General features: G+C 36.2%; 1 protein-coding gene and 1 pseudogene across 4 annotated transcripts; both read right to left on the bottom strand.

The window, feature by feature from the left end:
- Positions 1-33,723: 33,723 nt before the first annotated feature.
- Positions 33,724-48,582, bottom strand: LOC145788609 (F-box/LRR-repeat protein At4g14103-like). 4 transcript variants are annotated; one of them, XM_082910490.1, is made up of 7 exons: positions 48,337-48,582; positions 42,523-42,669; positions 38,697-38,730; positions 38,547-38,599; positions 35,529-36,512; positions 34,870-35,016; positions 33,724-34,187 (listed from the first exon to the last, which is right to left on the bottom strand). In XM_082910490.1, exons 1-7 carry the CDS (start codon positions 48,565-48,567, stop codon positions 33,873-33,875), a joined length of 1,911 nt encoding a protein of 636 aa, XP_082766616.1. In that variant the 5' UTR covers positions 48,568-48,582; the 3' UTR covers positions 33,724-33,872. The 4 variants fall into 4 exon arrangements, with proteins under 4 accessions (XP_082766616.1, XP_082766617.1, XP_082766618.1 ...); XM_082910491.1 differs by lacking the exon at positions 38,697-38,730 and having other exon boundaries at positions 35,529-36,516; XM_082910492.1 differs by lacking the exon at positions 42,523-42,669.
- Positions 48,583-63,302: 14,720 nt separating this feature from the next.
- LOC145814192 (lysophospholipid acyltransferase LPEAT2 pseudogene) lies at positions 63,303-64,493 on the bottom strand (annotated as a pseudogene).
- Positions 64,494-72,089: the final 7,596 nt, after the last annotated feature.

Here is a 72,089-nt window from a genome sequence, read left to right as displayed (position 1 = left end):
ATCTTTGAGATCATATGTATAATATTTTAATTCTTGTGTGGTATGGGTTGTTGGAGCATTTCTGTGTTCTGAGTTTGAATATTTAAACATGGCTTGTTTTCTCTTGAGATCATCTATGCTATCAATAAATTCAAGAATCATTTTTTCTTGTGTCATGAGTGCACGAATTTCATTTTTTCTAAAATGGCTTTATAATAATCTGTTGTTGACTACCATTGGCAATCATTAGAGGATTCTGGATGATCTTCGAGTTCTTCATCAGAAGAGGTAATAATATCATTATTAATTTCATTTAATTGGAAATCATTATTAGATGGATTATCAGAAGAGTATTTTGATTCAGATTGAGGTTCTTTGTCAAGAACAAAGATGGATTCTAATTGACTTTTGAATTCATCAAAGGCGTTGAGTTCATGAATTTTCTTTTTAGTGAGACATTTGTTTGCATAGTGATCTGGGTTGCCACATTTCCAACAGGTGGCAGATTTCTTAGAGGAACTGGGTTTGGATTTGGATGTAGATGTATTTTTATTGTCGGAAAATTTTATCTTTTTGTAATAAGATTTCTTTTTATAATTGGAAAATTTGTGATAATATTTTTTGGATGCGGATTTTCAGGATTTGCAACTAGGACTTCGTCGAGAGGAAGAGCCAGTTACTGAAGGAAGAATAGAGTTGTAACCAAATTGGTAACAAAATTGGCCAAGTTCTGTACGTCCAGTAGTTCTTTTTTTTCAATTGATTTTTGAGTTTAATATCATTACATAGGGAGAGACCTTCTGCACAGATTTCAGAGATGAGTTCACCAAAGGTGTATTGGTGTTGTCCAAATTGTGAAATTAAATACATAGATTCACAAATAAATCAAAATTATATACCAAGAACACATGCTGAGAGTTACAACTAAATTACAACAGAAATATACAATATAATAAAATGATAAAGAAAGCAAACCCAAGCCTGTACAGTAGCAGTTTCCTTAAAACAGATTTTTGCCGCCTCACGGGTCGAGTGCTTAAGGAATTCCGACATTTGTCTCTTAGGATACGACGGTCAAAAACCAGTAGCAGCGGAAGCATTCTCTGTCTAGCTTAGCAAACAAAAACCGTGGCAACACTCTCTCACTGTAGGAACTTTCTGGCAAACTGACTTATAAAATGGAAGCAAAAATTTCGGTGTTGAGACTAGATAGGAGGGTCTCAATTTATACATATATAGGGGAGAGAGGAGGAGCCTCCAGCTTTACGGTTGATCACTAACGCACCATTAACCTCTGCAATATTGTAGGAGTTACAAACATATTATACACATTAATCCCACTAGCTCTTTCATGAAGCTAACTTCATGAGGCAATTTCTCATTTTATTCTCAATGATTTTTGGCCATTCTTTTTGTGGTGTAAAGATCTCATTGTAAAGTATCTAGACCCACTTGGACCCAACACAACAGATGGTTAAGATCCACTTTAATATTTAATTAAAGTCACCAAAAATCCATTTTTCCAACAATTACCCACATGAATAAAAATTGATTGAATGACTCAACAAACGGACATCGTTCAACAATAATGACTCGGAGAGAGAGTACAACGGACTAACCCCAACATTAGAGAAGGTAGCTTTTGACTTTGAACCTCTCCCAGTGAAAACCTATCGAGTTTGCTAGCTGATAAGTGGATATGACATCTTGAATTGCTCTGCCATTTATGTAAACTGAGACAATAGATCTCACATAGGAATTACTTCTACCACCATTTTGTTCTTACTAGTGTGCCTTGTATGGCCCTGAGCACTAGCCTGGTTCAGTGAGTGTTTTTAAAGAATTCAGCCTTGCCAATTCTTAAAGAAGCGGCCCCACTTCACACTCACATAGGTGACCTACATAAGGTATTTCTCTATACAACAGTTGCCTATTCACAACACTTAGGTCATTAAAAGCATCAGCTTAACCTCCCACCCAACAAGGTATCACTGTATAAAGGAATGGGCAGGAGGATTTGCCTCCACAGTGACTCCTCCGTTACACGCAATTAGGTTATCCCTTTGAACCTAGATCTTGGGATCTCTAGTCAATTAGGTTGGGTTTTCTATTCTGGTAACATTACTAAAGGCCTTAACCCCATTTTCTCTTGACGACGTTTCTACTAACTCTGAAGTTAACCCTTTGGTTAGCGGATCTGCAATGTTGTTCTTAGACTTTACATAGTCTAGAGAGACAACTCCATCAGAGAGTAGTTGTTGTATGGAATTAAGTCTACGACGGATATGTCTAGACTTTCCATTATACATATGACTCTATGCCCGTCTAATTGCCGATTGGCTATCACAATGAATACAGATAGCAGGCACAAGCCTCGGCCAATGTGGAATATCCTTAACGAACTGGCGAAGCCATTCAGCTTCTTCAGTTGCTTTATCAAAAGCAATAAACTCAAATTCCATCGTTGATCTCAATATACACGTTTGCTTGGAAGATTTCCAAGACACGGCTTCCCCTCCAAGGGTAAACACATAACCACTAGTGGATTTGGAGTCATTTATATTAGATATTAAATTAGCGTCACTATACCCTTCTAGTAACGCTAGTATCTGCTATAATGTAGCCCATAATCCCGAGTGTACGGTAGATAACCTAACACCCGCGTAATGCCTCTTAATATGGGTGACATTCAGATTACTCGTGTACCTACTAAGCATGCTAATAGAGTAGGCTATATCTGGCCTTGTACAACTCATCAGATATATTGAACTTCTAATAACCTGAGAATATTCTAGCTGAGAGACACTCTCACTATTATTCTTGGTCAAATGTAAACTCATATCTACTGGTGTCCTAGACACACTTGTATCTGATTTACCAAATTTCTCAAGTATTTTCTCAACATAATGAGACTTAGAAAGTACAATACCACTAGATGTTCTGGTATCTTAATAACCAAAATGACATCTGCAAGGCCTATACCTTTCATGTCAAACTTGGAGTTTAACAATCTCTTGGGAGTTCTAATCATTTCATCATTACCACCAACAATGAGTATGTTATCAACATATAGACACAAAATGACATAACCTCTGTCAGTGTCTTTAACATATACGCACTTATCACACTCATTGATTTTAAATCCATTTGACAACATAACGTTGTCAAACTTCTCATGCTATTGCTTAAGAGCTTGTTTCAAACCATACAATGATTTGATAAGCTTACAAACTTTCTTATTTTGTCCTGGAGCTGAAAACCCCTCGGGTTGCTCTATGTAGATTTCTTCATTCAAATCTCCATTTAAGAAAGTTGTCTTTACATCCATCTGATGTATCTCCAGACCACGTAAAGTTGCTACCGCAATCACTATGTGAATGAATGTAATCCTTGTCACAGGTGAATACATATCAAAGTAATCTAGGCCTTCTTGTTGCTTATATCCTTTGATAACTAGCCTAGCTTTATGCTTACCAATTGATTCATTTATTTTCATCTTTCTTCTAAAGATCCACTTGCTCCCCAAGGCCTTACTACCTGGGGGTAGATCAACCAACTCCCAAGTATGATTTTGTAAGATGGAGTTAATCTCACTCTTAATTGTTTCTTTCCATAAAGGACTTTCAGATGAAATCACAGCTTCATGGAAAGTTCGAGGTTCTCCCTCTAACATATAAGTCAAGAAGTCTGGACCAAAGGACTTTGCGGTCTTAGCCTTTTTACTCCTTGGCTCATCTACTTCCTCAACTTGATCATCTATGTAATCATTTGTTTGATCAGCTATGTGATCATTGTCACCTTCAACCTCTTTCATGGAACTCTGAATCCCTTTTTGGAGACGACAAGGAAATACATTTTCAAATGAAGATGCATTTCCTGATTCCATGACAGTATTCTTATGTATATCTGGAATAACAAACTTATACACAAGAAATCGATATGCACTGCTATTATGTGCATACAAAGTCAACGGAGGCTTATCCTAACCCTCTTGGGTTTAGCTATTATCACTTTTTGCATGACACTCCCATATTTGTAGAATTTATATAAAGGCTTTTGGCCTTTTCCAGAAATTCATACTGGGTCTTTAAACAATTCCTTATGTCACAATGATTATGAAATTCTCAAAATCATATCACAGTTAAATACATTCCCAGAATGTCATCAACTAATTTACTCTGAAGCCAATAGTCTTACTATTAGGAAACACAAATCCAATGTTCAATAGTCTACTATTCGAAGCTTCATAACACAGCCAGTAGTCTTATCACTAAGAATCACTAATTTCTCAGCATGTGGTCAGTAGACTTTCTACTACTAGGAATCACAATGTCTTAACCTGTGATCAGTAGTCACTTTACTACTAGGAATCACAACGTCTTGACATAGGATCAATACTCTTTCATTACTCGGAATCATCATGTCTTGACATATGATTAGTAGCCTCTCCACTACTGGGAACCATCAAGACATATGATCAGTAATCTGTTCACTACTAGGAACCACAATCACATAACTATGTAGCCAGTGGTCTTACACCTCCTAGGAACCACCAGTTCTATCTCCGTGATCAGTGATCTTGTACTCACTAGGAGCCACTAATTTAAGAATATATTTGGAATTTAAAAATTCAAAAATATATTCACACACCCTAACGGGTTGTCTCATCTTTACTTTCAAGCAAAGTCATATAGCAATCATTTATGCTATAATTGACACAAGGATAAAATACTAATTGCCTCTGGTTAATTCAGAGATATTATCATGCAATCTTTATGATTTCTTTCAATCACACTTGATCTCTCTAGATCTTCCATTAAGAATCTCACAAGGCTTAAGGTTGTCAGGTGGAACAATTTTTCTACTGTCACCTCTTGAAGCCATTTCTGAAAAATCACAATAGAATTTCACTATTTTGTTTTTCAAGAAACTGAACTTAACACTAGAAAATCTCATAGTTGAAAATTTAATTCAAAACTTGTCTCACCAATTAACCTAGAATCGAACATGGTCAAGAATGTTCCCAGGAAGTCTGGAGGGGTCACATCGGTCCCATTTAAAACCTAGTTAACCTTTTGACAAAACTTTTAAGAGCATGTTGACTCCTAGTTCGTGAGAAATAATTTTTTAGAATTCAGTTTTCCAAGGGATGAACTAGGTTAAAACAAACCAATTCCCAAGCAAATAAAATTTGCTACCTAAATTACATACTCATAAAAGTTAACCGGTATTCCCGTAATTGAGCCCATTATTTTTGAATAAAAATCAGAAATATTTTAACTAATGCTAAAATTGGTTTCTTTTCTCAAAACCAAAACACTTTGAAAATAATCAGATTATAACCAAAGACTTTTTCCACATTTGGTTTTCCAACACTTTGGGAATAAAATGATTAAACCCAAAGACTTCCACAAACCCCAAAGGTTTGAAACCAAATCCGTCTTAGTTGTCATTTCTGAACAAATAAGAACTACTATTTAGCTAAGGCTAAACCCTTTGGTTTCTATTATAGAAAACCAAACCAAGTTCCAAACTTTACAAGCAATTTAAAAATCGCTAATAAAAATTGCAAACAATGTAAAAAATTGCTATAACAACACAAGAAAATAAAATTCTTTTACACAATTGGTAAAAACCAACTAAACCCAAGCAAAAAAAAAAAAAAAAAAAAAAAAAAAAAAAAAAAAAATTGCTTTACAAACAAATGTAAACCAATCCAAATAGGATTATTTTTTTCCTCTAAACTTCTTTCCTCGCTTAGTTATTCTTGTTCATCATAAAGGTTAGTCGTCCATAATTTTGTTTGTACCTCCCAAAGACTATTCATTTGGTTTTGTATTTGTTTTTCCAATCCCTTTCACATATGCATTCTTGTAAAGAAAGTTAGCAGAAAAAGACAAGAAAATACAAACCAAACAATCTAAAGAAACTTAAAACCATCTAGCAAACTATTTAATAATAAAAATTAACTAATTAAAATGCTAGGTGAGTTACAACAATAGACCTTAAGAGTTACAAAAAAAAAAAAAAAAACCCATAACTCTAAGAATTAAATTAAAAATTTAATAGTCATGAGTTATGAATGAAATTAACAATAAACATTTAAACTTATAACTCCAAATAAATAAATTACATTAATAGGCAAGTGTTACCTGAAATATAATTTACAATAAACATGCTAATAACTCTAGCAATTATCATGTAAATAAATATAAACAAGTTACAAAAAAATTTATAACTCTAAAATCAAATTCAAAGTAAATGCTACGTGTTATAAATGAATTTAATTCACAATGAACATGTAAATAATTCTTGCAATTAAACATGTAACCTACACCAAAAACTAGAACATAAAGAACATGCACATTATCTTAAAATTCTAGAAAATAATAAACATGAATTAAACTAGTATGTAAAAAATTATTGAACATGTTAATTATACTAGAATTGTAGAAACTAATTAGCATGTCGATGGTAACTAAAATAAATTTATACTCTTATATACATGCAAATTATATTATAAAATAGAAAATAAAGAAGCACGTAAATCATGGTAGGAAATTTGAAAATCATCCTCATAAAATAAAATTCTACTAGAATAATCAAAATACAACCTTTAATAAAGATATGGAAAGAAACGTATTCAAATTAAATTGGAATAAAAATATTAAAAAAAAAAAAACCCAAAACCAAGCCCTTAATTAGCAAGCATGCAACAGTGGCCCTATTATGCTCCAAAATTCCTAATCACGCACTAATATACAAGAAATAGTATGGGTTTGGAAAATAAATGAATAGGCTAATCATGGATGCCTAGCATCCATGATTAGCTTTATATGTAAAGTCAATGGATGCCTAGCTGTATATGTAAAGTCAATGGATTTTCTCGGTAAGACTAGCATGTACATCAAATAAACAACTAAGCAACAATTATTTATTTATTTGAATAAATCTAACACAACAAAGTTTCCAGGGAACAAAACAATAGCAGCCGTATATATATATATAAATACATATATCTAAGTTACTAGATGAATCTATTTGTTTAATTTCATGGGAAACACATATAATCTATTTTAAGATTGTTGTTCAAATTGTGAAATTAAATACATAAATTCACGAATAAATCAAAATTATATACCAAGAACACATGCTGAGAATTAAAACTAAATTACAACAGAAATACACAATACAATAAAATGGTAAAGAAAGCAAACCGAAGCCTGCATGGTAGCAGTTTCCTTAAAATAGATTTTTGCTGCCTCACGAGTCGAGTGCTTGAGGAATTCCGGCGTCTATCTCCCAAGATACGATGGTCAAAAACTAATTACGGCAGAAGCACTCTCTGTCTAGCTTAGCGAACAAAAATCGTGACAACACTCTCTCACTATAAGAACTTTCTGGCAAACTGACTTGTAACATGGAAACAAAAAATTTTGTGTTGAGACTAAACAAGAGGGTCTCAATTTATACATGTATAAGGGAGAGAGGAGGAGCCTCCAACCTTTATGGCTGGTCACTAATGCACCATTAACCTACCTTTATGGGTGGTCACTAATGCACTATCAACCTATGCAATATTGTAGGAGTTACAAACATATTATACACACTAATCCCACTACCTCTTTCATGAAGCTAACTTCATGAGGTAATTTCTCATTCAATTCTCAAAAACCATTCTTTTTGTGGTGCAAAGATCTCATTGCAAAGTATTTAGACCCACTTGGACCCAACATAATAGATGGTTGGGACCCACTTTAATATTTAATTAAAGTCACCAAAAACCCATTTTTTCCAACAATTGGTTATATGGAATTTGACCATTGTGTTTGCCATGAATACGGGTTTTAACCTTTTTAGCAAATAATGTTGGAAGACCAACCATGAATCATTCTTTCCAAAAATCTTGGTTTGTATCATGTCGTTGATAAAGTTTGGACAGGAAAATATCCTTATACCAACAGAAATGGGTAAGGGTTGGACAACGTAAATTGATGAGGAGTTCTTTGGATCGTTCAAGAACAATTTGGGTATTTCCAATAAAATGTTAAGTGATTGTGGTAACTAAAGTGGTAACTACATCACTAGTAGGTTGGCGTGTCGTAGGATCTAAAATGGGGATATCGTTGTGGTCTCTTTTAACAACGATTAATATTGCTTGACGTTGGTCATGGGTAAGGTAATTGTCCCACCAACCTTTGAGTTGGCCAAAAAATCCTAAAATAAGCATACGGGCAACAGTACTATTATTATTATTGGAAGGGTGTTTGGCGAGGGTTGCATTAGCAGCCATAACCATGTGTGGGCCGAGGTTAAGAATTTGGTAATTTGATTTGCCATCAAGATTCCATTCTCGTAGGTCACTTCCAAAATAGGAGAAAGGAGTCTCATAATGGTGTTCTTCTAATTGTAGAACTATTGGAGTTGGACGAGGGTAATAATTACGAACTGGTGGTTGAGCAGCAACAATTGAAGTTTCTTGGATTTGACTAGGAGTATTTGTTGTGAATTGTTCATATAAATTGTGTAGTATATCATCATCTTGAAGGACATTTATGGTACCACTGTGAGGGGCATGGTCTTTGCCTTCTCTTTTTGGAGTGGATAGATTAGGAGGAGTGGATATATCAACAATGGGATAATGGATAGGTTCATATCATTAAGGACTTTGGTAAGGGTCTCTTTTCTTTTATTAAGTTCAGCTAAGAATTCATTGGAGGGATAGGTAAAAGAGTAAGTAGGATACGGTAAATTTTTTGTAGAGGAGGTTGGCGAGTTTGATCCGGAGGGACGGAAAGATAGAGTCTGTCAACTCGTTCTTCTATTTGGGTTGTTTGTTCACCAATTGTTTGAAGGTGTATATTTGTATAGTTTAATTGTTCATAGACTTGCCCTATGTCAAAGCTCGTAGATGGAGTTGTTTTTGAGGATTAGGTTCCTTCCATAGGTGGTCTATTGTATGGTTTAGCATAAAAAGAGAATTCAGCACCACGAAGAGTGTAGGTTTTACTTGAAGGATGTATAGATTGAACAGGTTCACCACTAAGAACAAGTCAATTTTTTTGTATAACATTAAAATGTGCGGAGAGGAGATGTTGAGGTACTATTATTTGATGTTGTGGACAATATTGATTAAAATACCAATGGAAAAAAGGTATATATTGTTGTAATTGTTATAAAGTAAGAAAATATTCAAATCTAATAAGTTGTTGTTGTTTTATAGAATGGATTTGTTCAAAATAAATTTTGTTTGAAGAATTATAAGGAGCATTATATTCTTGGGAAAGTAAATCATGATTAATTGCAAAATTGTTTTGGATAACATTAATTGAGAGAGAATTGATGTCGAAGTCAATATCTTGAAAACGCCTAAAATCAGCATAATGTATGTGTGGGATTTGATTTGGTTGTCTTCTTGTTGACTGTAATGGTAAATTTATTGAATGTTGAGTAGGATATTGAGGAGTTTGAGTCAAGGTATGATATTGTGTAGATAGTGGTTGAGAAGATGTTTAAGATTGAGTTTGGACAGATCTGGAACATTGGAAATGGAGAACAACTGATCCATCTGGGTTTTGAAGAATAGAATTTGGATTTGTTTGGGATTGTGTGGTAAGAGCAAGTACTACATTAGGAATGATCCATTTATCTTCATCATCTTCTGCGTCAGCCTGGAGGACTTCTTCCCAAGTTATGACTTCAAGGGCTATAACCTTATAATTTTCTTGATGAGCATGAAATAGAATAGTAGATTGTTTGGGGTTTAGAGCTATATATTTAAATCCAGGGCATGAAGTGGTCATAGCTTTAAGATAAATGCGATAGCAGACCATAATATTAAAAGATTGAGAGTCCATTTTATATCTTTTTGTTTGAATATTAAGAGTAAGAGTTTTTAGGATGGTTGGATCGATTAAAGAAACTTCAAAATTTGGAAAACATTCAAAGTAAATTGGACCATGAGCAAGACTAGATTTAATGACATCTAACAGGGAATCATCATAGTTATGGGGATGTATATCACTAAGGGTGCACAAAATAGATTTGTTTAAATGGAGACGGGTCATAAGTTTGACACCAACTTGAACAAGGCCTAAATGAAGGAAATTGAATTTCTTTTGAAATTTAAGAATAGTATCTCGATCAAGTAATTGGAAGTTTTGATAATCTTGAGTAACAGGTAATATTTGTTCAATAGTTTTGATTTTATAAGTTTGTTTGAGTTCAAACTTTTTATCATATTATAGACTCGACTTTCTTCGCGCCACCCTTTCGGAGAGGCTTGAGTTGGTCCTACAGTTCGGACTCCTGTAACAGTTCTGAATCTAGTCTCACAAAGTGCCATGTGAGACTGATAAACACCAAAGAGTCCAAATCTGACAAATCGTTTTGGAAAATTGATTTTGAATCAAGAAGCGCCAAAAATGGACTACTTTGCCAGATTACAAGGTCGCCACCTAAATATTTTATTTTTGGGAAATTTAAGAAACCCTGACTCGTGCCAAAGGCCACATGTCCGTCATCACCAAAGTTGCATCGACTCGGGAACTTGGGTACGAGAGGAGAAGATCCTAAAATGAGCACCCCCGCTCGCCCGATCAAAGATTGGCCTCTACTATCATGATATGTTGTTTTATAAACCTCATGTGTTCTTATCCGGTTATTTAGCTAACTTTACTACGTAACACACACATACAAGTATAGGCTAAATCGCGAGAATTGGAACAAAGCAACTCATGTTTGCTTTCGAAAATGGTTTGAAAGTGCCACTCTCAAATGGGCTAAAACGTGAATTTGCCACCCTTAGGTGGGTTTAAAACATGATTTTTGCCACTTCGCAAAGTGGGCTTAAAACTCACATACGTTGAATTGTCTCAATTCAGGCAACCAAGCCTTCACCCACAGGTATTGAAGTAGTTAATCACTTAAGCAAATAGCCTCATGGCAAGCATGCTATCATGGAAACACTCACACTTATGCAAGTATGCTAAAGCATAACACTTACAGTGTACTCCGAGCCAAAACAAAAACTAGTTAAAAACAATGCATGATCCTAACTATGTTAAGATGCCTATGCAACACATGTAATATGCAATTAATAGGCTCGGCTATCTAAGATGACATATGAATGCAACAATTTGATAACATGCTTTGAAACACATATTCAAATAAGTATTGAAATACGATGCAGTTTAAATGATGCGCCAAGCCTCGGCGCATGAAAGACAAATGAATGATGCAACATGCAAGCATATTGTATGCTAATCGAAACATGATCCCTAAACTAACCATCAAAAGCGAATAAATAAAAGAGAGAAAGACGTGGGGTTGGAAGACATGCACAGACACGCGCACGCTTATTACAACATTGTGCCCTCGCAAAAGAGGGTCCGAATAAGCTAAGCTACACTAAGCTAAGCTAATCAAACTAATCTAATTAAACTAATAAGACTAATTATTACAAACCAGTTGAATAAAGAAATAGCTAAGCTAAGCTACTTAATTATTACAACACTCAACTAATTAGCAAACTAATTAATTAAATTACAAAACAAATGCTAACTAACAAGTAAAGCATCAAACTATGCTGCCTCAGCAAGTTGAATATGCATGCACTCGGTTTTTCGCCACGAAAAACCCACTGGTTTGCTCTTGAGAGGCTCTGTTTGTAGGGTTACTCCAAGAACTTTCTGCTCTGCCTTACCAATTCCATGCTGAGGAATGCACCAGTGGCCTGCTGGCCACCTGCCGGCCAAGATTGGGCTCTGCCGGCCAACAATGAAGCATTACCGGCCAATGATGAAGTATTGCCAGCCACTGGTGTGCTGATTCACCAAACTGCAACAGTGCACACACAGAGGAATATGGAGGATTTTTCTAGGACATGTTTGTACTGCACCCTCTCCTTATCATCTCAAAACATCAAAGGACGGGAGCTATTGGGTCTAAAACCACCAATCAAACATTTTCAATGCATAATGGCCAATGATCTAACTTGGACACATTCAATAAATGTACAAAACAAAGACTCAAGTTCACTACCTCATCATGGATGATCAAAAGCAATGGAGACAAAGGAGATTGGCCCATTTCATCACTTTGAGTATGAAATGGACCAATCTTCCTTGTGTTCAATATAATGTCCGATTGAACACAATGCAATGCACACATAACATGCTCATCTTGGTAATGTTTTACGTGGTTCATTTTATTTACTCATTTTAGCATTACCATGCCATTCTTTAGCCGGTTAAGTCCAAGTGATTGTCCTCTAATGAGAGAGAGGATTAACCAAAGGATGGTTTAATTGTCCTCTAATGAGAGAGAGGATTAACCAAAGGATGGTTTAAGACATGAGAGAGAGATCATGCTTTTGACTAGTAGAAACCCTCAAAAGAGAGTTAAATCCATTGAGCACAAGCTCTATCTCATGCTTAAAACAAATAGAAAAATGAAGAAATGAGGTAGGTTATAGAATTTTCAGTGCTGAAATGGCATGAAAAATAATGTTAAAACATACAAGCAACACATGCACAATATGTTCCAAAGCTAAAAGCATAAAACTAGTGAAGAGCATTGCACTAGAGGCATGCAATATCAAACTCAAATGATTAAACCAACTCAAAACATAGCTTAAACATGCCAAAACATTGGCCAAAATATGCTGAGATGGTAATGCAAAAGGCAAGAAAAACATGCTCACATGTTAGGCTACAAACAAGGCTCAAAGCACAATTCTCAAAAGCAATGAAAGAGTGAGATATGTGAGAGTGTGACAGAGATATATGCACTGAAATCACATGTTAAATGATACTACAACATGCAAACAATACATGCAAAACATGTTAGAGGCCTTGAAACACAAAGCTAGTGGAGCCATTTACACTACAACCATGCATAACAACACTTATATGACCAAGAAGGCTCAAAACAAAGCTAAAGCATGCTAAATCAATAGCAAAAACATGCTGAGATCAAGTCTCAAATAGGTAGAAAAACATGCTCACATGCTAGGCCATCAACACATGCAAACAAGACACAAGGAGGGGAGGCCACCCCCTCCTATTTTGGACCTCAAAACCAACTTTTTACCACTAAAATTTCCCCGAGTTTCAGTGGTTAAAAGGCCAAAAGAGGTTGTTTCAAAAGCTTTGAAAGATGGCTCAAAAGATTTTACAAGCCAAAGAGCAAAGGGAGGAAACCACCTCGTAACTAAACAAGGCTCAAACCATGATTTTAAAACCTTAAAAACAAATTTTTTTAAAAGTTAAAACTAGCCTCAAAGTATTGTAAAAAGATGGCCAAACACTTAACCAAAATAAAGTTTAAAAGGGACAAGCTTATACCTTTGAAGCACAACAACAAAACAGCTGAAATTCTGAGCCAAAACCAAGCTTAAGACCTCAAACCAAGCCTCAAAGAACCTTAGCTCCAAGGTGAAGGTGTTTGGTCAAGGTTCTTAGAACAAATGTGTAGAGAATTCCCACTTTCAAGCACAAAATCAAGAGAGAGAGGATTCTAGAGAGAGAGGGAGAGAAATTTTTCTCACAAAATTTTGTAACCCCCAACATGCAAGAGGATGGCTTCTATATATAGAAGATACAAGAAGCCTTCAAAGAAATCTAGCCATCTACGTGCAAGCAGATGGGTCAATCTGTGCAAACAACTGTCAAAAATATCACAAAATATCTACTGATACACTGGTGACCGGCCAACCATTAGTGATGGTCGACAGTGGCTCATTGATGGCCGGCAGGCCAAGATGCATGGCCGGCAGTACCCAATCATGGCCGGCAGTGCACCACAAACAACAAGCTGTAAGGACCAAAACATGGTCCAAAAATGAGAAAGAATGGATGCAGGGTTTGGAAAGCTCAAACCTGTGGCGTTCCGCCGCGGATTTCAAGTGCTCATCGAGCAATCACACTTGTCACTAGATGTACCTGCAAGGACATCCAAGTCTTGAGGACGGTCAAAAATGGGGTGTATACACATATAAACAATCAATATCTTTAGCAGCCAATTTCCAATTTTTAAGACGCTCTTCAATATTTTCTATTTCTAAATCACTTTGATTAATAATAACTAGTTTCGTTGAGGAACCTTCACCAGAGATTAGATTAGAGAATGATTTGAATATTCATGCCATTATAACTGTAGTTGTCAACAGGTGGTTCTGCCTGAGCTCAAGCGATCAATGAAGGCCTCCTGCCTTATGTAACATGGGTACCACCGGTTATAAGGACCGAAATAAAATCAACTCCAAGTGATGGCTCTGATGCCAAAAGGAAACCTAGGTATTATAGATATTATAATCTAAGTGATACAAACTAGATACAGATTAAAGATTGTAATTGTAATTGTAATTATAATCTTTTTAAAAAAACTTGTTCATCTTTAATTTTTCTTTTGATTGTATCAATTCTTTGACAATAATTAATAATTGATTGACCAGATGCAAGAGATAATAATAATCTTAAATTGGATAATTAAACCCTAAATGATAAATAGTGTGGAGTATTATTTTAAAAAATAATGATTCATCGAAAATGATTATATATATTTAAAACACCTATTATGTTTTTTGAATAATTTTTAATAAATTTATAATATTACTAATAATACACCTTCATGAGCTCTGTTAGAAAAGATATACAAAAAATAATTTGGCTAGAATAAAAAATTTGCGATTATTATGATGTGTCACATAATTAATCAGAACTCGTTTGAGAACTAAAATTATTGGTTAGAAGAGGTGGTATAAACACCGGGCGCACAACCCAATACTTTTAACCAAAATAAGGTGTGGTGTAAACACTGGGTGTACCCGAACGTTTCTAACCAAAACAAGGTGTGGTGTAAACACTGAGCGTACCTGAATGTTTCTAACCAAAGCAAGGTGTTCAAAGGACAGGAATGATCTCACCCGGAATCCCTCTGAATGAACTGTACATACAATATCGTCTGGTTGCACCAGCTTCAAATAAACCGTACATATAATATCGCGCCTGTATAAGAAAGAAACTTAACATGTACAATACCATGCAAATGCATATTCCATGCAAGATAAATAACTGTAGCACAGATGTTAGAGGCATGCTTTTGTGCACAGCATGCAAGAAACAAAACAGAAACATATTCTACGCAATATAATCAATGACTCATATTCAATGCAACACAATAATGCATGTTCTATGCAACAATGCAAAATGCATGCTCCATGTAATGATAAATGCAATGCGTATTCTATGCAACGACAAAAGTGACTGTGCTAAAGACGACTCAAAGGCTACCTCCGATTTACCTCGTTGCAACATGTTAAAAAGGATACTCCTTGCTCGTGTTGATGAGCGATGACCATCGTGCATTAGAAATGTGTTTTCGAGCTTCCGTGAAGACATTCTGAGTCAAACACTGAGCATACCTTGTACTTCTCAAAATCCAAGGACACAAATCAAATAAACAGAGGCATAAGAAGCTTGTGGAAGCCTGCCGGCTATCAGGGAAGGCTGCTGGCCCCCTGCCGGCCATCGGTGACCACTGCCGGCCACCAATAAAGCAATGCCAGCCATCGATGTGCCGCTGTTGGCCATCGATGGCAGATTTGGACAATTTTGTCTTTTTACCCACAGGTCTTTAAATACACATCTCTAAACCTCATTTCCCCACAAACCCTTGCACGAAAATCCTTTCTCTTGCTCTCTAGGTGCTCCTTCTCTCTAGATCAGCGCGTTCCACGCGATTTCCAACGAGACACAACCAGGTTCGAGTCCCCAATGACGTCCAACCTTTTTGCCCCTAGTTCTAGGGCGGCTTCCAAGCCAACAATAAATGCCTCATACTCTGCTTTGTTGTTAGATACCTTGAACCGGAGTTTGAATGCTAAAGGTATGTGGGAATTGTCGGGTGCTATCAACAACACCCTTATCCCATACCCGTACTGGTTAGACGCTCCGTCAAAGTACATAGTCCAAATCCCTTCTTCGACCTACAGAATGGCCTCATCTAGGAATAGATACTCTACTGCTTCATCTCCCTCCACTGGGTGATCGACAAGGAACTCCGTTACCGCTCTCCCTTTCACAGACTTGCGAGTCATATACTTCAAATCAAATTCAGAGAGAAAAAGCAACCAACGGGCTAGCCTACCCGTAAGTGCTGGTTTCTCGAAAAGATATTTGATGGGATCCAATCTCGAAACCAGAATTACAGAGTGAGCTAACAGGTAGTGCCTCAACTTCCTGGTAGCCCATACCAAGGTCAGACAAGCCTTTTCCAGCGGCGTGTAGCGGATCTCATATTCCAGCATCTTCTTGCTCAGGTAATAGATAGCGTTCTCCACCTTATCCTCAGATTCCTGTGCAAGCATGTAGCTCATTGTCGTGTCGGTTACTAACAGATATAATATCAACGGTTTCCCCGGCTCTGGCGGTGACAACATAGGTGGATTCTGTAGATATTGCTTGATCTATTCGAAAGAAACTTGGCATCGGTCATTCCACTGAAATTTCTTTCCTTTCTTCAGGAGACCAAATAGTGGTTCACAAGTCAAACTTAATTTTGTAATAAACCATCTTATGAATTGCACTTTTTCTAGAAAGCCTTGCACCTCCTTTTCAGTCTTTGGTGGTGGCATTTCTAAGATGGCCTTAATCTTGGAAGGATCGACTTCAATGCCCCTTTGTATAATCAAGAACCCCAGCATTTTCCCTGCTGTGACACCAAAAGTACATTTTTGAGGATTTAGCCGCAACCGATATTCCCTGATCCGTTGGAAAAATTTCTTCAAGGCGGTGTAGTGGCCTTCTCTTTCCTTGGACTTGACGATCATGTCGTCCACATACACCTCAACCTCTTTGTGGATCATATCATGCAAGATCGTGGTTGCAGCCCGTTGATAAGTAGCCCTAGTATTCTTCAAACCGAACGGTATCACCCTGTAGCAGTAGGTTCCCCACGGCATGGTGAAGGCAGTCTTCTCCCTATCCTCAGGGGCTATCAAGATCTGGTTGTACCCGAAAAATCCATCCATGAAAGAAAGCAAGGCATGCCCTGCAGCGAAGTCCACCAATTCGTCGATGTACGGTAGAGAAAAGTCATCCTTCGGACTAGTTTTGTTCAGATCTCTGAAATCCACACACACTCGAATTCTGCCATCTTTCTTCGGCACCGGAACTATGTTGGCCAACCATGTAGGATACTTAGATACTAACAGGAACCCTGCATCTATCTGCTTGGTGACCTCTTTCTTGATTTTCAGAGCCCAATCTGGGCGTATTCTCCAAAGCTTCTACTTGACGGGTTGGGCCTCAGGGTCAAGAGGGATCCGGTGCTGTACCATCTTAGGATCGATTCCAAGCATGTCTTCATAGGACCATGCGAAAACATCTTTGAAATCTTTTAATAAAGCGACTAAGCACTTGCGTTCCTCCAAAGACAACGTAACCCGATCTGGACCAGACGCGGATCCTTCTTAGTACCAACATTAATTGAAGTGATTTCATCAACCAAAGGTTTTACAAACCTCTCATGCTCTCGATCAATCAAAAGTTTCAAAATCGGAGGAATTTCTTCCTCGTCGTTTTCATCAAAGTTTTGAAAGTCTTGATTAATGCAATAAACGAGCGGCACAGAAAAGCACTCAAAAACCACAGCGTTACCATTCTCATTAACAACTTCCAGTTCGTTTAATTCTTCGGTTATAACCAACTCAAAAGAAAATGAAAAAGACGACCTGGACAACACAACGGCATCGGGGTTATTAGCCCCAAGAATACCGGACTCTGACTCAGAATAACTAGAATCTGATTCCAACTCCACAGACTCTGTGGAATCAGATTCTGGCTCACTACCTAACCCAGAACTGCCAGACAAAATGCCTTCCTCGTACTGCCAAACGAGGGAGGGTGAGATAGATGTATCCAGAATATCGGAAGAAGGGCTCACAGCCAATTGATCTCCAATCACAGAAATAGAGAAGTCATCCCGCGAGCACTCCGATAAGATCTAAGGATCTAAGAGGAAACAAGCCAGCGTTGCTCCTATCTCAAAATCTATGCCACTGGACTTATCCTCTTTGCACTGTTCAGCCTTAGCTATTGGGTCAGTTTGCTCTTCTGCAACTTCATCCCCTGGCAACTGTAAGTCAAAAAAATCTCAAAGTTGGGCAAACGCCGCTTCTCTGAATTCAGCTATGGCTCTAGAAAGCCGCAAAACGGGAAATCTTCCCCCTACCGGACAAAACGGCCGTTCAGGGTTCCTTGGATAGGTCTATGCACTAACTCATAGTGCTTCCCAACTTGTTTAGCCTTGGCTCTTCCAACCATCTCCTTTCCCTTTCTTACCCAATGCTCTTTGGTAGGCGTATAACCTAAACCAAAGGTATGAGGGTTGTGTGGCACTTCGGCCAATGCAGCGACGCCCTTCCGGCCACTCCTTACCAATCCCATCCTGGGTACATGTTGAAGCTTGTTCATGAGGTAAACAGATTGCGCACTGACATACAGTCCCTCATCAGCAGCTAAAAGATCTTGTAATACCCAAGCCTCAGCCAAGGTGAACCCAGACAGGAAGACATCCTCCTCGTCGTGTGCAATTTCTAAGATCGGCGTAGTAACCTCCGGCAGCGGATGTATGGAAGAGTTCTCAAAAACAATTGCTACCCCCTTCCTATAGATGTATTTTAACATTTGGTGTAAAGTGGAAGAGACAGCTCTTACTTGGTGCAGCCACGGCCGTCCAAGGAGTAAGTTAAAGGTGGCTGGAACATCCAGAACATGAAACTCGATGTCCTGTTGGGTCGGGCCAGCCTGAGTTCTGATCTGCACTGTCCCCATTACTTCCCGGCTGGTATTGTTATAAGCTCGAATCACCTGGGCTATTGGTACGAAATCTGCAGGCTTCAACCCAATAGCATAGGCCGTACGCAACGGACACACATTTATGGCTGATCCCGTATCAACTAAGACAACTGGTATCCACTTATCCTTACACTCCATAGAGATGTATAACGGCTTGTTGTGCTCGGAGCCCTCAGGTGGTAATTCTTTGTCTGTGAAGGTCAAAGTCGGTGAAGCACCACCCGGGAACACCAGTCCCACCAACTGCTCGGGGGTTGTATCAATAGAAAGCTTAGCCTTGTCCATTGCTGATCGGATGGCTTTCGATGCACCTGCGAGGCCATGAGCAGTCCCTAGATGGAGCTGTCTGCTTGAATCTTTTTCAGCTGCTTCAGTACAACTTCCTCCTCTAGCAGTTTGTCTTTATGCTTCTCAGCTTTTTTGTCTTTCCCTAATGCCTCTGGCTGGTCCAGGTGTAGGGGTTTAAAATACCGCCCACTCCGGGTAATGTGGTTGACTTCTTCGGTGTACCACGTATCATCCAGGAGATTCTGTACCCATTCCTCATCAGTATGGGCCAGACGCAAATCATCGTCTTCCCACCACATGCCCTCAGCAACCGACAAACAACTATCCGGTTCCGCTGTAGTTGTTTCCGTGTTCATAAAACATTCTGTCCTCGCAGGGGCCTTGGCTTTTCTAGCCCTCTGATCAGTCTCGATCCTCTCTTGTTCGAACCGCTTCAGCGCGGTCTCTTATTCTGTATCAGCTGTACAAATGTTGCTCAATTCCCAAGCGAAATTCTTTGTACCAGTGCTCTCTGGCAACTCCCCTTTGTCATCGATCATTCTGGCCATTGCAGACATTTCTGTTTTTGACTGTCCCTGTTTTGGCTGAGACCCCTCATCAATGTCTGGCTCATCACTAAGCCACCTTGTATTGTCTATTGATCCATTCAGGTCAAACCAGTTGATGCTCACATCCCCCAGATCCTGCTCATAAAAGAACTGCAGATTAGCAATGTCCTCTTCAAGCTCTGCTAAATCATCCAGCCCCTGACTTGGCCCGTCTTCCCGGACTACATTTACCTCAGTTTCCCCCGGCAATTCTACCCTCAACTTGGCCTGATCAGTTAGCGCAATGAAGCGGCAAGGGTTGTATGCTTCCCCAATTAAGCTTGTAGAGCCCTCAGGCGTTCCCTCTTCTATCACAGCCACCACCATGGGTTCAGGTTGGGATATTGACGTGCTCATCATACAGAAGTCTGTGCATTCTGGGATGAACAATGCCGGCTTAGGCAGTGGGAGGAAGTGATGTATATGCTAGGGTCGTATGGGATGGCCATTGTTTGGATCAGGTTTACTTGCCTGGGTGGAGGAGGGGGTTGGTTATGGAGTGAAAGAGGGTTTGTAGTGACATTTGGCTTCTCAGGAGGCGCTATCACTTTATTGTTGATGAGATCTTGAATCTCATGACGAAATCTAAAGCACAAATCAGTATCATGCCCTTGCTGCTGATGGAAGGCACAATACTTGGTTGGGTTGTGTGTAAGAGGGAGGGGATTTGGCATCGGGCGTGGCTCTAGGGGCTTCAGATGCCCTTTTCTCATCAGAACCCCCAAGGCTTTAGATAGAGACATGTAAAGTGGGGTGAAAGCCCTCTGGCCTCGGGATGGGTACTTTGCAGGTTGCGAGGTGGCTCCAGATGTGCTGGTAAAGGGTGTGGCTGTTTTTGGTGTGGTGGCGACCATACCGACGTCAAAGGTCCTCGCAACTGCATTGCTACTCGTAGCTGCATTCGAACTGCCGGTAAAGGCCCTTTTGGGCTGCTCTTTCTCCTGGTCAATCAGACCCTGTTTCATAGCATCTTCTATCTGTACCCCAATCTCATGAAGATCAGCAAAAGTAGGGAGGGGTAAGACAATCATCTTCTACAGCAGCCTCGGCTACAGATTCCGCACGACCATCCTTATTTGGTCTTTCTCAGCTGGCCTGATGGTCATCATGGAGGCCTTGGCCCTCCACCGGGTAACGAAGTCAGAGAAGCCCTCATTCGGCTCTTGTCTAGTTGCCTCGAGATCACAAGTTGTGACCTCGATTTGAGTATTATACGAATATTGGGCAATGAAGGTCTCGGCCATCTCCTCCCAATTCCTCTTCACTGAATCCTCCAGTTTAGCATACCAAATGGCCACAATACCCGACAGGGTCCGACCAAAAAGGGATAGCTTTTGCAGTCTAGTCAGGCCCATCGGCCGCAAAATATCTGAAAACAGCCTCAAGTGGACCATAGGATCACCCTAGCCGTTGAAGCGATCTATGTAAGGCATTTTAAATCTATCCGGCAATGTCACCGTCGAATTTGTGTAGCCGTCCTCTATGTTTGGGATCGAGTTAACTCCCTGAGCTCGCTTGAACAGCTTCTCGAGCTTGCTCACTTTCAAAGCAGTAGGATTGACCTCAAACTCGAACGGTGTATCCATTGGGTAAGCCGGTGCTTTGGACGTCTGAGGTGGGATTGGCCCTGCTGGAATGTCCGTATTCTCCTGAACATTAGCTGCTTCCCCGAGTATTGGAACCCTAGGTGAGGGTGGGTGCGAAGCAGATGCTGCTGCCTGTTGTGGTGGTTGTTGTTGTTGAAGCCTGGAAATCAGCTCAGCTTGCTGGGCTACAACGTCTGTTTGTCGAGCGGTAGCCTCCACTTGGCGAGCAGCATCCCGCTGCATAGCCTGGATGGTTTGCTGGAGTTGATGCATCATTTCCTCTGTTAATCATATTATTTAATTTTGATGATGTCTAAAATATATTAGTTAATATACATATTATTTGACACAAATTATTATCCTTTTAAAATATATATATTTGTTAAATATTATTTAAATAAAATAATATTATCTTTTTAAAATATCTATGTTAAATATTATTTTAAATATTTTCAAAAACTTTACTATTCACTTTTTGAAAAATAGGGTTAATTACTATTCATCTTTTGACAAATCGATTAATTATATTATTTTGAAAAATAAGGTTAATTACTATTCATCTTTTGACAAATCGATTAATTATATTATTTTGACAAATATGATTGATTGGTTGTATTATTTTGACAAATTTGATATTTATGGGTTGTCTTTTTTTGACAAAATTAATATGGAGTGGTAAAATATATTTAGTTTAAAATCTCTACAACATATACAATATTTTAAAGAGGACAGATATTTTCAGATCCATCATAAATATAATTTATAGAGATTTTCTGTATGCAAAATTTTGATCAGAACTTATATAACATTATATGCAGAATACATCACGTGCGCTATTAAATTTTTTACATTACATTGATTATATCATATCACACTACACTACATTGATTATATCATATTATAATTAAACAAGAAGAAAAAGATGGAGTTATATATATATATATATATATATATATATATTATAAACTAGATGGAGAAAATTATTTGTTTGTTTGAAAGTTGTGAACTTTGTATTAAATTGTCTACAAAAATGGTGGCTCCATGTTTGAAATAACAAAAAGAAAAAATCAGTCTTATTTTTTATCTTTTGCTGACTATTCAAAATCAAGGAGTGTGCTTATGTAAGCGATGACATCAAGAGTGTGCTTATGTAAGCCATGACGTCAGGAGCGTGCTTATGTAAGCCATGACGTCAGCAAGGAGCGTCCAACGGGTATAATTTTGTGTATAAATAGAAGTGTTGTGTGTGGAGAATATCATCAAGAACTTGAAGAGAAAATATTTCTGTGAGCTCCAAAATTCTGAGTATTCTGCTCTTTCACTTTTAGATCTAAGTCTAGCTTTTGTTCTTACACTTTCATATCTACTCTTTGTGAGAGAATTATTGTAAAAGTGGGTTCAATTACCACTTATTCTTATTCCTTATTTTTGTGAGAGATTTTGTAAGGGTAAGGCATTTATTGTTGAGTGAGGATCAATAGATAAGAGTAAGTCCTGTGCCAAATCCACAAGCTTGGTGGTGTATTTATTCAATTGATAGTAAAGAAATTCTCAAGGAGGTTCCTTGGGGAGTGGACGTAGGCCTGGCGTGCCGAACCACTATAAATCGCAGTGTTTGATTTTCTCTCTCTATCTCTTCTACTTTTATATTGATAATTATTATTCTATTTTTTTTTATTTATTAAAATTCTGAATATTGTGTTATTTTTAATATTGTGAAATTTTTAATAACCCAATTCACCCCCCCTCTTGGGTTGCCTATCTGGGATAACATCCTCCATACTGGCTAAGGGCTACTGATCTATCTGATCCGGTGTGTATCCTCTTTCTGAGGTAGAAGCAGAAAACTGGACTTCACTGAGCACAAGTAACTAACGAACTGGTGAATTATGCCGAACTCTCCTCCGTTATGTAATCGGGGGTAGTGAAGCAAACACCGGTTGTCCTCTCACAAGATCCCCAGATCGATAAAGCCTCCTTACTCTAGTCCAGAGTGCTTGGGGGGTAACTGCCTCATCGGAAGCAATGACGAAAATACTACCTTGCAAAAAGAAAAATAAAGCAAAAAAAGAAAACAACAATCAGCAAACGCACAGTACCTCGGCTTAGATAAAGACAACACACAGTTGAAATCATAAGCTGGACAATCTGTACTAAAACATTGATTTCTGCCCCCAAATTTTCTGCCACAATACTGATACCCTCAAACACTGATGTCCTCAGACTGATACCCAGACTTGCAACTGATACATACATTCCTGTAGAGACACACCCTAACAGCACATATCAAGCAAGTGAGAGCCAAAACACCCCTATGGTGGGGTAGGGTTTCCTTGTCCTAGTTTCGTCAGGAGCTAGGGTTTCACTACGCATGCATGCGGTTTCAAACAATCCTGCATTCGGGAGAGCAACATGTCCTAATTTGGAACAGTCTCTAATGCTTCCGATATGCAACTAGGTCAAATGGTCAAAAAGGGTGCCTCAGCAAGACCACCTAATATACCTCTCGCTCCCAACACCGAGAAGTGAAAGGAGGATCAGACGGTACAGTGGCAGTCCAGATCCGGGGTTTGTGTTCCCATTGTGGCAGAGCCCGCAACTGGTCAGCCTTATAGCACGCTTTTCCAAGCAAGCCTCTAACAAACCGTTCAGGAATAGCATATGGCAAACACTATGACTTAGGCGCACCAATGCAAATGCAATGCAAATAAACACATAAATGTAAATGAAATAACATATCATGAGATCGAATCAAGTTCTCTAAATCTCTAGCAGAGTCGCCAAAAACTGTAGACTCGACTTTCTTCACGCCCCCCTTTCAGAGAGGCTTGAATTGGTCCTACAGTTCGGACTCCTGTCACGGTTCTGAATCTAGTCTCACAAAGTGCCATGTGAGACTGATAAACACCGAAGAGTCCAAATCTGGAAAATCGTTTTGGAAAATTGATTTTGAATCAAAACGCTCTAAAAATGGACTGCTTTGCCAGAATACAGAGTCGCCACCTAAATATTTTATTTTTAGGAAATTTAAGAAACCTTGACTCGTGCCAAAGGCTACATGTCCGTCATCACCAAAGTTGCCTCGGCTCAGGAACTTCGGTATGAAAGAGGAAGGTCCTAAAATAAGAACCCCCGCTCGCCCAATCAAAGATTGCCCTCTACTATCATGATATGTTGTTTTATAAACCTCATGTGTTCTTATCCGGTTATTTAGCTAACTTTACTATGTGACGCACACATACAAGTATAGACTAAATCGCGAGAATTTGAACAAAACAACTCATGTTTGCTTTCGAAAATGGTTTGAAAGTGCCACTCTCAAGTGGGCTAAAACGCGGATTTGCCACCCTTGGGTGGGCTTAAAACTCACATTCGTTGAATTGCCCCAATTTGGGCAACCAAGCCTTCACCCACACACATTCAAGCAGTTAATCACTTAAGCAAATAGCCTCATGGCAAGCATGCAATCATGGAAACACTCACACTCATGCAAGTATGCTAAAGCATAACACTTACAGTGTACTTCGAGCCAAAACAAAAACTAGTTAGAAACAATGCATGATCCTAACTATGTTAAGATGCCTAATGCAACGCATGCAATATGCAATTAATAGGCTCGGCTATCTAAGATGACATATGAATGCAACAATTTGATAACATACTTTGAAACACGTATTCAAATAAGTATTGAAATACGATGCAGTTTGAATGATGCGCCAAGCCTCGGTGCATGCAAGACAAATGAATGATACAACATGCAAGCATATGGTATGCTAATCGAAACATGATCCCTAAACTAACCATTAAAAGCGAATAAATAAAAGGGAGAAAGACGTGGGGTTGGAAGACATGCACACACACACCCACGCTTATTACAACATTGTGCCTTCGCAAATGAGGGTCCGAATAAGCTAAGCTATACTAAGCTAAGCTAAGCTAATCAAATTAATCTAATTAAACTAATCAAACTAATTTTTACAAACCAATTGAATAAAGAAATAGCTAAGCTAAGCTACTTAATTATTACAACACTCAACTAATTAGCAAACTAAATACTACCTAACAAGTAAAGCATCAAACTATGCTACCTCAGCAAGTTGAATATGCATGCACTTGATTTTTTGCCTCAAAAAACCCACTGGTTTGCTCTTGAGAGGCTCTGTTTGCAGGGTTACTCCAAGAACTTTCTGCTCTGCCTTACCAATTCCATGCAAAGGAATGCACCAGCGGCCTGCCGGTCACTTACCGGCCAAGATTGGGCTCTGCCGGCCAACAATGAAGCACTGCCGGCCAATGATGAAGTACTGCCGGCCACTGGTGTGCTGATTCACCAAACTGCAATAGAGCACACATAGAGGAAAATTGAGGGTTTTTCTAGGACATGTTTGTACTGCACCCTCTCCTTATCATCTCAAAACATCAAAAGAGGGGAGCTACGTGGTCTAAAACCACCAATCAAACATTTTCAATGCATGATGGCCAAGGATCCAACTTGTACACATTCAATAAATGTACAAAACAAAGACTCAAGTCTACTACCTCATCACGGATGATCAAAGGCAAAGGAGACAAAGGAAATTGGCCCATTTCATCACTTTGAGTATGAAATGGACCAATCTTCCTTATGTTCAATATAACGTCCGATTGAACACAATGCAATGCACACATAACATGCTCATCTTGGTCATGTTTTACTTGGTTCATTTTATTTACTCATTTTAGCATTACCAAGCCATTCTTTAGCCAGTTAAGTCCAAGTGATTGTCCTCTAATGAGAGAGAGGGTTAACCAAAGGATGGTTTAAGACATGAGAGAGATCATGCTTTTGACTAGTAGAAACCCTCAAAAGAGAGTTAAAGCCATTGAGCACAAGCTCTATCTCATGCTTAAACAAACCTAAGGTTAACCAACCCTCAAAACAAATAGAAAAATGAAGAAATGAGGGAGGTTACAGAATTTTCAGTGCTGAAATGGCATGAAAAATAATGCTAAAACATGCACAACATGTTCCAAAGCTAAAAGCATAAAACTAGTGAAGAGCATTGCACTAGAGGCATGCAATATCAAACTCAAATGATTAAACCAACTCAAAACATAGCTTAAACATGCCAAAACATTGGCCAAAATATGCTGAGATGGTAATGCAAAAGGCAAGAAAAACATGCTCACATGTTAGGCTACAAACAAGGCTCAAAGCACAATTCTCAAAAGCAATGAAAGAGTGAGATATGTGAGAGTGTGACAGAGATATATGCACTGAAATCACATGTTAAATGATACTACAACATGCAAACAATACATGCAAAACATGTTAGAGGCCTTGAAACACAAAGCTAGTGGAGCCATTTACACTACAACCATGCATAACAACACTTATATGACCAAGAAGGCTCAAAACAAAGCTAAAGCATGCTAAATCAATAGCAAAAACATGCTGAGATCAAGTCTCAAATAGGTAGAAAAACATGCTCACATGCTAGGCCATCAACACATGCAAACAAGACACAAGGAGGGGAGGCCACCCCCTCCTATTTTGGACCTCAAAACCAACTTTTTACCACTAAAATTTCCCCGAGTTTCAGTGGTTAAAAGGCCAAAAGAGGTTGTTTCAAAAGCTTTGAAAGATGGCTCAAAAGATTTTACAAGCCAAAGAGCAAAGGGAGGAAACCACCTCGTAACTAAACAAGGCTCAAACCATGATTTTAAAACCTTAAAAACAAATTTTTTTAAAAGTTAAAACTAGCCTCAAAGTATTGTAAAAAGATGGCCAAACACTTAACCAAAATAAAGTTTAAAAGGGACAAGCTTATACCTTTGAAGCACAACAACAAAACAGCTGAAATTCTGAGCCAAAACCAAGCTTAAGACCTCAAACCAAGCCTCAAAGAACCTTAGCTCCAAGGTGAAGGTGTTTGGTCAAGGTTCTTAGAACAAATGTGTAGAGAATTCCCACTTTCAAGCACAAAATCAAGAGAGAGAGGATTCTAGAGAGAAAGGGAGATAAATTTTTCTCACAAAATTTTGTAACCCCTAACATGCAAGAGGATGGCCTATATATATAGAAGATACAAGAAGCCTTCAAAGAAATCCAGCCATCCACGTGCAAGCAGATGGGTCAATCTGTGCAAACAGCTGTAAAAAATATCACAAAATATCTACTGATGCACTGGTGGCCGACAGGCCAAGATGCATGGACGGCAGTACCTAATCATGGCCGGTAGTGCACCACAAACAACAAGCTGGAAGGACCAAAACATGGTCCAAAAATGAGAAAGAATGGATGCAAGATTTGGAAAACTCAAACCTGTGGCGTTCCGCCGCGTATTTCGAGTGCTCATCGAGCAATCACACTAGTCACTGGATGTACCTACAAGGACATCCAAGTCTTGAGGATGGTCAAAAATGGAGTGTCTACACATATAAACAATCAATATCTTTAGTAGGTAATTTCCAATTTTTAAGACGCACTTCAATCTTTTCTATTTCTAAATCACTTTGATTAATAATAACTAGTTTCGTTGAGGAACGTTCACCAGAGATTAGATTAGAGCATGATTTGAATATTCGTGCCATTATAACTGTAGTTGTCAACATGTGGTTCTGCCTAAGCTCAAGCGGTCAATGACAGCCTCCTACCTAAAGACCTAACAGCTTACAAACTTATGCAACTTGGGTACCACCGGTTATAAGGACAGAAATAAAATCAACTCCAAGTGATGGCTTTGATACCAAAAGAAAGCCCAAGTATTATCGATATTATAATCTAAGTGATACAAACTAGATACAGATAAAATATTGTAATTGTAATTGCAATCTTTTTAAACAAGCTTGTTCATCTTTAATTTTTCTTTTGATTGTATCAATTCTTTGATAATAATTAATAATTGATTGACCAGATGCAAGAGATAATAATAATCTTAAATTGGATAATTAAACCTTAAATAATAAATAGTGTGGAGTATTATTTTAAAAAATAATGATTCATAGAAAATGATTGTGCATATTTAAAACACATATTATGTTTTTTGAATAATTTTTAATAAATCTATAATATTATTGATAATATACCTTCATGAGCTCTGTTAGAAAATATAAACAAAAATAATTTGGCTAGAATAAAAAATTTGCGATTATTATGATGTGTCACATAATTAATCAGAACTCGTTTGAGAACTAAAATTATTAAAGGTATAAAGATTTTATACTTGATTCCCTTTGAGGACTTATGATTTAAATTTATAACTTTTTATGCATTAATGTAAATAACTCTTACGATCTTACTAATATAAGCATAAATTTTACCTTTCAGTCAACCTAACTTAAGCACTTTTTGGTGTAATAAAATATTTAAATATTGTCATATAAAAGTATTATAATAAATCATAATCAAACACTACTTAAAATATGATTAAAGACCCGACGCATCACTTTAAACATTAAAAAAAAAAAAAAAAGAAATTAGCAAAGACTTTTTCGATTAATAATCAAAATAATACATCATGAGTTATAACCAAGTCATAATTTGTATATTATATAATTTTTTGTTGTTTTTGTTTTTTTAGAAAAAAATATATATATATATATATATATATATATTTTTTTTTTGATACAAGTGAAATTTATGTCTTTTGGTAAATTTGATTAACGCAAATAAGGGTTTGATTTCAGGTAAAGAATACATCATCTTTTTTTCTTTTCTTTTTTTTTTTTGTATAAACTTTGAAAGAAATGATTTTTATAAGCATTTTACATAGGATTACACATATAGTGATAAAAAAAAATTATCAGTCATTAACAAATATGTTTGTATTTGACTTTCAATTGTTAAAATTTTCTAAACATAAATTATTAAAAGTCAAAAATCAATTTTCTATCTTAAAAATAAATTCATATACATTGTACAAATCACCTACTAATTACGAACTCAGAATTTATTCAGAAAAAAAATTTGCCCACACCCCAAACTAACACTTCATCAGTTTACCTTCAGAGCAAATTATGAGTCGATAAGGGGGTTCATACTGTTCCCTTCAATTTCTTAAGTTGTGTTTGGTGGGAACGAAACTTTAAAAATTAATTTATTCGTGGGTAAATTATAGTGATCACTATGAAGTTTAGAAAAAAAATATATTGTTTGCTTTTGGAATTTTTAAAAATAATTTTTGATTATTTAATCATATTTTTTATTAGAGTAAATTATACTTTGCACCTATACACTTTGTACGAAATCCCACTATGAAATTGTGACAGTTAACTTTTATGCTTCTGATCAAGTGTCAATGTCTCCCTTTTATTACTCTACCACATAAAGTTTCTATAGAAGTTATTAGCAAGCATATGACTACGAAAAGACAGCAAAGAAGAAAAATAACGCTAATTTCTTGCTTATACACATTTCATCTCAAAATTTATATCAAATTATGACTGTATTCGTTTAAAACAAAACGTAAATTGTGAACGATTAAAAAGATGAATTAGGATTTTGCAGAAATTAGAATCATTTATCTCTGTTTTCTATAGTAATATAATCTTCCGTCTATTTCTCTTCATTTCTTTTTGATTTCTTTGTTGCATTTGTTTATTTCAAAAACTCTACTTTTGTTGCCTCTTCCTTCATATTTTCAACATATGAACACACACACACACACACACACACACACATATATATATATATATATATATATATATATATTGTATTATGCAACTCTCATATGCTTATTATGTGGGACAAAGTGTGTTATAGTAAAAAATGAGGATAATTTTTCTCTCTTACTCTTATTCATAGCTACATGTTTGTCACATGACTGGATTAAATAAGACTTAAACGATGGAATAACAGAAAAGGGACACTGACACTTGACCAAAAATATAAGGGATTAATTGTTACAATTTCATGTATAGAGACTAAAGTGAAATTTGGTCCAAAGTGCAGGTGCATAGAGTAATTTATCCTTTTTTTTTCTTTTTTTGTGGTGATTTTTTGAATATGTTAATTTTTCTGACCTTTTAAATCAACTTAATTTATGTACAACAAAAAGTACAAATTTTGTGATTTTTTTTTTTTATATAAAACATCAGTACTTTTTTATTTTAATTTTTTTGTATTTATTATATTATTTTAAAAAAATTGTAAATATTTTATTTGTTAAGTACATTTAGATTAGACGCATCTAAAAAATGACTAAAATACCCCAAAAAAATAGAAAAAAAATATGAAAAATAAAAAATTCAAAAACTATTTTTGAGAACTAAAAACCAAACAAATTAATAAAAGATTCACAAATTTAAAATAATTATACTGAATTCTTTTCTTAGAAAGGTTTAAATTATTGAAACTAATACAGATGATGTGTAGATACAATACAACTATAAACAAAGAAAGACTATGCTTCATTATAAAATAAATGGCAATATTATTTTCTTAATCTATACAACTAACGAATTTTTGATAAAAAAAATAAATAAAGTATTATGTAAATTAAAATTATAAAGAAACTTGTAATTATCATAAATTTATAGAAATCAATGTATTTTTTTTCAAATATCAAAAAGTTTAGTATAATTTACCCTTTTATTTTCTTAATGCATGTTCAATTTAATAATTTTGTTACATTTCTCTTCAAGACTAACATTGGTATCAAAATAATCTTTAAAGACAAGAAAACACTGATAAAATAAAGAGTAAATTACATTTTACCTCCCTAAAATTTCACTCATTTTCCACTTTGATCATTTAAGTTTGATTTTTTCTATTTTAGCTCTTTATATTTGCAATTCTTCCCACTTTGACCCTTCATGTTTGTAATCATTTCCACTTTACTCTTAAACTAACTTTCATCCAAAAAACTAACAGAATCTATGGCATCACTAACACATAAACTCCATGTGTGTTGTAAAAAATTCACTAAAGATGCAAAAAATGAAAAATAGAAAACAAAAAAATTGGAATTTTGTTTTAGACTGAACCTTTTTTGCAAATTTATTTATAAACATTATTACATTATAGATGCATCTAGATTAGATGCACCTAAAAAAAATAAAATCAAATTTAACTAAAAAAAGAAAAAAAAAAGTTTACTGAAGACGAAAAAAATAAAAATATACTGACTCAAACATTTGTATTGTCAATTCTAAAATGAAAAGTTTACCATCGTTTTTTTCATCTTTATTAAACTTTTTTATTTTTTTAGTTAAATTTGTTTTTATTTTTTTAGGTGCATTTAATCTAGATGCATCTATAATGTAATAATGGTTATGAATAAATTTGAAAAAAAGTTTACTAAAGATTAAAAAAAATTCTAATTTTTTTGTTTTCTATTTCTTTATTTTTTGCATTTTTAGTGAATTTTTTGCATCATACATGGAGTTGATATATTGGTAATGTAGCAGATTTTGTTAGTTTTTTGGATGAAAATTAGTTTAGGAGTAAAGTAAAAAAAATTGCAAACATGAAGGGTCAAAATAAAAAAAAAATAAAAATAAAAATTTAAAGGGCCAAAATAAAAAATGGGTGAAACTTTAGGGAGAACTGACCCTAAAATAAACTTATAAGCTAAGGAATTTCAACTAACAAACGCAATACTAACCAGTAAGCACAAGTATGTGAGACGAGCGATAATGAAATAAAATAATTTACCCTATTGAACCATCATTTAATGTCACTTTTTAATTAAAAAATAATACATTTTGTCACTTTAAATTATAAATTTATATCAATATAAATATTTTCTTAAGAATCTATCTTTAAAATAAATAAAAATTTGACATGTAATTTGCTCACGACATCTCGAATGGAATGCTAATAGTAGAGGTATATTTGGTAGTGACCAATAGTTGAGGGTGGCCAACAGTTGATGGTCGCTGGATGTGGTGGTCGGTTGCAGGGGTGACTAAAGTTGGTGGCTTGAGTGCTATAGGAGGTCATGGGATGGTCAAAGGGCTGTCAAAACATAGTCGGAGACATTTGCGGTAACCGTTCAATATTCAGAACTTTCTAAAAGATGACCAGAGCTTGTTTGATGGTTGTTAGTAGTTGTGGGTGTAAGCGGAGGAAGGAAAGAGTGAAAACTTATTTTAAAAAACAACTTTTTTCCATTTTCAAAATTTTGGTAATTTTTTGAATAATTTCCATTTTTTTGAAAATGAAACAAATAAAACAAATTTTCACTTTCAGGTTAAGAAAGAAAGAAAGAAAAAATAAAATAAAAAACGAGATTATTAACAAGACCTGGCCTTAGATTCAAACACACAAGAAAATAAATAAAATGCATGATCCCTCAAATGTCTAACACTATACTCAAAAAAAAAAAAAAAAGGCCTACCACAACCCCGTCAAGGTTACTTGCAATGAGGAACTGAAGGCACATATCAGGTATATTTTCCAACAATTTATCCATCAGTTTTTTCTAGAATGGGTTTTGTTGAGTCAAAGAAAGTGTACATTCTTGTAACTTAACAAGAGATTACCTACCAAGAAAGGAACAATAAATAAATAAATAAATAAAATGAGTAAATGGTTGCCATATGATATTTCATCCGTGACAAGAATGTATCACATGCTAAAATGTAAATCACATAAAAAAAATTTAGGAAAATTTATCAATTCGACAGTAAAATACTTTTTGTTTTGAAAAGTCAAGAGTTTGAAGGCCGTTTATTTAATTTTAAGAGTTTCCTTATAATTTTTTTTTTTTTTTGAAAAGTTATATTTATTTGATTTGACTGGTTATCGAGTATGGAAATTTACATTCTTGTTAGTGTGGTTTTCTAGTGTTACATTGGAGTGTTATATCAGAATGCTAGGTTTTAAAAAAAAAAAAAGTATACTAAAAATTTTTTGTGTTATATTGATTAGAATATTACGTTTGAGAACGTTTGAGAAAAACACACAAAGAAATTTTTTTTAAAATATTACGTTGTTACGTTTGAAAAAAGTACACTAAAGAATTTTTTATTATGTTACATTAGAGTGTTACGTTTGAAAAAAGTATACTAAAGAATTTTTGCCTATTACATTGATTGGAGTGTTATACTAAGGAGCTTTTTAATGTGTTATACTGGTATGCTACATTTTTAGAGTATTACATTAGAGTATTACATTTAGAAAAAACACACTAATAAATTTTTTTTTTTGAAGTAGTACGTTTAGCAATTTCAACATTACGAGAAAACCTGTATTTGTCCCTTAACACTTAAAACATACGTGTTTATACTTAGTCTTTGATATAATTCATACTCAAATGAGACCTTGGAGCTTATAAGAAAAAATGGGAGGACCAAATAATTTATAAGATCACTATTTAAATTTATTAATATTTCACCCAAAAATCTAATAAAAAAAATTCAAATATTAAAATGAAACTCAAAAGACAAATAGTTCAATTTCTTTTTTCGAGGACAAATATGCAATTAAAAAGAATATATAGAACCAAAATTTTTTTTGATAACTAATAAGCGAATTTCACAGTAAGTTTTATCACCTTTCAATCAAAGAGTGCAAATACAACCTTAAAATAAGTCTATCATCTCTCAATAAAGAAAATACAAATAAAAGTTTAGCAGACACATATTGGCTAAAAAATTGGCGACATCTCTTTCGATTTACCAAAAAATTCAATTTCACAAACCTTTGAAGCCCTTCGAAAATTTACCAAATTCTTGAAAAATATCTCCTGGCCAGCTGGAGTAAAATTGCAAGAATCAATTCTCACATTATTTAACACTTCAGCATTTTCAAAAAAATACTTCAATAGCTTCAACTCATCATCGTCCCCCTTAAATCCAGAAACTGTAATTTCTTTAATGCAAGACAAACAAATAGGCCTTTCTGATGGTTCAATCCAGTCGAAATTATGAGGCACATCATCATCATCAGCGTGTGGAAAATCCTAGGAAAAAAGGAGAAAAAAGAAGTTCAGAAACGACAGTGAGTGTAAAAAAAATTGACATACTGAACCGACCATTCAAAGATTGACCGAAAATTCAATTTTCAATTTATTTTTCTTACCTTATTGTTTGTTTCAATTTTAAAATTTTTTATACCAATACAAACCGAATCAACCAAAATATTATATTTTAATTTTTTAAATATTAAAATTTAAGTAACAAATAATATACTTGTAGTACTTTCATACTTTTTTCTCATTGATTTCAATGTAAGATTTTACTCATTTTTATAAAACCCTTTAAATATCACCGCCACATAAAACCGGCGAAACCACTGAAACCAAACCGTATCATGCAGTCTATTTCGATTTCTCAACTAACAAAACTGAAAGGTTTGATTTGGTGCTAAATTCTCCTTTAATCCTAACCAAGCTGAACCATTTACACTCTTAACACATTACAAGTTTGAATAAAATAATTTAAAATCTAATGATAAAACAAAAACTATGTAAAATTATAAATATTCTCTTTCTTTATAGTTTAAAAATTATTATTTTTGATTTAAATATTCATATACATGACATATAACAATTATTTATTCTTAAATATAACATATAATATAACATATAACAATTATTTAAATATAACACATAAGAAGAGAAGAAATTTTAACATTAAACTCACCATCGTCAATATTAGAGTTTCCAGTTTAGGAACACTATCAAGCAAGTCTGATAGCCGTCTCCAGGTATAGCAATTGTGAACGGTCAGCTCCAAATAAGTCAAATTTGGGTATAGAAGCAACTTGTTATCATCGGCAAATTCAAGAGCCTTTATAAAAGATGAAATAATAAGTCAAAACAAAATTATATTACAAATCAAATAAGACAAAATTCTATCCATGGTACTTGTAGTGTGTCTTGTGTCAATTAGGTCTCGGTAATTTAATCATACCAATTTTGTCTTTTAATTTTTCATGTTGTGTATTAGTTTAGTTCAAGTGATAACAGCCGTTAACAAATTGAATAGAAATCAAAGCCAAAACGAATCATTTCAAATTGAATGTTGACACCTCAATCAATTTTTAAAAAGTGAATGGACTATCTTACCCCTTGATTTTAGTCCAATATATATAGAGGCATTACCTATTGGACTAAATTGACACAACATAAAAAATTTAAGGGTAAAATTGATACAATTAGAACTGTAAGGATCAAATTGACAAGAGACGAACTACAAGGATGTATAATTAACCTAATCAAATATTAGTATAAATATCTTACAAGAAATTACAGAGTCAAATAATGAAATAACCTCATTAAGAAAAGATAGAGCAAACATACCCCCATGGCTGCTGAATCTAGTGATAGAGACTTGACACTAGTGATTCCTTCCAGAAGCATGAACAGATTATTAGCACGATCTTCCGGTGCGAGCAGATCTATACAGCAGTGTCCAACATCTATATATGCTGTAACTAAAGAGGATAGGTTCTTCAGCGAGTAGCAAGATAAGTAATCATCATGAACAGTCAGGTGTTCAAGAACTGGTGCATCAATGACAATCATGTCCTTGGGAAACTTGATTTCCCAATTAAAGTATGCAAATTCTTGAGATGTAGTTAAATGGAGCTGTAATTTCTTTAGAGCGGGCCAAGAGACATCAAAAATCATTTCTAACTCATCCTCTACCTCTGCACTGAAGTGCAAATCTTCAAGCAGGGGGCAGTTACTGAAGAGCTTCTGCAATACGCCATTTTGTGGATAACTAAGTGAAACATGAAGGACCTTGAGATTCGGCAAGTAAAACGAGGCAGGAAAATCGACGTTCAGTTCACTTATTAGCTTTAAGACCACCAGTGTCCTGCAAGAAAAGAGCTTTTGAGGCAAAATAAGAACCTCCTGGTTTGTGATCAATTCGACATCAAGCTCTTCAACACCACGCGCAGTAAGAACACTTATCCATGTAGGTAGACGGGATACATCAAATCCCCAACTACATTTCAGATGGAATCTTCTAATACATGGCAAACCGTGAAAGAAAAGTACCCAATCTATGAAATTCATGAAACTTTTAACATCAGGAGTCTGCTTTGGAACATCAAGCATTGATGCATCAAAGTCAAGATTTGGGACAAATGCCCATAGGTCCTTCCATCTTTTGGATAGGACGGTGGTTCTGAATGCATACTTGGTTGGAATGAAAGAAAGAACGTAAATGATAAGTGAGTCTGGCAAGCTGCTGATTCTATCTTCTCCATCTCCAATATTTACCTTCTTCGAAGGTTGCAGATGCTTCGACATTGAAGTCATGGTTTCTGTGGCTCTCTTCCTAAACAGAACAGAGTATTACAGTTATCCATTAGAACAATTGTTCATGAATCATAACGTTATGATTATAATTTATGAACCAGCAGTCTATTTCAACATCACAAAAGACCTTAACTTTCCACAATATGTTTCACTTTCCTTGATAATAAAAATAATAGGTGTGTTTGGTTTGTGTTTGTAGAGTAGTTTTTGAGATAAAAAGTACAAAAACTTGTTTGGTTTGCCTTTTTTCAAAAATGGTTTTGAAAAATTGTTTTGGGGAGAGAGTTTTAAAAAAAGTGATTGATTTGATGTGTATGAGAGAGAGTAATTTTGGAAAGTAGGTAACCAAACAAAATTTTGAGATTTTTTTTAGAAAAATTTGCTTGGTTTGATTACTCTTGAAAATTTGTTTGTAGAGAATTTTTTCCAAAAATTTTTCTGAAAAACAAACCAAACAAGGCAAATATGTTTCAGTTGCCTTGACACACCCATATTTGCTCAATAGCACAAACCATGATCCCGACCATGGTGTTAGAAACCAGGGAAAACCAGAACAAAAAAAGACAATCTATATGGAGAAGCATCTATAAAAGCTAGTAATGACTGGTTCATACAATCTAGATTGGCGAATCAAATAATATCTATTCATAAAACCCACATGGTTAAGGTGAACTTTATAATTTTCATTTCACAAACATGCTGAAATTTCAGCATATATGCCTTTTTGAGCATATAATTGTTGAGAGTATGCAATAAGACAACTGTTACAAGTTGCCTTGCTCAATAAGGCTTATGCACTCACCCAAGCATAGCCATGTATTTATCAGAAAAAAATTGAACCAAACATCAAAAAGACTGAGTGTAGTAATGTACGTTAGCTATATAATGGTTAATCAGGTAAAAATATTTTAACCATTCAACTAACGTCACAAAAAAAGTTCACACTGGTTCCTGCAAAGCAACTTGTTCTGAAGGCCATAAAAGTTCATTTTACAACAAAGCTACTAAATGTTAAAGCTAGCAATGAGAATCACAATAAGAAAATATCACCGACCATTTGCAACAAAGAGTGCAGGGTCCTATCCCGCATTTACCACGATTCATTAAAACAACTGCAAAATCCAAACTAATGAAGCCACAGCCATCTGATTATGCAAGCATTTCTGAAAACAGAAATTTCTCTTACAAAAACAATGGACATTAATAGCAAATGGCCATGTGGCCTAGTGGCATCACCCCAACACTTCCATAGGAGAAATTGTGGGTTGAAGCCCCCCCGTAGGGGCAAGGGCACTTGGGTGGGGTATTTGGGAGATTTTGCTCATCAAAAAAACAAAAACAAAGTGATATTAATAATCTCAGCAAGTTGAAATTTAAAGTGATATCCAACCCTGTATCACAAACAGTCACCAAAGGAGGGGAGGGATCAAACACAAGAAACAAATAATGCAATTTTTTACCATCTCCCACTACAATTAACGAGGATCATTTCCCCATTTCACATTAAAACTTGATACTTAGTGTTGGCCATCTTGCTGCTAATTTTCAAGTTAGAAGTCACATCAATCCTACGTTTGGATGGATACAATATGACAGGCTGACAGCTAATTATAAAAGCAATTAAAACCTAGAAGTTGCATGGCAGATCAGATTCAACACATAGAAAATGGAATCCCAACCATTGAAGAGGTTGAAAATACTCATACCCAGTCATGGTTTTAGAAAATGATATAGGGATATGCATTAGTATCAATGATACGGTCATATATTGGTTGACATCAAATAATATCAGATAGTATTAGCCGATATATCAGTGAATAACGGCATTGGAAGACTAAAATCCCGTTACACAACAGCCACTACTACATGTAACGGCTGATATTTGTAAATTTGTACCCAATAAAAATTTGTGCAATGTTCTGTACAAAAACAAACTAAACTCAGTACCCCCCCCCCCCCCCCAAAAAAAAAAAAAAAAATTCCATCAAAACAACAAAAAGTAGTTGAAAAGGCTCAAAACCGATTCAGAAATAGTGTGTCCGTCTTTACCAAATTTTCAACTTGAAAAGTCCAACAACTTGGCTGCTCAGCGCCGCAATAATCTGAAAAATCAACCCAGATGACAAAAAAAGACGAAGGATCTTTAGTTGATACATTTTACCAACACAAAAATTAAATGCACAAAGGCGGAATACTTACAGCTTCCAAATCTGAGGCAGATAGTTAGAGCGATCTAAACCAACACAAATTGCACGGAAACAAAATGAGATTAGGCTTTGATCTGATTGCGATCCATCAAAAAATCCATAAAAAATTAATGAAGTACTTAGGTCTAGACTAAGAGACAGTACCCGAGCCTGATCCAAAAATCGCTAGCTTGAACTCACCCAAATAAAACAAGATCCAAAGAAAATAATCACAAAAACCACCAATAGTTGATTGAAGACAAAGAAACTTAAAACAACCTGTTTAATTCAATGCTTAGAACCATGAAATTGAATGAAAAATAAAGCTAAAACAGGAAGGCGTCGATCTAGAAGTTAAAGAAAACCACAGCCATCGGAAAATGGTTGGCGGCACCAGTGGTATCGTAGCTGGTGTTGGACAGCTCAGAGCAAACCCTCTCTCTCTCCCTCTCTCTCTCTCTCTCTCTCATTAAGATTTAGGGCATCATGACTTAAATAAACACTGCCTACCAAAATTGGATTGCTTAGTCATTTTTTGACATGATGGTGTAAAAATTCTTCCTTAGAAAGTTTTATCCAACTTTAAGTGCAACCAAACACTAAAAATTAAAATTAAAGAAAAAAATCTGCCAATTTTTTTTTTTTCTTTTTCCGTTAAAATAAAATGGAACTTAAATACCAATTGAAAACAACTATATGTAATACAAAGTAAACATTCATAAAGGAATATCATATGTGACAACCTATGAAGCACGGGTACGGGTATGAGCACTGGTACAGATACGTCGATATGGTAAAATCCAAAAAAAAGTAGGGTACGAATACGGCTTGGTATGTTTGTAAAAAAATATTTATTTTTAATTTAGAGTAATGTAAAAATTGATTAAATGGTTTAATTTGTTAACATCCAACCTACAATTAACATTTAATGCAAATATGAAGGTAAAAATCAAAATTAAATGTCAATATATTAAGTAACTTACAAACCACAGCTTAATTTAAAATCATGTTAAGCATAAAAATAAAAATAAAAAAGAAGTCAAATTAAAGAAATTTTATCTTTGTAGTAGAAGAAATTATTGTTTCAACTGAGATACGGTATAACTTGGGTATATACTAGGTACGTCTGGATACGTAAAAAATTAAGAAGAAAAAATTTAGATATATGTTTTGTATAGGTACGTATGTAGAAGTACCATATGAAATACGGTAAGTACCCGATACGAGTATGGCATGTTTTTTGAAGCTATAAGAATAAATGGTTGTCTAATATGGTATCAGAGTTTTGGTTTTTGTCGGCCTTGGGTTTAAGTTTCTTCACATGTATTTGTTACCAATTCACCGTATGTTTTTCTTGTGCACCTTATGTTATTTGTGTACACATTCATTTTCTGCCCCTCTCCTTGTGTAATAAAGAATTGCCCAAATGGGAGGGCATGAGAGTTGGACATATATTATTTTACTTATTTCATAACAACTTGTGCTTTTGAGGAAAATGCTTATCTAACGAAATGATTAATAAGCAATGGTATTTGGTGCTACACATTATTGTCAAATCGTGAATTGTTTTGTTAAAATAGTGAATTATGAGTCATGAGATTCATTTAATTTAATATAATATAGAATTTTATATATGTATTGACATATAAAAAATACACATGCAGTGTCTAAAATTAAATAGTTATCCATATAATTATATTGCTTATACGTATATACATATAAAACCACAAATATTGATATAACTAATTGATCTCTTTTTAATTTTTTGATAGTGCCAAAAACGAATTTTTTTTATGCATTATGAAAAGAAAAAAAAAAAAAAAAGCAAGAAAAAAAAAATGAATCATACAATTCACTCAATTTTTGATTCAACAACATAATTCGAATCCTTTTGGTTGAGACTTGTGTCGATCGTGAATCGTACGATTCTAACAACATTGGTGCTGCTAACCATAAAACAAGCATTTCCTCCATCATTAATGACAACAAGTGTTAGTGAAAACATTTGCAGCACTACTTCTGCCGTAGTTGCTCCTGACATTGCTAATCCACCATTGGCCCAACCTTCACTGCCACAAATATGCATATGCAGCTACAATATACAAATCACTTGTTTTTTAATAATAAAAGCTGGAAATAGCTAGGACATAGTTATTATTCTACATGCCAATTGAAGGCAATGGCTTTAGTTACATAGCTTTCACCAAAATTCGAACTCATACTAGAAGCTTACACTTTAGGGCATTACGTGGTTCAAAGATTTGGTATTGAATTAGGGATAAGATTTGGATTAGACCCCTTGAAGCCAAATTTTGCATTTTGATCAATTCTTATATTAGATTTGGAAATCTTCCCTAATTCCAAGATTTGAAATCGTTACCAAAAAGCAAAGAGTTACAAATTTAAAAAAAAAAAAAAAATGAACTGCTATTTGCAAATCCCATGCACTAGATTCAAAGAAAAGAAGAACAAAAATTAGAAAACAAGAGCATTACTATTATTAATGGTGCCACTCTTATAGTTGGCAGCTTGCCAATATTGCCTCCATCCTCAACACGCATTTAGAAAAGCCCATTTCAAGTACAGTTTCTATGCACTTTTTAATATGCTTAAACTGTTTTTTTTTTAATAAAATATAATTCATTAATTTTAACTTTCAGATCATAGTAGTATTGAATGGGACATTGATGATTATACACTTCAAGATTGCATTCCACTGCTTACTTTACGCGTAGAAGCTACAACTTGCCATTCTAGTGCAATTCATTTTGATCATGACTATGAAATATCATGGTTGTGAATATTTTGTATAGTACAAGAGAAATTATGTAAAAGTTATGATTAAATGCCATATGATTTATTTTTTAGAAATTAAATGTCATATGATTTATTGGTCTCTTGATTATCATATTATCCATTAATAGTTGTTTTCTAAAAATATGAACAAACCTATGTAAAATTTACACCTACAACCTTTGTATAAGTGCACAAGACTCTAATCACTTTAGTTTAAAAGGCTAAATATAAGAATATTTAATTTTTATTTTTTTATTGTATACTATGAATCCTTTGTTATTGGACATTAACTTCTAAAAATGTGTGTTTTACTTCAATCAAACGCAAGCTTGCACTTGTTCCCATGCTCTAGGAGTCATTTGCACTTAATTGTCCCTCACGCTTTCACCAAGATTCCAGCATCTCCAACACCGCAACTATCATCATTATATATTCATCATCAACAATGAACTTTTACGCACAACACCATCATCAAATCATAAACAAGAATCCTCCTATATCACTACCACTGAACCCTCAACTTGCCAATTTTAGACTGTAAATCATTGATCTCAACAGATAGATTGATAGTTGCTATTTCCTCTTGTAGAAAACTACTCCTTGGGTTGAGATATTATTGTTTACATTAGATGGTTAGCTTATGTTTTCTTGTAGCTCTGCATTCAAAAATCAATTTTCTTGCATTTTTGAACTAGTTTTTTGTCTAGTGGCTGGCTACTACTGATATGACATGCAAGCCGTAGTAGTGATGCTATTAATTAAGAGCTACTAGGAATCCATGGAAAGAAAACAAAAAACAAAACCAACTAGTACCAAACCTTATAAATTTGTCAACCTATAAAAACAAGCACCGAAAACCAACTTATAGAGGATGACAAGTACAATATTAGGAAAGCTAACATGACACCAACATGACGACTTATCCAAGTTCAATATAAAAATGCAATCAATCATGCGAAGATAGCTAATTAGCACTCTCCTAATACGAAGCAATAAAACATTCAATGAAAAAATAAATTCATTTAGAAAGAATTAATTCTTACCTTATTCAGTACTTCAGCATTTTTCAGAAAATACTTCCAACTAATCATCGTCCCCTTTAAATCCATAAACTTTAATTTCTTCAAGGCAAGACAAACAACTAGATGTTTTTGGCATTTCAATCCAGTCGAAATCATGATTTGCATCATCTTCATCATATGGAGGATCGTAGAAAAAAGAGAAATTCAGAAACTGTAAATCAAAGAAACACAGACACTTCTAATCTAGGTCTTCCCTATGTGTCGTATACTACATATTTTGAAATTTTTCACATGTCCTTGTTATGTCAAGTGTTCATATCTGAACTTTTTAGATACAAAAAACATGCTACAAATTTTAAAAAATTTACATGTGAAGTGAACTTCATCAATGCTAGAGTTTGCAGTTTACGAACACTATCAGGCAAGTTTGGTAGCCATCTCTAGGTATAACAATTGTAAACAGCCAGCTCCAAACAAATCAAATTTGGGTATAACGGCAACTTATGATCATCAGCAAATTCAAGAACCTTTATAAAAGATGAAATATTAAGCCAAAACAAAATTATATTACAAATCAAATAAGGCCAAATTATACCCACTGACCTTCTAATGTGTCTCGTGTCAATTTAGTCACTGAAATTTAAATTATATTAATTTTGTCTTTTAATTTTTCACGTAGTGTATCAGTTTAGTCCAATTGATAACATCTGTTAATAAATTGAATAAAAATTAATGGCAAAATGATCCATTTAAAAGGTAATGAATCATTTAAAATTGGATGTCAACCCCTCATTCCAATCCATTCCTTTGAAACTAAGAAGCTCATCGTTGTAATTCAAAAGATCACAAGCAAATCATTTTGTATGTTATTTCTGTAAAAAAAAAAATTGTTTGCTTAGCTTTTTCCATGTTAAATATGTTTGGTGTAAGTTCAATAAAATAAGTGAGAATGCAAGCGAGCTTTCATGGTTGATATTTAATTTGTGTCAGATGTCAAATGAGGATAGCTCAATTTATTATTTCCTTCAGATCAACAGGAGAATGAAAACGTTACATAAAGATCTCAATAATTATGAGTGGTGATATCACGATTCAGAATAAGATGATATTGATTAATAATATAAAGATCTCCTCATTATAGAAATTTTATTCCCTTTTTCTTTTTTCTATTTTCCTTGTAAAATGTAAAGCTATAGAGCACTGACACTTCAAAACAAGTCCCATAGGAGTGTCAGACACGAACGGAGACACGTATGCGACACGCCATTTGGCATGTCCCATCGTTTAAATTCTTTTTTTCAGGGAAGACAATGAGGGCATGTCGTGGACACACTAGGGATACTTCAGGGACACGCCAACTAGATTTTTTTTTCCTCTTTTCTTTAGTGTTTTTGATGAATGTTGGATGATTATTACTTTTGCTTAGATTTAAATGCTTAATAAATCATCCATAACAAAGATATCAACGATAAGTGTTAATTTGAATTTTCTTTTTTAAATATCGAATTACTATTAGTCTTTGTCAATTATGATTGTTTGTGGATATAATATTAATTTACATAGCAAATAAAATAAGAGAAAAATAATATTTCATTGTCATGTCCCATCGTGTACGTGTCCTCATTTTTTTGACGTCATCTTGTCAAGTGTTCGTGTTCGTGCTTCCTAGATGTAAAGTTGTTTTAATTATTCTAAAAATTTGAAACCCATCCACCATTTTGTGTTTTTAATCAAGCAACACAAGTAGTACTATGTGGATTGTATAGGTTTGTTCTGAAATTACAAAGGTATTGAAGAAAATGTGACCCATAGCTTACCAGTAAATCTTAGTGGATGTGATGGTATAGGAGAAACAGTTTGACTAATTGGACTTGGCAATGTCTCCATGAATATCTAACAAGGATCCAATTCTAACTAGAGCTTCATTCGTGACCTCAGCTCTTCAAGTTTTACCTCATGAAACCCACAAAATTTTAGTATCCTCCAATTGAGCTTGTCTCCCTTTATTATTTTACCAACATCTATCATTGCACCTAAAGAGATTTTACTATAACTCACATATTTTGGTCCGAAGTAATGAATAGCATCAATAGCCAAGAAAATTGAAGATGTTATATTTCCATGCCTCAAGATGAACAGTTAGATTTTAGTCTTTTAAGTTTTTATCCTACATTAGTGACGAATTCAATCTCAAAGAGTGTTGCTAAATGCCCCAAACTTTTTCCTTTGGCGCCCCCACTCTTTCAAATTTTTTTATTACAACTTTGTCCTAACATTAATTTCCAATTTTATCCCCATCATTATCTTCCCAAACTCAAACCCTAATCCCACTGCCACCCCCATCTCCACCTCCATTCCGACGAAGAAATTTTAGTGACACCCTTTGGCGACATCCCTTGTTCTCTCCTTCCGACAACCTCTCTTCCCACAATATTACCCTTAAACTTTCTAGCGACCCCATCACCAATACAACCTCACCTCATTCTCTCCTACTAACGATTCTCCCCATCGTTATGTCAACTATCGCAACCCCAACCATCGCAATCACATCACTCATTCCCTATGACCTTAGACTGGAACAAAGAGAGATTGACAACGTAAGGGATACAAATAGAGAGAGAGATCGAAATTGTTGCGCTTGGTTTGGAAAACCAATGTTGAACAAACAGTGTTAGTTTGGACATATATTACCAAACAAATGGTGGTGGTTCAATCATAGACTACCAAACTAGATCTGAGCCATGTAGGTCATCGAACAAATGGCAGTGTTCGAACATATACCATCAAGCTAAGAAGCACAGACACGGACACGGACACGTGACACGACACGGACACACCGACACGTTGATTTTAAAAAAATGCAGGACACGACACGTGAAGGACACGAATGAAGCATATAATTTTATATATTTATTATATGTTATATATATGAATATATCATTCAAAGATAATAAAAAATGCAATATAGCACTATTTCCTATAAATTTATATGGTTTTTGTTTTATTATTGTACCTTAAGTTGTTTTGTTCAAACTTATAATTAGTTTTACATATCTATAATCAATAGACACATGTGTTTAAACAATTGACACGTATGTCCTCCAAGTGTCCAAAGAGTGTCCGGATCTTTAAAAATATTTAAAAAATAGGACACGTCTTGAAGAGTATCGGACACGTGTCCTAAGAGTGTCCAAAGAGTGTCACGGACACGACACGGATACGTCACCTTCTCAGAAGTGTCCGTGCTTCTTAGCCATCAAGGTTTTAAAAAGCGGCCGCAACCGTTACGTAACGCCGTTACGTAACGGTTTTGGCGGTTACCGCCACCTGTTACGGCCGCTTTTGCAGTGTGATTGAGATTCACAGGTATGTCGGCTGTAACGGCTGCCGTAGCGGTCGTAACGGTGCCGTAACAGCCGTAACGGCCTATTACGCACCGTTACGTAACGATTCCAAACTGTTTCTTTCGAAAAAACACACACAAAAAAAAGCTGAAAATGGGGGAAGAGGGATAGAGAGAAGAGGGAAGATAAAGAGAGAAAATGGAGGAGCAAGAGATAGAGAGAGAGAAGAGGGAAGATGAAGAACATGTTATTGATTTGTTAAAGCTGTATGACCTATACTATTCTATTCAGCTGCTATCACTAAACCATTTTGTTTGTGTTTGTCTATCTATATTTTGTTTGAAAATAATAATAATAAGCATGGTCATTATCTATTTGACTTGGTTAAAATATGTATATATATATATTTAGACTCTTATTTGTTCTCATACTTTTGTCATTGTTTATCTTATATATAATAGTTAGTGATTGAATTTTTGTATAATATAAAGTCGTTAATTATTAAAATAAAATGTAAAAAACTCAGTTTATAGTGATTTAAAAATATGAAATATATTGGATCATATTTAAAAATTTACAAAAATTGATCAATATTTATTTTTAATCCAATAAATATGATCATGGGAAAAAAATATGCGTATCGGTAAGTTTTTTTCAAATTGTGCGAAAAATAAAAAAATTCACGGTTTCGGTTACCGCAACCGTTTCACTACGGCCTTTACACCTCGCAACCGCGTCACCGCTACCGTTACGACGACCTCAACTGCTTTTCAGAACCTTGTATACCACTGAACAAATGGAAGTGGTTCGGTCATACATTGCCAAACCAAATTTGGGCATATTGCAAAGGGAGGTGGTCCTCACGAATGAAGGGTTCAATAGAACCACCAGAGATGCGATTTAGGTGGCGAGGAGGTGCGAAGGAGGTGGTGGAGAGGGACTAGAGTGGTGGGCAAGGGTGAAATGGGTCGTCAGAGGAGGTGACAACGGCGACAGAAGGGGGCTACCGAAGAAGGGAGGTGAGAAGGACGGGGATGCAAAGAAAGAGGGTAAAGTTGGGAATATGGTAGCGGTCCAAAGAAATATAGGTGAGGAGCAGTTTTAGAAGGTGAGGGTCAAAGAAATAGGGAGTCCAAACTAAAAAAGTAGAGGTAAATAGCGATACTCAATCTCAAAATAGAAAAAATCGCATTATTGTAGTAACCAATGTGGTTGATATCATACGATATGGCTCGTATTGGTAAGAAAAAAATACGTATCACATACTGTATCGAACGTGCACTTGGATCGCTCGATACAAAATCGTATAGTTCGATTTCAACTTGTATCAGGATTCTACTCATATCGTCCGATAAAATAATCAAAATAAATAGAGGCTGTCATCTCCATGCTTTTCGTGACCAATTGCCATGATTATTTTTCCAAAACCCATCTCCAAATCAGTGTTCATGGGGTTGATCTGGAGTTGATTTCAGAGTACCCGTCACCAAATCTAAAACAAGAGTTACCCATCGCCAAATGAGAGTGACTCATTTTTCTATTGCATGTGTTTGGATCACTTCGCTGCTGCTGCGTGATGTTTTTGTTGATCAAAGAGAGACATTAAAACTAAAAATAAAAGAATTCTTAATACTTTATCTGCTATAGTCAATATATTGACTGTTTGGAAACCAAACTAAATAGCTTCCTGGCCTCACTTGGTCTATTAACCAAAAAAGTATGTAAGTTGTTGGGTTGGGTGCTATTGGAAAACAACCATTGCTCCATTTGTTTACCTTTTTATTAAATAAACACTTTGAAATAGGAAATCAACTTTTGCCTTTTCACTTCTCAATTACTTTTTAGTATATAATATATATATATACACACAAATAGCAGTATATTTATATTTTGTGCTATAATACTATTTTTCAACTTTTTCGATTCGTGCATCAACAGTTCAAAATAGAAAATTAGAAAAACAAAAAATCCAACCCACTTGATATAGTCAATTTCATTTGATAGAACTTAATGTTTGATTTAGTTTGGTTAAAAAATTCAATATATATATATATATATATATATTCTCTACTTAATTAATTAGGACCTTTACAATGACACTGCAGAAACTAATGACACAATGCTCACATTTTCATTTGAAATGAAAAGTATAAGTCACATAATAAGCCTCCCTACCATCACATACTTTACTTTCTTGCTCATCCAAACAGAATACTGAGAATCATTTCCTTTCTTTTCTCAACCCACGATTCAAACAGAGCCTTCTTCTTAGGATCTACTTATTTAGATGGTAAATAAGCTAGACAGCAATGACATATAAACAGACTAACTTGCATTGAAAAAACCAAATTGAATGTAGTGGCTAGCTATCAATCTCATATACAACCATCACATCCATTTCAAAAGTGAACATCTCTAGGAATCAATGTATAAAAACTGTATAGGAAACAAATCCATAATGAAATTTTCAGGAAAACAGATTTTAGCGTACCTCTAATTCATCGTCTTCATCAAATTCTGGTATCAGAGCCTCGCAGTGATCGAAGCCTCTCCGTCGCTCGCGATGCGAAAACCTCGCCGGAATCGAAAAGTCACCGACGAAGCAGCTTCGCCGGCGGTACATCGGACTTCGCCTCACCATCGATCGCAGAGGGTTACTGGTACTGAAGCCTTTGTATACATAACCTCCCGACCCGACCGATTTGATTTCGTACCCATCCATATACCCATTTGATTTCGTACTCATCCATAAATTTTAATTAGAAAAAGGAGAATTATATGCCGATGGGAGTTAAGAAAAAAATTACAAACATATAAGACTGTAAGTATATCTGTAGTAAAGTATAAATAAAAAATTGTGGAGGGTACAAGTATTATTTACACCTTTTAGTATATTGATAATTTTTTTTCCTAACTCCTATATACATATAGTCCCCTAAAAAAAAAGATAAATTACATTGACACTCCTTGTGGTTTAGATTTAATACAAATTACATTTTCCTTCCTAAAATATATAATATCTTTACAATTTGCCTGTTTCCTAAACCTATCATTTGTCAATTATCGTCTTATGCTGCCATCATCACGGGAGCTTCTATTTGCACACACCATTTCCACTCTTTGCACATCCTTTTCACTACACACACCTAAAAAATTAATTCCAAATTATTTTGCTTACTGCACATACCTTTTATTCCACATATATCCTCATGCACACACACACCCAGACCCCCAAACACATCTCTCCAAACGGTTTTGCATACACTCATTCCACTATTAGTCTCGTCTCTCACACACATCCATCTCTCACAATCTACCTTTCATTCCCAAAAGCTACATCCATCCATTGAAGACATCTCATTAAAGCATTGAAGACATCTCATTGAACCATTGAAGGAATTCTTCACATTTGGAAACTAAAGTTAGTTTACTTATTTTAATCCTCATTCTTATTTCATTTGTAATGTAGGGTTTTTTTTTACCGTTTTTTAAACGAACAAATGCATAACCCACTGAAATGAGCAATCTGTTCCTCATTCGAAACTGGTTTTCCGAAAATAAACAACTTGTTCAAAAGTAGCATTCCGAAAATTATCATTTATTTCAACAGTAGAATTCTGAAATTTTTTCATTCTTTCGACATTCAACTTCCGAATATGTTTAATTTGGACAACATTCAACTTCCAAAATGAATTTGGTTTTTCAGTTTTCAACTTCCGAACATAATAGATATTTGCGGTTTTCAACTTCCGAACGATTTTGTGTTTTTTTTTTCCCCCCCCCCTCTTTTGTATCTTCTTTTTACAATTATATACTCTTTAAATATATTAATTTTTGCAGATAATATGGATTCTGAATGTCAATAATGTGTCCCACTTACTGCTTCAAATAAACGACATCATGAATTGGATGTTGACCATGAACGGAGACGATGGCGTAGGCGTGGGTGAGGATGAGGTCGGGGTCGTGATTCAATTTTGGTAGAATATGATATCCCCAATACCAGTCAAAGTTGGAGTCGAAGCTAAAGATGAGTTGAAGGTGAAGATATGCCTGACATTGCCGTAGAGGATGCCCCTTTACCCGACTCACCTACTGTCCAGGAAAAGGACCTTACTCATGCTTTTCCAGGTGGACCGACTAATCCATCAATACTGTGGAGTTTCAATAGTCATGTTGCGGCAGCTGTTTGGTAGGGGGAGATAAACATTCCTGAGTAGAAGTGAAATTCATTTGTATATGATTTTTTTGTGTGTTATATGGTAGTTTCTAATGAGATATTTATTTGTTTTATAGGAACGAGGGCCCCTAAAGTGTCATAATCACTCGGATTCAAAGATCCTTACATGGCCATGGTAGTCAGCAACACCAGATTCAAAGCCATTATTGAGCGGTCTGGGCTATTACAGTTAGCTCGTTGCCCTTATCGGTTCGTCAACAAGCTTCTAATCTCCGGTTTTGTTGGGAGATGGCAACCTGAGACGAACACATTTCATATGATAGTTGGTGAGATGACCTGACCTTGGATGATGTTGGCACTATTCTTAACCTTCTCATTGTAGGCAGATCAGTCAGCATACCAGATATGACGGATCTTCATGAAGTTACACTACTGGTTTCTGGATTGGAGATTACTGAACGTGTAGCACATGACGAGGTTTCCACTACTAGCAGGAATTCAGTCAGGCTTGAGGAGGCTATACAGTGCACTGCTAGAGCTTATTTGTTGTTTTTGTTGGGATGTACGATCTTTAGTGACAAGAGTAGCAGCAAGGTGTAATAACCCCGATCCGTAATTAACGATGCTAATGAGAGGATTAAAATTAATTATGTATTTATTCTGTATTTTGTATGATATTTGGCTTTCTATCTGTTGCCTGTAGAAATACCTGTTTGGATTTTCCGCTTTAATATGTAAATTGAAACCCTTATCGGCATTCGAAACCGAAATTGATTACACCAATATGTTATTTGGAATTTTTAGAACCTTGTGGCAAATTTTATTAAAAATTGATTTAGAACGATTAATTAGGTCGTGTTTGGTTAGCCTAATGTCCCAATTAATGCATTATATCATCATAACTATATATGCATCACATTTAGCTCTTTTGAGCTCATTTCCCTTCATTTCCCTTGAGTGGAAAAATCTGAGATTTCATCTTGAGAGAGAGAATGCAATTCTAGAGAGAGGGAATGAGAGATTAAAGAAGAAGTTGAAGGTTTTACTAGAGTTCATCAATTTTGTGCAAGAGCTAGACTAATTCAAGACTATAGGTATGAATTCAACTCCTAAATTTATGAATCTAAGTTATTAACATGTAGATTATGAGTTTAAATGTGTATATTGAGCCTAGGATGAAGATTTGAGTTACCATTCATACATGCATGCATGAATACATGGAGTTTTGACATATTAAGTTTGATTTTGGGCATCTATGTTGTTATCATGAGTTATTTGGCACATGCATGTGTAATTCATCATATTTTAAAGCTTAAATCCATGTTTTGAAAAGCATTTCCCTCATGCATGGAGCCTTTGAGCTGAATTTACTAGTTTCATGAAGTTTGAAGAAAAGATTTTACATGCATGTTTGTTTCTTGAATTTCAAGTTGAAATTGTGAGTTTTTAACAAACCCTTAGGCCATGATTTTATGAAATGATCCTAAATTCTTCATGTTTTACAAGTTTACTATGTTATCTCAAGTTTTGGGGCCCAAAAGATGTGTTTTGGATGGTTGAATTCGAGTTTTGAGCTTGGTGATCAAATCTGGAAATTCCAGAATTTGCATCCACGCTCGAGCGTGGGAGTTTAAACTCGAGCGACCACTCTGAGTGCATGCACTCCGCTCGAGCGACCAAAAGTCCGCTTGAGCATGAATTGCAAGCCCCTAGAAGTTTCATGTCATTTACAGATCGCTCGAGCGAAGGAATGTGCGCTCAAGCGACCCCTCTCATTTTGCATGTCTACTCAAGCGAGGAAGTCTACGTTCGAGCTGGGACCTTATTTTCAAAAATTTTGCCTAAGTGTTCCAACTCGTGTTTTGGCATCCTCATTGCATCTTAGGCATTCATAAGCCTTAATTAAGCTTTGATAATGAGGTTATGGATTAGAAACACACTAAGAAAAGAATGTACCAAGTTCCGAGACTGCAAGTGAGTGTATGTTTTAATCAATGTGCTAAGTATGAATAAGAACCAACGTAATGAAAGTTAAGCTGTGTTGGCTATGTGAACGTGTAATAATGAGATATGTTGTGTTATGTACTTTTGTGATTGTAGGTCAATGTCTAAAGATTGATTAACCGTTTGCGAGAACCACTGTGAGTAACGTTATCGTAAAGATACGTTTATACGAAATTATGTTCCAAATGACATGTGATAAGGTATGATTTCTGTTATGATATCTGTTTTACGTGAACGAACATCCCCAATTTGAAATCTATTATGGCATCCATAGATAGTCCCAAGTCATAGGAAGCGGCATGAAAATGCGGGTCCATGACATTTAAGTTTACGAGATCTCGTTAGCCACTTCATTGTGGTGATATGTGTTTAATCGGTATCCGGAACCGGTTACTCTAGTCGGAAGACGTTCTGTGATGTGTTCTATGGGATGTACCATTATTATGTTCTGATATGAGAATGACTATGCTATGATTGGTTTTCCGTTTATGATATGTTCGGATTTCGTTCACTAATCTCTTTACCTTAATGTTATTCACTGGGCTTTAGCTCACTGTTTGTATATATATATGTATAGGTGAGCATTCTGGAGTTCAAGTCTGGAGACTTTTTGTCTGGATCTGTATTCTGTTGTCAGCCAGCCATTGTGCCTCACGTGGAGGTTCCCGAAGTGTCATGCGTTTAAGTTTTGTGGTTTCTGTTTATTTAAGACTTGATTTGATGTCGTTGGCTGTACTTAAAATACTGTAATGTGTGTGGGTATAATGTATGGTTGACTATCGGTTATTGTATATAAATTTTTTAAATATTCTGTTTCATATAAGCCAGCACAGCTCATTGGACAACTATATTTATGTATTTGCTTCCGCTAGCCCCTTATTATATGCTTATCTGTTTAAAGGCCTTTGGTAATCCAAGGATTACTGGCCGGTTACGATGCTAAATCTATAGGGGCGGATTTGGGTCATGACAGAGCGGTATCAGAGCACGAGTTATACCCCACACACGTGTCCATATGAGCTATAGGATGTCCTAAAAATGAAATAGGGACATACCATTACCATGTTTAAGTGTGTGAACTATTATGAACACATCCTTATTGAAAATGAATTGAAATGAAACTTTGTACATGATCGAAGAAGTTAAGTGGAATAACATGTAATGTTAATTTCAATATCGAATGTGGAATCTTGTGAACGTGAACGTATGAAAGTAAGGATCGTGTGACTGTATCTGAATTGAAATGAAAGTATAAACGCGTCTGATATGAAATGAAATGTGAGAACAGTGAGAACTTTCCTTATATTAATAAGTAACTTGTTTGTGTGTAGCCAATGGAAAGGACAAGGAATATAGACAAATCTGAATCTTTTGACGCTAGAATTAGCCGGTTAGAAAGAAAGGTCGAAGCCTTAATCGAAAATCTGAATCAACAGCAACAAGGGCAAATACACGTACCTGAACCAGCTAATTATGATATGATAACACTGACACAGAAATACAATAAGATGAAACCATCGGAATTTCAGGGGGGTATTGAACCATTGAAAGCTGAGGCTTGGGTCTTAGCAACTGAGAAAATATTTGAGGCATTTCCGTGTATTGAGGCACAGAAAGTTTTGTTGGCAACATTCACGCTCAAAGAGGAGGCTAGGAGATGGTGGATGTTAGTACGAATTGATAATGAGGGTGTGACATGGGATAGATTTAAAGAAATTTTCTTCGAAAAATATTTTCCCTAATGCATCCAGGATAGGAAGGTATCCGAATTTGAACAACTAAAACAAGGCAAAATGACTGTGGCTGAATATGAAACAAAATTTACTGAGTTAGCCCGTTATGCACCTCACATGATAGACACTGACTACAAAAAGGCAAGGAAATTTGAAGGTGGGCTTGACTTAGATGTGTTTGATCGAGTTGGTGTCTTAAAATTGCCAAAATACGTGGATGTTCTTGATAGAGCCTTAATGTCCGAGGCAAACATAGTGTAGACACCCTATTTTTGATCGACCTTAAGACTTAGACGTCACCAGTTGAGCGCTCGGTGATGTTGCATATTGTGCTCGACCTGAGGTTTCAGAGTCTCGGCTGAGAGCCTTGCCTCCGGACTTCGAGGCTCTTTTGTGCTTTGCCTCGATTTGCGAACCAAGTCCTGCTTTCTCTGTTTTCTCTTCTCAAAGGGAGGGAGAGGTCTCGTAGACCATCTCTTAGTGGCCGTAGACTACGTTTCGTGGTCGTAGGCCACTTTTCCCGTTTGGAGCCCAGTTTCTGGTTTTCGGAGCCGTCGACCGTGTGCCTCGGTTCGGGACCGCTTAACTACCTCCGTTTGCTCCGGTTTTTGGCACACACCTTATTTCCTCCCTTTAGAGGGACACTGTGGCCCGGGAGACCACCTTCGTGGTCATACGCCACTTCCGGTGCCTAACAACCTATTTTCAGGGCCCCGAACCGTACGTTTTGGCCCCCGAACTGCGCGTTTTGGCCCCCGAACCTTCGTTTTGCATCCGTTTTGGTCCATTTTTGGTAGAGACCTATTTTCACTGTTAGGGAGGGGTTAGTATGGTGGCCGGCCACCTTTTTCCCTGAAAAACCAATTTTCTCATTTTCTCTCTCCAAAAGCCGATTTTTCTGACAAAAAGCTGGTTTTTCTCACTTTTGAGCCACTTTTTCTGGCTTTTCATACCACAGCTGTGTTGCACTCATCTGGGAGGCCACCTTTTTGGGGTGGCCGGCCAAAATTTTTTGTTAACCTTTTTGACCCCTGGTCGGCCGACCAGGGGAAGTGGCCGGCCGGCCACCTTAGCTGGTCGGCCAGCTTCCTGTTTTTTGCTCTTCTCAAGTGCAACACAGCTGTGCCAGCTGTTTTGCACTTGACCCACTATTCAAGGGTTTTGTCCTTGTTTTGGTCCTTAAAAGGGGGTTTTGACCCCTTTGCTTAGGGAGAAAGATGGTTTGGCCCCTTTTAGTCAAGCTTCCTTGAGGAAGCTTGACCCTTTGGTTAAGCTTCCTTTAGAAGCTTTGAACCCCTCTCTTGGCTTCTCCAAGAAGCCTCATCCTTCTCTCTCTATATAACACACACTCCACCTCCATTTGCAAGGGTTAGAGGCTTTGGGCTGAGATATATACATACAAACCTCCATCTTTCCACTTCAAGCCTCCAAACATCCTTGTTCTTGGCCATTTTACACTACAACTCCTAGCCTACCACCTCCACCATCCATTCCAGCCCCTTGAAGCTGATTTTTAGAGGTTGAAGGTTCACCAACTTGGTTCAGAAGCTGCTGGAAATCTGCTGGAAATCTGTTCTTCAAGGGTAAGTGCCTATTTCCCCTAAACTCACATTTTTTTTGCATGATTAGTTAGCCTTATTTTCAAGAATTTTTGGGCTTCGACCCAAACTGTAAAGTGTCTTATTTTGACCCCCTCTTCAACTTTGTTTAAGGGAACTTTTCTGTTTGAGGTCATTTACTTCCCCTTATCCTCTATCTCTCTTTTAGGGCTATTTTTGGATCCTATTTTAGCCTTACTTGTGAGCATTTTTGAGATTTTCTATAAACTGGAAAAGTCTTGTTTTGACATCCTCTTCAAGTTTTGTTAAGGTCCCATTTCCGCTTAGGGTCATCTTCCCCCAATGCATGCTTCATCCCTTCATGATTAAGGCCATGCATTAGAGCACTTGCATTGGCCATGGTTTGGCCTCTTAGCCACTGAAATCCAGTGGATTTTCAGTGGCTTAGATGTATTTTTGAGGGCCAAAATTAGAGGGAGGTGACCCCCTTTCTCCTTGTCTTGTTTGGTGGTCTTTTGGGCCTTCCAAAGGGACCCTATTTTGCATGCATTGAAGTCTTGTTTCAGGCCTCATTCTATGAGTTTTAAGGTCTGCCTTGGCGCTGTCCAAGGCCCTTTTGGCCATATTTTATGTCTACAATGCATGTGCAGAACAATCCCATCCAAGGCCTTTCAAAGGAGCCTTCCTTTGCATGTTTCCTAGACCCATTTTAGAGCCAATTTGATGAGTTTTAGGGCTGTCATATTTGATTTCTAGAGTTGGTTTTGCCATGCTAAGTGTCTATCTTGTATGTGCTTAACAACCCCTTGCAAGGCCCTCCAAAGAGGCCCCTCATTTTTGCATGCATTGGCTGCATTTCAGTGATTATTTGAGCATATTTTGGCATGTTTTATTCACTGTTTTTGGCTGGTTTGATAAGTTCTCATTTGTTTCATATACATGCCATGTAAACCATGCTTGCTAGCCGAATTTGCATGCTATTTTAGTCCATCATGTTAGCATCTTTTGGCCATGCTCTAAACTAGAAATGTGCATGTTTTGGGACTGCCTTGGCTCTATCTTTTGACTTCATGATCAAATAATGCTTGCTTTGTATACTTGTGGTTCAATACATGTGCCTAGTTTTGAGTTTCGAGGCTTATTCCATGCATCGGATGCCATATTTCCATGTTTCGGGACCATTTAGCATCATGTTTCAGTGCTGGAAATTACATGTTTATAGGCCATCTTTCATCCCTTGCCATGCTTTGGTAGAGTGACATTTGATGCCTTAGGTTCGGTCCTCGGTATGCGTGCATGTGTGCACGCATTTCGGTCATCTCATTTTCATCTCATGGCCACTGATGTGAGTGTGGCTGAGGTCCACTCATGTTGGTGTAAGTCCATTATGCATTGTGTATGCCTTTTCAATTCATAGCATTGCGTATGCTAGGTTGCGTGTTAGAGCTTTGTGTATGCCATGTTACATCGAACATTGTGTATGTCATTTCATAGCATTGCGTATGCTAGGTTGTATGTTAGTCGCATTGTGTATGCCATCTCATTTGCATTGTGTTTGGGATAGGAGTTAGCCCGAGCATGGGAAACAAGGGACGTTTCGTACTCCGAGTGACGGAACGTGTCTCAATTCCCTGTCGCTGACACTCCGGATTACCCATGATGGAGTTTAGGTCTTGTTGTGTTTTCATGTGCATTCATTTCATATTGAGTCGTGCAATTTGACTCCTCGGCCATCATGCATCGATATGCGTGATTGGTGACACGAGGATCGAAGACTACACTCCCTGAAGAGTAGTCATGCATACATATGTGAAATACTTTGCCATGCCCCTTTGTTGCTCTTTGTTGCAGTAAATCAAAAATCAGCGGCCTTCTGGAGCGTTGCGCAATATTCCGAAAACAATTGCAAACAGAGGCAAACCGGGGCATCATAATGGATTTCTGCGCAAGACAACTCGAGCATGCATCATTCATCATTTGGAACAGAGCTGAGGCGTTCCATGGATTTGCGTGCTAATTTACCTGCTTTCCTAGATTAATTTGCTAATTAATTAAGATTTTGTATTTATTCAGACTGTATATTTATTCGGACTGTATTATTCATTCGGACTGTATTATTCATTCGGACCCTCCGAGCGAGGGCAATGTTGTAATAAGTGTGCGTGTGTGTGATGTATGTCTTCCAACCCCACGTGTTTCTCCCTTTTATTTACCTGCTTATGATGGTTAGATTAGGGCATGTTTCAATTAGCATACTTATGCTTGCATGTTTGCATCATTCATCTGTCTTGCATGCACCGGGCTCGGCGCACCATACTAACTGCATTTGTATTTCAATTCCAAATTGAATACGTGTTAGCTGTAGCATCATCATATGCCATGTTTAGAATAGCCGAGCCTATTGTAGTTGCATTTTGCATGTGGTGCATTAGGCATTTCTGTATAGTTAGGATCATGCATAGATTTCTAACATAGCTTCTGTTTTGTCTTGGAGTACTGGGTAAGTTTTATGCTTTAGCATCCTTGCATGCGTGCGAGTGACTGCCATGATAGCGTGCTTACCATGAGGCTAAGTGCTTATATGATATAACTGCCTGAGTGCCTGTGGGTGAAGGTTGGGTTATTTGAATTGGAACAATTCATTAATTGTGAGTTTTAAGCCCACTAGATAGTGGCAAAATCATGTTTTTCTAAGCCCACCCGAGGGTGGCAAATCCACGTCTTAGCCTACTTGCGGTAGCACCATCAAACCGTTTTCAAATAAACAAACATGAAATGTCTTGTTCCAATTCAGGCGACCCAGTCTATACTTGTATACTGTGCGCATCACATAGTAAATCTAGGCTAATAACCGGAATAAGAACGCATAATGTTTTCAAAACTAGATATCATGGTTAGTAGAGGCCGATCTTTGATCGGGCGAGCAGGGGTGCTCACGAAGTGACCTTCCCCAATCGTACCCAAGTTCCCGAGCCGAGGCAACTTTGGTGATGACGGACACGTGGGCTTGGGCAACGAGCCAGGGTTTCCTAAATTTTCCAAAATAAAATATTTAGGCGGCGACTCTGTATCTGGAAAAGCAGTCCATGTTTGGCACTTCTTTCAATAAATCTATTTTCAAAAATGATTTGCCGGATTTGGACTCTTTGATGATTCATCGGTCTTGCATTGCACTCCGCGAGATTAGATACAGGACCGTGACAATGAGTCCTGAACTGTAGTGAGCCCAATGAACAAAACGGGAGGGGGATTTCCTCCCGGGAGGTTCGGGGACGTCTACACATAGCAGCCTTGAAAATATCAAAACCAACATCATCAACTGAATCAGAAAGAATGAAACAGAAGAAACAGAAAGTCGAAATGACTAGTACTTCGACAACTTCTGCGAATGAAAAACCTAGGGCGAAAACTGTGAACAAAGAAAGTCGGGGGAGCAACGTGATCAACAATATACCTATCTGTAGAGAATGTGGGAAACAACATTGGGGCATTTGTCGCCGCCTGTCAGGAGCCTGTTTTAGATGTGGACAGAAAGGACACTTAGCTAAATCTTGCTCACAAGCTCATCCAAACAACACCTAGAAGCAAGGAAGGGTTTACATCCTAGTTCCAGAAAATGCTCGGAATACTGAAACAACTGACGCATGTATTACCTTAACTATGTGCAATTGTCTATATGGGAATTTGTGCGGGAATCATTCGTTTCTTAACTTCATATAGATTGTGGGAATGTTGATTGAACCAATTGAATTATTAGAATTATGAACCCTAGTTATTGACTGTCTCGAAGACTTACTAACTTTATATGAGATGCTCGAAACCCTATAATGAATCACCTGAGTTTTGGGAATTATTGGGACTTATGAACAATGAGAAATTGCCGGGTTAAATCTTCGTACCGTATTGCAAAACTTTAATATGAACTGTTAGGTGCAACCTTTTGAATTATGCTAGAACTATTGGCCATGGGAACACATTATGATTGACTTTAACTTGGGAAAATCTGTATGACCATGACTTGAATTGAACCGTTATATATTGATTGACATCATCGAATGATTAGACTCGTGATCACGAATTGTATGTATGAATCAGTCACGTAGGGAATTTCTGAAATTGAGAACCTATGCCAGTTTGAAAGAATGAACTTCTGCTTGTGAATCTGCGAACGAATGCCTAAATAATAACTGATTTTAGACTCGTACCTACATGCATGTTTTCATGCTTGTAATACTATTAGAATTGATGGGGTTGAACTGTGGTTAATGAATACTTTGAGACCTACTGTTTGATGTGAACTATATGTGCGACGCTGTGGACCTTTGCTAACAATTACCTATGCTATGGAAATATTTGGACTTATGCATATGCATACTTATGCTTGTAGATGTTATTAGACTCTGGATATGTACATATATGACTATACCTTTGCTCAGAATGATTGATGTGATTATTTGTTGATAACTTGACCGTTAGGATTATGACTTTGAGAAATTGTTATATTGACTGTGACGCTTACTTCTTGATATGAACAATTACATACCTGTGCACTCACATGTGAACTTACTTGGAGAATGTAACATTGTATATGACCTGAACTCTTCGGTATGAACTATTGTGATACATAACCCTGATGTGATTTGAGAACCGAGGAATTTAGAACAACTGTAGAACTACTGACTATGCACCTAAGCGAATGGAGTATGAACTATAGAACAAATGTGCTTCGTTTGGAAATAATAAGGCTAGAACCTTTACCCGATCTAATTTGATAGAACTGTGGTTTGATGAGACATTTGTTTGACTAATGGAACTTCTGTTTGATGACTCACGCTTTGAACTTTTACTCGATGTGACTGGGTAGAACTTCATCTGACATGACCGGGTAGAACTTTCATTAATTTGATCTGAAGAGACCCTTATTGAAAGCCGTTATCTGATTTGATTACCTTATAAGGGATTATGAATTGTTTACGACTGAATAATAGAGCCGTGTGGCTAAGGGAACTAATCGATAAGAACTTGAATCAATCTCGAACACTTAGGAAGAATGTGAACCGTCAACAGCGGACTGTGTGATTTCAGCCAACATGTCGATGCAATATATTATCCTCTTTTATGCATTTGTAACTTACTTTTGCTTTGTTGATATGTTCCTTAAAATGTGATATTCTTTTCAAATGTAGCGTATTGCGCATGCACTGAGAATTACACATCCTATCATTCAGGTTGGTTATGAGGACAGGATTCGACATCCTCATTGACTTTACCAGGCTATCGAGGCTATGGCGCAGTCCTTAAAGGTCAGCACATTGACGAAGCTGGACCTAGTTCTACTGAACCTAGTTGTACTGGAGGTTGCTTTTCATTTCCGACATTGACATACAATCGTAGACCTAGTCATAGGCATACAGATGATTCGTGACATGTTATTTGTCAGTTGATGAATTTTTTGTGGTGTTTTTGTAAGCTGACATTGCTATACACATCTTTTAATGACATTATAAAAGATATTTTGTTATTAGAATGGAATGGTAACAATGGTCGATGACATTGTAAATGATATTTTCTTATTAGAATGTAATGGTAACAATGGTTGATAACATTCAATCCATGCCACAGAATGCATCAACATCGAAAAACACATCTATTAATTTCTTCCATAGTTCTGACATTGTCAAATGCATACATGTGTCATTCGACATCAACAACATTAAATGTCTCTCGAGTAGTTACAGTATCATAAATGATGTCCTTGAAATGCTGAATGTGGCGCACATATGCATCATCCCAGTCGACAGCGTAAGGGTGACGGTATTTTTGCCAATTAGTGGCTATAAGAGGAACTGGATGGCCTAGCTGCAAAAAAACCTACACCAAATGTCAATTGAGTTAGCGGTCATACCTCATAACTTCCTGTACATGTACAAAATGATAAGTTTCTCTTATACCTGGACGAAATGATTTCCGTTGACAAATCCAATGGTGATCTCACGTCTATCAAGTTGAGGTACTGGCATTGTTCTAAGAGGTAAAAAGGTGAGACATTACTGTAATGACAAGTGGTATAACACAAGATTGTAGCACGATGCAACAAGATGCCCCATGTTTTGCATAGCTATCTAATGTGAGTAGCCAGGACTCTCTTCAAAGTATGACAATATGCTTGTTAATTCTTCAAACCTTTCGTAAGACCCATAGAGTGTAATGTATTCCGCTTTGTGTGTGTGCAACTCACCTAAAAGATCACGTCTAACCTGAGCCCAATCATCTTCTGTATGACCAATTGAAACAACTATAGCCCTGAAACCATAATTCCCATCTGTAGCTACATCCTTGGCAAACTTAATGCATGGTTTCAACCCAAAAGTATTAACATATGCACCAGGTTTTACTGTTCTGGTAATGTACACCTTCCCCTTCGCATTCACCTTATCCTTTCCCTTAACAGGTCGATTCTTCTTGGTTTCCGGAATAGAAGCTAATGTAGTGATTTGAGTGTCCCAAGGTGAGAATAAATCATGCCAAATTGCACCAACTCAAATGCATACGGGTCACGACGGGTAGAAACATTGATCTTCTTCTAACCCTAAGGACGTGTTTTGGGCTTCATCTCCCACTCAACAAGAAAAGTGCTTCCCAAACATACAATCTCTTTCAACTTCTTCAAAAGCTCTAACCGCATGGTTCTATCACTTTCATTGAACTTTTTCACAAATAACTTTACTTTTGCATGACAAATCACTTTCGTTTCCTCTTCTTTGTTGCATATGGAGATATGAAGTTGCCTCCACTGTAAGTGTATGGTAACAAGTGGTATAGGACGATCTTGTCTAATGTAGTCAGCAATCTCATGGGCACAAGGTAAATCATGAGTATGGTAAAGTTGTAACGCCCCAATTTTTATGCACAAATGATAATACATTTACTTCAAATCAAAATAACATAAAACAAATAAATACCCTAATGGGTTTAACAGTTTCCAAGGCTAAGGCTCGGTTACACAAATCGGTTATTCAAACCCACACAAATACAGCCATTGGCTTACAAAACAGAATCACGCAAAATGAGAGCATTGTACTCCCAACACACATACTTCCACGCCCCTAATTGGGTGGAATCACCACTTCTTTTCCTGCACAAAAATCCCGTAAGATGAGCATAAAGCCCAGTAGAAAATTTTTAACAAAGTATATACATTTTATACAAGTCTCAAGAGATAAAATGCACATGCCATGCTATGTCCTTTTTGAAGATAAATTACAATTTCATCTTTTGAAAACCATCATGCTCAATGATGTCATGCAATTTCAATTGTTCAAAACTTAACAATTTATTTCAAAGGTGGTAAATACATCTCTGGTAATCCCTAGGCTGGTGTCTGCAAGTAGATTATACGAGTACTACCAAATTGTCCTTTTTACCGATATTAACCAGAAGGCTCGACACCTATCCGCGTGGATTTTTCGGTCTTTCACCCCGGACCCGCAGGCCAACTTATTCAATATCATCTACACCACCTATCAAGACTTACCAACATATTTACCCCAAAATTATTTCATGAAAACTTATTTCTTAACATTCTTTTCTCAATCCAAGTTTTCAAATCAACCTTCAAAGTCTAATGTAATAAAATGAAATGATATGCCAATTTCACAAGATGAACACAAATGCTTTTATTCTAATTCATCATTCAAGGAATAAACACAGTCTTCTTTTCTCAAGTATTCTCAACAATTTAGTCATTTCAAGACTATATTAACATTCTGAATAATCATTTCTAAAATGAACAGCAATTCTCATAATCCACAAAATTAATCATTTATACAAATATAAATAAGAAATTTTCTAAACATCATTTATTTTGGCACACAAAAATAAATATAACAAAACCAACCATTTTCAATCTCTTTGGCACCCATGGATTTTCAATCTCTTTTAAAATCCCTAATTTTTAGGTTTTCTCACCAAAACCAACAGTTTTCAAATATTTGAGAAGATCTCACCAAAAACATCTTTCTTTTACCAACAAAGTCCAAAACCCTCAATTTCTATTTTAAAAGAAACAAGAAAATAAACCCACTTTCAAAATCACTCATCTTCTTGAATCAAAAAAATCCATTTAAAAAAAAAAAAACAAATCAAAGGATGATTTCGAAAATCATCTAGATCTTGCAAAAATATATATATAACTCAAAGAAAATTCCTACCTCAAGCTTAGGAGAGAAAATGAATGAAAACTCCAAAATTTGACGTTGCCGAAATTCAATCTCCACCGGTCAAAACAAAATTCTTGAAGTGTTCTTCAATTTGACCTTAAGAACTTTATTTCATTGACAACATGCTTTCTTGACGTTGGTGAGGACCTATTAACATATACAATTTGCATTGCTCTAATAATGGTTCCAATCAAAGGTATGGAATCATGGAACTTGGAAGCAACAATGGTGGGAAATAATTCATAGAAAAAGAAAATAGGATCAATATATGATACATGATTGGATACAACAATAGGAGCGGTCTCCCTTGGAGTAGGTCTTCCTCTACGTTTTATCCAATGGTAGCCGAAAGAGAAGAGGATACACCGAGCACAAATTCGAGTAATCCACACGAGTCTACACCTCCATTTGGACATTGGGTTATGTTTATCCTTCCAACCATGGAGAGCAAACTTGGTACCCACATATCCAATCAACAAAGACAAACCAAATAACACGAGCCAAACAATCGCAATAGGCACACAAATAAGGATCTTCAACCACTCATAAATCTCTTTAATTTGCGGTGTGTGGCTGCGAAAGGGATCGATAGTGGTCGAGGAAGGCATGGAGAGAGGTCCAGCACCGAGAAACTCAAATGGGTTCTCAATCACTGAATGGGTATTGTTAATCGGATCCGTTTCGTAGTTGTGAATTTGATTTGGGGGTTCTTCTTCGAAACCCCAATCATCGTCCACGGGTATAATCAGTTGAGGCTCGTCGGAGGGATGAGAGAGGCGGTGTTTGGGTAGTAGAGGAGTGATGGGGTCGTGTTCCTCCATTGTTAAAGCTCAAGTGAAGAGTGGAAGGTACACACATGCAGAGAGAGAGTGAGAGTGAGAGAGAGAGATGAGATAGAGAGCTAAGCAGAAGCATTTTTCTTTTGTTGGAAGATGACAGCATAAACAGGTACTGTAACACCAATGCCAAAAGCAGTGAAGATAGTTAGGCTTAACTTCAGCTGCTGATGTTTCATTCTAACCAAGTTGTACATGTGTTTTGCATGAAGGTAGCACCGTTCATCATGGCCATGGCCATGCCCTCCCCCCATCCTCTTCACGCCTGCTGAATGGAACCCCCTATTCGCTGATTTGAAAAGAAATAATTCGGTTGAGGTGCGCAACTTCGAGGCGCACGATCTCAGACCATTGTAGATGCTTCAAACAAAAAGAATAAGAAAAGGGAAAAAGGAATGAGGGGAAAGGATTGGAGGGGCAGCCCCCCACGTGGTTGCCTCTCTTAACACACACAAAAATATATTTTTTTCTTCCCATGAACCCCACTCCAGCACTCACTTCTCTTTTTTTTTCTTTTTTTTTTTTTATCAGTCACTCCCCTCAATCTTTTTTTTTATTTAAATATTTTCCCACCGAAAGTGAGAAAGTCCCAGCTGGAATGTAACCACTCTCCCAAAGTGAGAGAGAGAGATATATTATAAAAACCCTTCCCATTCAAACTTTTCTTAGCCTCCCTCTCAAATAATTTTCCACCAACCCAAAAACATTTTCCTCATGCTGACCGTACACGCCAAACAATCACCACCACATTTTATTTTATTTATTTATTTATTTTATTATTATTATTATTATTATTATTATTATTATTATTATTATTATTATTTTTGAATCTTTACAGTAAAGAACACATCCATAAGCTTCAGCATCAATACCAATGAAATTGGCTCTCTTACCCCCTACAAGCAAATACTCTAATGCAGAAATAGACACATTACCTCATAGCTCCCTAAATTGAGAAGACTTGAATTGATGTTGCATAACAGTTAGACTTTTCTCAAACGAAGCCTTGATATCAGTATGTTGCAACTCAAGCAAACTGTGTATTTTCTCAAATGATGCCTCAAATGAGACTTGATATGAACCCAATTGTCTTTTAAGTTTTGCATGTGTACTCTCAGCCCTGTTCAATTCAATGCAAGTCAAATAAAAATCAAGTACATGACACTTATTAATAACTTATTGAACAAAAGTAATCTTACCAGTTGGTTATAAGGTTGCTACAATGCATACACGTGTCTGTCCATGCCGCCACAAATTTCTCCTTGTAAGGAACCAACCAAGTACCCATGACGTAGTTCACTGCATCAGGATAACTATTAAATTCCTTCAATAATGATTTAAGACGCTCATCGTATTGAATTTTAGAAGATGAATACACTAAAGAGTTTCACTCGTGGTTGAACTTCTCCCATTTCTGTTTTGTCTCAAACATTTTCTTGCAGTTGGTCAATACATTCTTACTGATATGCCAACGACATAATAAATGTCTGCCACTCAGGGATATCTTCTGTATGGCATTCATCAAGGCTAGCTCTCTGTCAGTGACAATAATCGCTGGCAAAACAAAACTATCCATGACATCACGCAATGTAGTTGACACCCACACATAGTTATCGGCCCTCTTAGACTGTAAGTATGCGAAAGCTACTGAGAAAGTTATTTCAATTGATGTCACTTCCACAATTTCAAGAAGAGAAAGACGATATCTGCTGGTTTTATATGTGCAATCCATAATCAATATAAGTGGAAAAGACCAAAATAAGTCCAAACTAGTAGGATGTACCCAAAACAAGTCTGTCATAGTCATCATGGACTCTTCATATCGATGGCGCTCAATGTAATTATACTTGGCCCATTCACTCAATAAGTGTTGCATCTGTGATCTTCCAGCTCTTTCTACCATCCTGTTTCGATGGCATACATTGTAAATGGTTTTTAAGTGTGCTTATATTGAGGGCATCTCGCTATTTCAAGGTTACTAGGATCTCTTTTGGCCTAACCATGCTCTTTGACATATCCCTTAATAATGTTTTCTCATCCTTTGATAGCCTCCCCACATATGAATGTCCCTCAAGGTGCTCCGCAGGTGGATGGTTATGCAATCTACATACTACGGTCAATGTCCAGTCATCATTTGTGGTAAACCTGTGAGCCCTTATATCAAAAGGACAACCACACTTCTTCGTACCAGTTATTCTTGATGTATTGTTGCATTATGTTTTAACTTCTTTGTCACTCTATGTTGGCCACTCCTCTCACAAGTAAGATACATCCTAAGTCTTTTTTTCCCTCTACCATAGTCTGATGTTTTGATTACAATAACCAAACCATTTCTCTTTCCAACTTCACGTACCCAATTGAGTAATTCATCCTTACTTTTAAATACCTACAAGTCAAATAAATATTATAAAACATTTATATTTGTTGAGCAATTCAAAACACAATCATTATAATTTCGTAGAGTGAACCTGTTCAGTTATGAATTGAGTAATGTAATCCAACACACTATCCGCGCAAACCTGACTTCCTTGAGTTGAGACATATTCCTGCATGTTTTGTATAACATTACAAATTTGAAATGGTATTATAAAGACAAATTTGTAATTTGAAACTACAAATTTAGTATGCAATTTACGAATTTGGAATATAAAATGGAATTATTTTTTTTTACTTCATTCGGACGTATAGTATCGAACAAAATGATACTGTTCAAATGTAGTTGTCCGAATTATTTTTATCGGTTCGAAAGTTGAATGTCGAAAATTTTAAATTATTTCGAATAGAAAATTTCAAAATTACATAATTATTTTGGTAGTAGACTACCGAATAAATTGATATATTTTGACCTTGGTTATTCGAAAGACGTTGGGGGGAAAAAAAAAAAACGACTTTTACATAGCAAAATTCACATTTCCTTGGCTATCTTTCTCATAAACATTTACCTATTTCTGAAAATCTGAATTTTCAGAAGGGAAATCTTCCATAGCAATGATGAATGAGGATGAGGTTTAGTATGTAAACTAATTAAAAACTAAGAATCAAGAATGAGGGTGTTTAGTGTGTGTAAACTAATGAATGGAAACTAACAATGAAGGGTATAGCGATCCCGGGTTTACCCTTGTTGTACAGTGATCCGGACATGTGTCCGTGGATGTTAGTAGTTGTTTATTATCTTGTTTGCATCCTCTTTACTGGTATATTGAGTTATAGGATGTGTTGGGCAGGTTTGTTCCAGGTTGGTTGTGTTTGGGAGCCTAGTGTTGCTGCCCAGATTTTTGGACCTTCGCTCGAGCGAGGAGTTGGTCGCTCGAGCGAGAGTTGAGTTCGTGTCTGGTGGGTCGAGCCAGAGTGGCTTCGCTCGAGCGAGCGATGGCGTCTGGTTCTGGATCTGAGAGTTGTATTTCTTGGCTCGAGCAAGCTTTTCTTGGCTCGAGCGGTCTGGTCTGTTTTTCGCTCGAGCGAGATGTCTGTCGCTCGAGCGTGCTCCTGGTTGCAGACCTGAGGGTTTGAGTTGTTGGCTCGAGCGAGCGTTCTTTTGCTCGAGCGCACTTTTGAGTTTTTGGCTTGAGCGAGAACTTCTTGGCTCGAGCGAGAGTTTTCTGTGTCTGGTCGCTCGAGCGACAAAGGCTTTGCTCGAGCGAGCGTGTTTTATATCAGCGGGCAGTAGTGTTTTTGAACATCACTTTTTCACCTTCTTTTTGATCAAACCCTAGATCCGAGACTCTCTCTCTCTAAACTTACATTCTCTCTAAGAATTGATCTCCCTAGAGTGTGAATCTAGCCTAGGGTCTTTGTTAAAAAGATAGAGGGCATTGAGAGCTTTGATTTAATCTGAAAAAGTTTGGATTTGGAGCACGTTGATCTTCGAGTCTTCATCTCCTTTTTGGCTCAAACTTCGAGGTAGGGATATACTACTCCTCTCTATGGGTTTTGCCTTTAAATTTTAGTATTTTGAGATGTTGCGGTTGGTTTGGTAATTTGGTGAAAGTTTGGGGCTTTTGTGTTATTTTACAAAAGTTGGGGTTTTATTCATAATAAACCTAGATGCATGTTTGGCATAGAGAGATGGAATAAATGTTGAATCATTGATGAAAATGGGACCTAAGGGTTGAAATGGTAATTATGGATAATGACCTAATTACATTGTTTAATTAATTGGGATAATTAATTGTGAGAAATGAGGAAATGAAATGTTGATTGAATATCCATTGTGCATTTATTTTCTGTTTAGAGATAACTGCATTGGGCTATCGGTGGAGGATAGTCGTGATTGTTGTAGATAATGTATGATGATTAGGCAAACGGAAACTAATCAATGGAATGTGTCATGGAACTTGACGGTTGATAGAATACATTAACTGTATGTATTGAATGATTGTATATAGAACCAATGTGTTTGTATACGTTATGTGTAGAGGAGGAGATGTGGGATGTACTCTGCGGTTTAGGGGAAGATGGGGGATGTACCTCTAAACCGGATAGTGTTGGGAGAAGATAGGGGATGAACTCCGTAGATACAGCTCATATGCTTGTCTAGAGAAGTGAAGATAGAGCTTATATGCTTATCTTTGTGAAGTGTGGATATAGCTTATATACTTATCTGTGGATATTGTTGTTATACATATCTGTTGTAGAATGTGGATATAGCTTATTTGCTTATCTGAGAATGTGGATATTGTTGTTACACATATCTGTTGAGAATGTGGGTAGTGCTTATATGCCTATCCGTTGAAAAAGGGAAAATGAAAGATAACTTGGACTCATAAGTCGTATGACATAAATATGTGATTTATGTGAATGTATCAGTGTTGGCCATCTATCAATTGCTAATATTTTAGTCATTGTTCATGGTTGGTTTAGTGTATTTCTACTGGGCTGTGGCTCACCCTATATGGGAATATCATTTTCAAGTATAGGTAGCATGCCACCTCCAAGGACATAGCTTGGGAGGCTAGAGGCGGACATACTTTGTCGTTTTCTTTTTGATGTATTACATGTAATTTCAAGCCAAGGGCTTAATGTGTAATGAGTTAGTACTCTTTTGTTGTAACCAAGTGTTAACTTGGAAAGCTGTAAGCCCTTAGGGCATTTGCTTTTGTTGTTAACATGTAATACTTTTTGTAATGAAACTCTTATAAATGGTAGAATATGGAACTTTTACATATCAATGCATGTCTTTATTGATGGGTTTAACGTTGTTATTTTGAGGGCGTTACAAAGGGTTTGAAAGGATGAGGATGGAATGCGGAGGTTTAGCAAACTGAGTATGGAAGAATAGAGTAGCTACCATGGACTTGTGAGCTTCAGTAGCTTCAACATGGAAGTGGATATGGATGTGCAATGAGAAGTTGTGTTTATTGGAATTTTGTACGATATCCATAATAATAATTTCACTTAGGGATAAAATTGTAATAAAAATAAATATCATTAAGTGTGTGCAAATAGTGGAAGGAGTGTGTGCAAATAGAAGCTCCCTATCATCAATTGTTTTTTGCAAAAATCCTAAATTTACCCTCTTAATTTCTCTCAGACTGTCAATAACCAAGTTATCTTCCTCACATTCAAACACTGTCAAATCTTCACTTTAATTTCTTTCACCTTAACAACCAATTATTGATCTTTGTTGTGTTTCAATATATATATATATATATATATTAGTTTCTTTGTTTCCCTCTTAAATGAATCGAGTCATTTTTGAACTATTGAAATTGCACAGATTTGAGTTCGAAGCTCACTTTCTCTCTTTCGAAACTCTCCAAGAAGTTCAAATTTGACACTAAAAAGATCATAATGTTAGTGATGCAGAGCAAAGCTATATATAGATCATGGGGAGGAAATAGGTATGAGGATGGGAGTGGCGAAAGAAGAGTCAAGGGTTATCGACGGTGAGAAGGAAGTGTGTGGTGGAGAAACTCATACCATTTGTCCAACATTTACCCAAAAAAATTGTAGTGAAAATATTCAGTTTTGATAAATTTACAAGCCTTCTTTTGTATAGAATAAGTGAAGCACGGGGTAACTTTCTTGTGCATGTTATACTAGAATTCAGTGTTTTTGGATTGTAATGCCTTTGTACAATTTTGGTCTTGATTTTGAATTCTGCAATAATGGTTTGTAGGACAAAGATGGAGATAATTAGGGAAGAAAAATTAGAGAAGTTGGTTAGGATTTTATTTTTTTATTTGGTGTTGAAGGGTAACTTGGTAATTTTTACTTCTTCTATTAATTTTAACAGTAGGCAAATGTTGACAAGGAGTGAAGTGTAATTTTCAAAAATGTAGAGGGAGTATCTGCATTAAATCTAAATCGCATGGGCAGTGTCAATGTAATTTGCCCTAAAAAAATGTATAAAAAAAACGTTTATAATCTATTCATTAAATATACATCAAATTAAGGAAGAATTATTTTTTCATGTAATTGAGAATTTATCATATCTCTTGAGGCATCTTCAACGGTGTATCAAATTTTTTGCCAAATTTGAAGAAAAACTCTCTTTGATATCAAGTGCTCCAACGGAAGGTTTTGTGGCTTCGTCAAACCACTGGTCGACCGGGCGGATGTTCGGTTGGTCGACCTGCTAGTGCAAATTTGTCACAATTTTTCTTCTTGAGGTGCTCATTCGGGGAGTCGACCGGGCAGTGTAATTTTTTCACAAACTTTTGCCTTGAGGTGGTCATTCTTGGAGGACATCCGGAGGGACACCCGGTGGTGAAAATCCAACGCTAATAAACAGTGATTTGATGAAAGACATATTGGTCCTCAGTTTGATAAAAGAAAAGTGAAATCTTGGATATGATACTGATTTGATGAAACCGTTGGAGCTGAAAAAGGAACAATTTTTCATCAAATTCAAATTTGATGATAAATTTGAGATTGGAGATGGTTTTATTAGATTAAAATTTGATGAAAAATAAAAATTAAAAAGATGAGCACTGGAGATTTTTTTTTAATATCAAATTTGATTCAAAATGAAATTTGCAACTTATAATATTTATTTATGATATTAATTATATAATGGTGTTAACTTATAGTATTCAAGTACTTTTTATATAGCGTTCCTGGTTTAGACCCGACCCGTTGATGTTTTGAATTTGGATTTCATCTGTCTTATTTAGATATTCATATCTTGCTTTTCCTTATTTCTCATTGAGTTTGGATATTCGAGTGTCTTGGTTGTGTTTGAGACAGGTTGGTTGCCAGTTGGTTCAAATTGTTGTTGTCTAGAATTTGGCCTCTTCGTTCGAGCAAAGCTTCTTGCACTCGAGCGAGATTTGTGAGCTTCCAGTGCTTTTGCAGACCTGTAGAGATACTGGGGAGGTAGTGTTCTTTCCTCGAGCAAGACTTCTTGTGCTCAAGCGACGGTCTTCTGTATGTAAAACTTTTGGGAGATTGTATTCTACGCTTAAATGAAGATTCTTGCGCTTGAGCGAAACAACTTATTGTGTCTAGTTACTCGAGCAACAAGTCTTACGCTTGAGCGAACTGTGCGTATATCAGTTCGTAAACAGGCTATTTTACATTACTTTTTCATCTCCCTCTCTCTCTAAAACATTTCAAAATCCTAAGTTGAGACTCTTTCTTTCTCTCTAAAACTCACATTCTCTCTACAAATACAACATCCACCCTATTCCCTTTGTTAAAAAGGTAGAGCTCACCTAGAGTTTCATTTTGATCCGAACAAAGTTGGGTTCCGGTGTTGTTGAAGTTTCCCTT

This window comes from Camellia sinensis, unplaced genomic scaffold, assembly GCF_055761805.1.
Source record: "Camellia sinensis isolate YWXY unplaced genomic scaffold, ASM5576180v1 Unanchor1, whole genome shotgun sequence".
Taxonomy (NCBI): Eukaryota; Viridiplantae; Streptophyta; class Magnoliopsida; order Ericales; family Theaceae; genus Camellia; species Camellia sinensis.
The sequence above is the reverse complement of the archived record's forward strand: the minus strand, read 5'-3'. Positions and strand labels throughout refer to the sequence as shown.

Excerpts from the sequence above, each read along its gene's own strand:
- LOC145788609 (XM_082910490.1), bottom strand. The coding sequence starts at position 48,567 with ATGGATGGGTACGAAATCAAATCGGTCGGGTCGGGAGGTTATGTATAC. Across the intron at positions 38,731-42,522 it reads ATGCTGAAGTACTGAATAAG|ATCGCTCTAACTATCTGCCT; the intron begins GTAAGAATTAAT and ends GTGTTGGTTTAG. Across the intron at positions 34,188-34,869 it reads AAACTCTAATATTGACGATG|GATTTTCCACACGCTGATGA; the intron begins GTGAGTTTAATG and ends CTTTTTTCCTAG.